This window comes from Humulus lupulus, chromosome 3, assembly GCF_963169125.1.
Source record: "Humulus lupulus chromosome 3, drHumLupu1.1, whole genome shotgun sequence".
Classification (NCBI taxonomy): domain Eukaryota; kingdom Viridiplantae; phylum Streptophyta; class Magnoliopsida; order Rosales; family Cannabaceae; genus Humulus; species Humulus lupulus.
The window spans coordinates 248,828,830-248,900,918 of NC_084795.1; the positions used below are offsets into that span (position 1 = coordinate 248,828,830).

At 36.2% G+C, this 72,089-nt stretch overlaps 1 long non-coding RNA gene and 1 other non-coding gene across 3 annotated transcripts; one reads left to right on the forward strand and one right to left on the reverse strand.

Annotated features, from left to right (window-relative positions):
• Nucleotides 1–31,258: 31,258 nt before the first annotated feature.
• On the reverse strand, nucleotides 31,259–34,975 carry LOC133823560 (uncharacterized). 2 transcript variants are annotated; one of them, XR_009888423.1, is made up of 3 exons: nucleotides 34,142–34,855; nucleotides 32,579–34,012; nucleotides 31,259–31,519 (listed from the first exon to the last, which is right to left on the reverse strand). It is a non-coding gene; the product is annotated as an uncharacterized LOC133823560 (long non-coding RNA). The 2 variants fall into 2 exon arrangements; XR_009888422.1 differs by having other exon boundaries at nucleotides 32,579–34,975.
• A 16,388-nt stretch (nucleotides 34,976–51,363) lies between these two features.
• LOC133828311 (small nucleolar RNA R71) lies at nucleotides 51,364–51,470 on the forward strand. The gene has a single exon (XR_009890938.1). It is a non-coding gene; the product is annotated as a small nucleolar RNA R71 (small nucleolar RNA).
• The last annotated feature ends 20,619 nt before the right edge of the window (nucleotides 51,471–72,089 follow it).

Sequence of the window (72,089 nt, forward strand, 5' to 3'; positions counted from 1 at the left end):
TATTTGGGAACGTGTAGACCCACCTAAAGAAGTTAGGACCATTGGGTGTAAATGGATTTTCAAGAAGAAAAGAGGTGATGATGGGAAAGTAGAGACTTTCAAGGCGCAACTTGTAGGAAAAGGCTATACACAGAGAGAGGATGTCAATTATGAAGAGAAATTTTCTCCTATTGCCATGCAAAAATCCATACGCAAATTCCATACACTCTTACATTGGTATGAGGTGGGGGAGAAACAAAGTTTAGGTCAAGAAGCAGTGAGAGAGGCCACTGAAGTAGTCACCAAGATTAGGCAGAGGATGATGAATGCTCAGAGTAGATAGAAAAGCATTGCGAATCTTAAGAGAAGAGAGTTGGAATTCTCAGTAGTTGATCAAGTGTTTTTGAGGGTCTCACCTATGAAAGGGATTATGCATTTTGGAAAAAAGGTAAAGCTAAGCCCAAGGAATATAGGTCCATTGAAATTTTGGAGAAAGTTGATCAAGTTTCCTATCGCTTGGCTTTACCACCAACACTCACTGAGACACATAATGTGTTCCATAATTCTATGTTGAGAAAGTATGTTCCCGATCCCACCCACGTGTTGAGTTAACTGAAGTAGGACCTAAGTTATGAGGAGCATCCAATGCAATTCTTAGAGGCATGAGTCATGGAACTGAGATTCAAGAAGATTCCGTTCAAGAAGATCTTGTTTGACTTTTATAAAATAATTAAAATGTTGTTTTGTGTGAATTGGGATTTAATTGATTATTTGGAATAATTGTGTAATGTTTGTCTTATTATTAGTGTTACATTTTTTATTTAGAATGACAAAATTATGTGATTAGGACAGGTTACATTTTTTATTAAATGTCTGTGTGTGCCAAAATTGTGTGTGTAGGATCTCTTTGTGTATGTTTCGGCTTAGCATTGTGGTAGGATTCAATTTATTTCTTTTGAGTTTTTATAAACGTGTTTCTTGATCAAGGTATATGGTGTAAGATTTGATCATAAGGAAATTGGAGCATGAGAAATATGATGTTAATTGATAAAGCATGAAAATATGGTGTTAATTGTATGATAATGTTGTGTATCTCAAGAATATATGAGGATGCATGTTTGAAGAAGAACATGATTTAGTATATCTATATGGTGATACTATATTCGAACAGGCCTTATTTTTTTGAGGTTGTGTTGTTAAAATGATCTAAGTCTTTGATGCATTCTAATTGAATTATTTTTGGAAGACATGAAAATATAGAAAACATTTTAGGTTTAGTGATTAAACATGAATATGAGCATTTTTAAATAAAAATATTACTTGCTGATTTTTGGGTTTAAATTTTATGGTAATTATCAATGGTTTTAAAAGAGCACATATTATGTCTTAAAAATTAACATTTTTAAAAATTTGTATAATTAAAAGGTGATTTTTACACTTTAATAATGTATTCTTCTTTAATAAAATACATGTAGATTTTCATGGTTTAAAGATTGAGAAAAACTATTTTTAAAATATGTTTAGAAATTGGTTTATTAATGATGTGAGAATTATTAGTCCTTATACCAACTATTAGGTCTATAAAGATATTTTAAAAATTTGTTTCAAACATGTATGAGTTTTATGTAATGTCAAACATGGGTTTTTGGTCAAAATTTTGCAAAACAAAGTGTCACATTTTTTTGTACATTTCGGCCAGGTATAGTATTTCAAGTTTGGAATTGTTTAAAACTCTTATGTGATTAAATCTATGAGTTTATGTATAAATGGTAGCATGATAAATGGCAGTTCATGTATTATGAGTTTTGGGAAATTCTTCGACCTACAAGTTTCAGCATAGGCACTTAGAAAGTATACAAGAACATGCAAACTTTGTGGTATGCTTGTGTGAGTATGAATTGTGATTGAGACCAAATTGTACTTTCTATGTTTAGGCTTTCGAGGAAGTGGTCCTGGGCTGTTTGGGTTTTATGCTTGGGCATTAGGTAAGGAAGTTAGCTAGATTTTCTGTTTTGTTTCTGAATGAGCACTAGTTATGAGATATGCATGGAATTGTTTGTGTTTGCTTGTCCTAGTGCTGCAACATTAATAAAGGCATACGTGCCCAAGGTTCTGGCCACCAGGTGAATTATGGCCAAAATGGTGCCTAGTAAATCATGGCCAAAATGGTGCCGCAGGTGAATTATGGCCAAAAGGGTGCCATGGAAGTGATCAAAAGAGAGTCACATATGATCATTGGACAATAGGGGAGCCATGATCTTATGTTGTATGCTTATGTGCTAATCATTGGAAAATAGGGGAGCTACGATCTTGTGTTGAATGCTTATGCTTATGTTGCAAATGAATCTTACGTTTATCATTTTTATATGATGATGTATGATTATGCTTATGTTGCAAATTAATCTTACGTTTACGATGATGATCTGATGATGTACGATTATGCTTATGTTTCAAATAATCTCATGTTTATGATTATTACTTATGTTGATAATGACTGCTATAAGAAAGGTATGTTAAGAATTTATGAGATATGTCACTTATGTTGTATGTTGTGTTTGTACTTCCTTCATGGGCTTTTAGCTCACCCCCTTACTTTCCCTCTTACAGGTAGACACTAGGTAGATTTGTTTGGCACGTATGGCAAGCTGAGTCAGTTTCCCATAAGTATGTATGTATGCTGGAGGGAGACATTAATCGAGAAAATGATCTGGAACGCAATAGTTCCATAGAGTCTTTCATTATGTTAATTATTAGTGGGATGTATTTTTTTTTATTTTTAAGACTGCATTAAATTCTCTTTTGTTTTGAACATTGGATCCAAACTCTGCATCTATTTTTAATAAAGACCCAATGTATTTTTAGTTAGATTATGTAATATATGAAGTTATTATTAAAATTAGTATTTTAATAGAGATAGGCAATTATGGGCATTATGAATGGTATCAGAGCTGGTTATTCAACTCTTGGCTTCAAGGTATTCCTCAGCATACATACTAAAGACTAGAAAAAGACTTAACTCACCGTGTCGTAAGTTTTTTTATTTTCTGTTTGTTTTGTTAGGATTAAAATACTAGTTTTCTTTCGTCAGTCGTCCAATTGTAGAGCCACTAAGGATTAGATTCTCTATTTTCTCATGATCAAATCCATTTGGACTTTAGAATTCCATCATGTCAACTAGATGAGTAGTAAGGGCATAGGGAGAAGAGCTGGTCGAGGAAGAGGAAGGGCCAGGGGTCGTGGTGCTACTGCTAACCCAAACATGGCTGGCATCCCTGAGGACCTAGTGCCTCCCATGACTGACATTCCCAAGGTGCTTGTAGTGCCCACTGCTAATGACCTAGCAGGAGAAGTGGCAAGGTTGATAGAGAAGTTAAGGGTGAGAGAGGAAGAGTTGCTCATGTTGGGAAAGCTCCACCCACACCAGCAGTAGCACAACAGGTACAAGTGGGTCTAAGGGTACAAATTCCTGTATTTTAACCAGTGTATGAAAGGTTCAGGAATCAATCCCCACCAAACATTGAGGGGAAACCGGATCCTATGGAGGTCAAAGAATGGATGAAGTTAGTGGAGGCTATCTTTGAACATATGGAATTAAATGGTTGGGAGAGGATATCTTGTGCATCCCACTTACTGAAGAAGGATGCAAGAATCTGGTGGGACATCTTCAAACAGACTCAGAATTTAGTCACTATGACTTGGAATGACTTCGTGTTGGCCTTCAATAAGAAGTATTATAGTGCTACAGTCATGGCCACTAGGGTCAATGAGTTCGTTACGCTAGTTCAAGGGAACCGTGCTGTCGCAGAATACACAAAGCAATTTGACAGATTGGCTAGCTTTGCACCGGAAATAGTTTCGACGGAAGCCATGAGAATCCAAAGATTCATTAGGGGACTGAAACCGATGATAGTCAGAGACGTCAAGTTGAATAGTGTAGGGATAGGCAGTTACGCCGAGATCCTGGACAGAGCCTGGGATGCAGAGTTCATGGAAGACCGCATATGGAAACATGGGGAAGCTTAGGAGAGAAGCAAGGAAGAATCACTCAGGGTAGGGTGACAACAAGAGAAAATTTCATGAGGGTCAGGGCAGTGGGTCAGACAAGAAGCCCAAACTAGCAGCCCAGAGCAATGGCAATGGTAACCAGTAGGACCGCAGAGCTGAGTTCCCATTTTTTCAGAAGTGTAATCGTAAACACATGGATGAGTGTAGGGAAAACATTGGAAAATTCTTCAAGTGTGGCCAAGACGGTCATATAAAGAGACATTGTCCACAGATGAGGGCAGGGGCAGAACAAAGAACCAATGACAACCTTGTACCAACCTGAGTCTTTGCATTAACTCAAGGAGAAGCTGAGGGCAGTAACATAGTTGTGACAGGTTAGATCTCTATAGCTGTTAAATTATGTAAAGTCCTTATTGATTAAGGAACAACACATTCTTTTATTTATGTGGAAGTGATAGATATCCTAGGAGTGCCCTATAGGGTTTTCAATGAAGGCTTTGCTATGATGTTACCCTTGGGTGATGTGATGGTGTGAACTAGAAGGATATCGGCAACCCCAATAAAGATTGAAGGGAGAGTATTGTTAGGATCAATGTCGTAAAAGCATATAAAGAAATTTTATTGAATTAAATAAAAATAAAAATTCTATTATATATTTGAATATTATAATTATTGTTTGAATTAAATATATAATAATATCAAGAAAATTTCTTATGCATTCATCATAATATGATCTTGTATTAGTACGAAAGAATTAAGATCATATATAACGAATAAAATAGTCAGTAACATATTAAAGTAAGGAATCTTTAATGAATGGTTACTAGTATGGCTTATTAAGCATACAAGATGCAAGTGATCTAGATTCAGGTTACGAATGTGGATAGACATCTTAGTAAATGTATTGTATATAATAGAGATTATATATGACTAGACTAATAAGAATTAATTATCTTTATGAACTTACTGTTTGACATAAATATTTGATTCTTATGATAACATATGATCATTTGTAGATCAATCTAAATCATGAGTATTCATGAACTCCTATTTTTGTTCATTGGATCTTTTGATTCACTCGTTAAGGTTTCTTAGTATAATGAGACTAATGACTTTTGTTTTGGAGATCCAATATCATGAATGGGTGGGAACATGAATTGTGATAATGGAATCCATACTTTCCTAACGGATCGAATATTGGTTCCCTTAAGGGTTAATTATTGAAGTGAATAGTTATTGAGCTCAAATCTATAATTTAAATATAGATTAATTATTCTCTAGTGAATCAATGGTACTTAAGGATGAAGAGGTAATTAGAAGGGTAAAACGATAATCTTGACCAACTCTAATTAATGAACCAATAAATGAAGGATAGAACAACATTTATTGATTATACAATGGACTACAAGAGAAAACTCTGTACATATAATTCTATAAATACTTAGAGATAAATTCCATATTTATAATGGAGTAATCATGGAATTAATAAATAAGATTATTTGGTTAAAGCGTTTAATTAAAAATTATGTTTGTTGGAGCTTCTTATTATATGTCCATGGTCCCTAGTTCACCTCTGCCCTACACTGTCATGGGTAAGGATGTCAAAAGAAAGATTTGTAGAGAGAAGGACTTAATTGCAAAAGAATTAATTTTCTATGGTAATGAAATAATTATGTGATAGTTGTGGATAATTGATTAATTATGGATTAAATAATTATTTAACTATATAGTTTTTATTTTGAAAAAACTATAGGTTAAAATAAATAGTAATCTTGTTTGGATTAATATATAAAGAGAGATTAATAATTATCTTATTTAGAATAAGATATTTATTTATTTATTTATTTATTTATTTAAAACTGATATTTTAAGATAAAGCTAATTTTGAATTAACTGATATTTATTTTGGGATAAATATATTGTCTTAAATATTAATTAAATAAACAAATGAGAAAAGTAGGGAAAACCCTAATGTGGCTCATGCCACTCACTGTACTGCACAGTGAGAGGCGCCATAGAGGGATATTTCCTATCCCTGGGATTTGAATTTCATATAATTTTTTTATTTAATTATATATATTTCGTTATTCTTTTTTAAATATGATTTAAATTAAATAATTAAATAGGTTATAACTGATCAATGTTATTTTAATAAAAATAAAGATTAATTAAATTAGTTATTTTTCTTTATAATCCTAAAAAGAAATAATTGTTAAAAACAGACTCTCTCTCTCAGAAATAGAAGCGATAGTTTTCCTAAACCTGAAAACTATTTAATTCCTCTTCTCTCTATCAAACCACTCTTGATCTCATGTGTTAAGTACATCTAGAGAGTCATAAATCAACCTTTTGAATCCTTCGTGCCCACACACGTCCTTGTGTGTTTGAGGATTGGTCTGGAAGATCAAGGTGTGAGTCTTCAGAACTTGGATAGGAAGATCGTTGATTTTATTCAAAAATATTCGAGGACACTAGATAGGCTACAAGAGGTAATCTCTAATCTGTTTGTATGTGATTCAACATATATATATGTGTGTGTATGATCATGGCTGGTATTAATAATTATTAAAAGGGGCTCCTTCTCCGCTGCGTATCTTTGATTTGCTCTTTTAATACCAACAAGTATAACCAGCAGATTTGATCAAGTTAGATATAATAGACTACGAGGTGATTCTTGATTTGGATTGGTTGGTTAAGTATGGAGCAACCATTGATTTTCGCAAGAAGACAATGAAGTTTAAGCTAGACGACGGGGAAAAATTGACCTTTGTGGGCGACGTAGTAGGACTTCGTACATCAATAATCTTGACCTTAAAATCACACAACATGATTCGTAATGGATGTCAGGCGTATCTTGCAAATGTAGGGGATAAGACAAAAGAAATTGAACTAAGGCCTGAGGATGTTCGCGTGGTGTGTGAATTCTCGGAGGTGTTTCCGGAGGACTTATCCAGCCTACCTCCAGACATGGAAATTGAATATGTGATTAATTTGATTCCAAAGACTGCACCTATATCAAAGGCACCCTACAGAATGGTTTCGATGGAGCTAAAGGAACTGAAACTACAACTCCAGGAATTGTTGGACAAAGGTTTCATAAGACCAAGTTATTCACCATGGGGCCCTCCAGTACTGTTTGTTAAGAAGAAGGATGGGAGGACGAGGATGTGCATAGATTACCAGGAACTTAATAAGGTCATAATCAAGAACAAGTACCCGCTACTGTGAATCGATGATCTCTTCGACCAACTTTAGGGAGCGGTACTGTTTTCTTAAATTGACTTGAGGTCGGGATAGCATCAGTTGAAGGTGAGGGAATAAGTTAGTTCAAAGACTACCTTTCTGACCGATATGTGCATTATGGATTTCAAGTGATATCTTTTGAACTCAAATGCTTCAGCAACTTTCATGGATTTGATGAGCTGAGTTTTCAAGGATTTTCTGGAAAAATTTGTGGTAGTGTTTATTGATGACATTTTAATCCACTCCAAATCTGAGGCGGAACATGAGGAGCACCTGGGATCGACACTAAGGATGTTTCAAGAGCTCATGTTGTTGTTGGATTAGCTTATACAGGATCTTTATTTATTTTCATGTATATCTAATATTAAACAAATTAATACGAGATAGCCTAAAACATGTTTCTAAAATTGAATTCAAAGAGAAACAAAAAATAGAATACTTACAGTATACGCAGCGGAATTAAAGAGTCCTTCCTTCAGTTTCTCTAACTCTTGTATCCTCTCTGTCGCGGAGTATTATCAAGAAACTGAACCGATCTTCTATTTTCTTCACAATCTTCCAATGTATCCTTAGAACCACCTAGACTAGTGTGGGCAATTCTCAACACATGAGATAGATATAGAGAGAATAAGAGAAAATAACAAAGTGGCTTAGAAAAGGACTTGTGTTTAGAGAGAATATAAAACTATCAGAAAATCTGACTTGTGACTTATCTGTCGTCTCTGAAATCTTCTCTCTAAGCACTCCTTTTATAGACTCAATTAGGCCATTTAATTTAATTAAAAAATCAATAAAATGACAGCCATTTTGAAGCCCTAAGTTGAAATTATCATGGGCTATAGGCCCTTGAAATTCTCATTTGATTATAAGCCCATTGGACTTAAAATCAAGGCCTGTATTATTTTCTATTGATTTATTTAATTAAATAATTATTTAAATCATTTATCAAATTAATTATTTATAATTTGAACCTTGATTTAAACTTATTTATTAATTTAGATACCAATTTATCTTAATTAATAAATCTGCCATAATTTCTCTTTTCTTCTCAAAATTACACAACTCTGTGAAACTATCCAAAATTGACCTGGTCAACTTTGACAATTCTAATGGATGATTAAATCAATTAATTGAGACTATCTAGATGATTTTATCCAAGGTACAATGGGGACCATGGGCCTATGAAATCAAGCTCCAATAAGTTATCATAAATCTAACAAATAAATTTACTAACTTATTAATTCCTCGTGACTCCACTATAGACTCGGAATTGCACTCTTGAATTCATAGAACACTCTATAACAAATATAGATACGCTATTAATTATCCATTGTTACAACCATAATTGTCACTCAATCCTCTATAGACGGTCTAGAATGAGATAGGACTAAAATACTGTTTTACCCCTCATTGTATTTTATCCTTAAAACACTTAGTTCATTGTAAATGATATTTCAGTAAACTAATTTAATTACTGAAATGAGATCTCTATCATTTAACACCTTGAACCAAACTAAAAGGAAACCATCGTTTCACTACTTCATCAGAAGCTATAGATGTTCATATCTATGATTAACACTCCCACTCAATTATACTACCGAGTTCCCAAGATGTAAGTATGGGCTAGTCCGTAGGGTAAGCTGGTAACGAACAAGTCAAAGAACTCAAATAATACAATCAGTTAGAATACTAACCACTCAGAATTGAGATTGAATTGACCTATGGTCAACTATATGATATGACTAGAATAGATAATAACGGTATGTTTACTTATCTTATCAACTGTCATTATCGGTCCTATCCGATGTAACAAATACATCCAATCTTATCTACTTTGCTAATGTTCTGGAAAGAACATAACACTATAATGTGTAAGTAGATCATATCGTAGATTGGCAAGTCAGTGTAAATCCGGTGCACTGACTAATCTTAGGACTAACTTATTTTGAACATATAATCATATTTATATTCCACTGTGATTACGTCACTATAAATAAGATTATCTATATGCTCGGGATTTAATAGAAGTTTATATTAAACAAATAATCATGAAAATAAAACATGTGAGCAAAGTGATTGACCAAGTCAAAAAATGATTTCTATTCTTTTATTGATAATAAAATGAGATTACAAAGAATTTGGGTTTTAATTAGGGCATAAAACCCTAACAGTTATATGCGAAGTTAAGGAAGTGCGAATTCTGGTTAGAAAAGGTGGGATTCTAAGGCCATATAGTGTCTAAGGACAGAGTAGTAGTAAACCCAGCTAGGATCGAGGCTATTCAGGATTGGCCTCAACCTAAGAATGCAGTCAAGGTTAGAAGTTTCTTAGGATTGGCAGGGTATTATAGAAATTTTTTTGAAGGGTTTTCTAAGATTGTTGCACCCCTAACAAATTTGACAAGAAAGAATCAGAAATACACTTGGACTGAAAAGTGTGAGGAATCAGACCATGAAAAGTAAGCTTATATTAGCTCTATTGTTATGTGTACCAACTGAAGAAGGGAAGTTTTTAGTATATTGTGATTCTTCCAAGAATGGCTTGGGATGTGTATTGATGTAAGATAGTAAAGTAGTGGCTTATGCCTCAAGACAGTTGAAAGAGTATGAACAGAGATGCCCTAACCATGATTTAGAGTTGGCTGCGGTAGTGTTGACATTAAAGATATGGAGGCACCACCTTTACGGAGAGAAATGCAAAATATACATAGACCATAAGATGACAAAGTATTTCTTCACTCAAAAAGGCGATGAATATGAGGCAAAGAAGGTGGTTAGAGTTAGTAAAGGACTATGACAGGGAGATCCTTTATCACCCATGCAAGACAAACGTTGCGGTTGATGCCTTGAGTAGATGCAGTTATGGGACTCTCTCAGCACTAAGTTCAATAAAGGCACCACTCCAGAAAGAAATAATAGCATTTGGAATCGAATTAGTCACTAGGAGCTTGTCAAGTCTAACTCCACAATCATCTTTACTTGAGCAGATAAAGGAGAAACAGAAACTGGATGAGGTTTTGGTTAAGCAGGAAGTACTAATCATGGAAGGGTGTGATAGCAACTTCACTAAGTCCAAGGATAGATTGTTGCGGTATATGGATCAAATTTGTGTTCCAGCTGATAAGGAAATGAAGGAGCACATCATGTCGGAGGCTCATACTACCCCTTACTCACTGCATCTAGGTTCTACCAAGATGCACAATGACTTAAAAGCATTCTACTGGTGGCCAGGATTGAAGCGTGACATAGCAGAGTATGTGATGCGATGTCTCACTTGTCATCAAATTAAAGCGGAACTCCAGAGGCTAGCAGGTTTGCTTCAACCCATCAGTATCCCAGAATGGAAATGGGAGAACATAGCCATGGACTTTGTGGTAGGACTGCCAAGGACCACAAAGCAACGTGATTAAGCTTGGGTAATAATCAACAGACTTACCAAGTCATCTCACTTTTTACCAGTTAAGACAAATTATACTGCATAACTTTATGCAGAGTTATATGTGTTAGGAGTGTGTCCTAAAAGCATGTAAAGACATTTGATTTTCTATGAATAAATAAATACAATGGTTTATTATTATTGTTATATTTAGATTGTTAAATTATTGTTTGAATAATTTTGTAAATATCAGAAAAATTCCATATTCATTATTGAGGGTGTGATCTTGTATTAGTACGAGAGAATTAAGATCACATGAATGAATAAAAATTGTCAACAACAACAAATTAAAGTTATGGAATTCTTTAATTGGAGTTGTAAGTACGGTTTACTGAGTATCATAATGATACAAATAATCTAGATTCGAATTATTGATGTGGTAAGACATCTCGGTAAAGGTGCTTTATATAATATTATTATATATGACATGGACCGATATGAATTAAAGTCTTTATCCAAAAACTATTTAACAATAAAGACTTGTAATTCGTATCATAACTGATGATCATTTATAGATTAACCTAAATCCTGAGTGTTCATGAAATCCTGTTCATGTTTATTAAATCTTTTGATTCATTCGTTAAGGTCTCTTCAAAGAATGAGGCTAATGACTTTTGTTTTGGAGATTTAATATTATGGATGGCTGGGAACATGTATCAACAATATTGAATCTAATCTTTCCTAACATATCGTATATTCGTTCCCTTAAGGGTTAATTCTGGAACTGAATGATTTTGAGCTCAAATCTATAATTAGATTATAGATTAATTATTCACTAGTGAATTAATGGTACTTAAGGAATAAGAAGTAAATTAGAAAGGTAAAATGGTAATTCTTCCATTCTAATTTATTAACTAATTAATTAGAGGGTTGAACTATTGTAAGATGGTTATATCAATGGACGACTTAAGAAAATATTTCTGTAAAAGTATATCTATAACATAAAGAGTGCAAGTCTGAATTTATAGTGGAGTAATATCAGAATTAATAAATTAACTATTATAATTAAAGAGTTTAATTATTTGGTTTTAATTTATTGGAGCCTAATGTTATAGGTCCATGGTCCCCGAAATGGCTCAAACAATCACCGACAAAGGTAAATACAAAAATGGGCAAAAATGACTTATGTGATAAGTAAAATATTTTTCTATGTATCAAACATAATTATTGTTTAATTATGTGTAATTAATTAATTATTTGATTTAACAAAAATATAATTAAGTTTGAATTAATTTATTTTTGGGATTTTTGGTATTTAAATCATAATAAAAATTGGGAAAAATCACATGCCATCACAGGCATGTGGTACACGTGTGGCACAGTGCACAGGCATTGTGCTACACGCATAAGAGATGTTCTCAGTCTCTTGATTCCACAATTTTAGTTATTTAAATATTAAATAAATAATGAGATATTTTAATATGATTAAATTATTATTATTTAAACAAAAATCTGATAACTGATCAATTATTTTGAATTTGTTTAAAATAACAAATATTTTAATATATTGGATATTATGAAATATAGGATATCAGTTTTTCATAGAACGTAATTTTTCAGGGATAGAAAAATATCTAGGAATCTCTCTCAAAGAAAGAGAACAGTGACAAAAACTAAAGTCATTGTTCCTCACAAAACCTAGGTCCAAACTTTATCAGATCTCATGTGTTGAGAACATCTGATAAATAGTTATTGCCTATTATTTGTATGGCGAGCCCACACTCGTTCTTTGTGTTCATGAGAACATTTTGGAAGATCTTGGTGTGAGATCTCAAGGAATTTAGCCATACGAAAAGATAGCAGCAAGGAAGGACCTGAGGTAATTTTTCTGTTCATGTCCTTGATTCAATATATATATGAGTGTGAAGAAATAGATCTAGAAATCTTATGGGATTAATCTAACAATTTTATTGTTGTTCCGCTGCGCATAATCTCTGATTTGATCAATAAAAACCAACAATATGTAAGTGAGATTGTCTGATTACATAGAGTGCCAAAATCAATAATCTATGATAGAGGGTCTATGTTCACTTCAAAGTTTTGGAAGAGCTCACAACATGCTATGGGACGAGGCTTAAACTTAGTACGACCTTCCATCCCCAAATAGATGGTCAATCCTAGGGAACAATACAGATTCTAGAGGACATGTTGAGATCCCGTGCACTCGATTTTTCCAGATCATGGAGTCGATACTTACCTCTAATAGAATTCTCTTATAACAATAGCTACCGATCTACTATTGGGATGACCCTGCATGAGATGCTATATGCATACAAATGCAAGACACCCCTACATTGGGATAAGGTTGGGGAGAAACATATTTTAGGTTCAGAAGTAATGAGAGAGGCCACTGAAGTAGTCACCAATATTAGGTAGAGGATGCTGACTGCTCAGAGTAGACAGAAAAGTTATGCGGATCTTAAGAAAAGAGATTTTGAATTCTCAGTAGGTGATTAGGTGTTTCTGAGAGTCTCACCTGTGAAAGAGGTTATGCATTTCAGAAAGAAGGGAAAGCTAAGCCCAAGGTATATAGGCCCATTTGAGATTTTGAAGAAAGTTTGGCAAGTTACCTATCACTTGGCTTTACCACCAGCACTCGCTGAGAAGCATAACATGTTCCATAATTATATGTTGAGAAAGTATGTGCCCAATCCCTCCCACATGTTGAGTTATGAACTTTTGGAACTGAAGCAAGACCTAAGTTATGATAAACAGCTAATGCAAATCTTAGAGACATGAGTTAAGGAACTGAGGTTCAAGAAGATTCCCCTAGTTAAGATCGTGTGGAAGAAATGTTCAGCTAGAAAGGTAACCTGGGAGTTGGAAGAGGACGTGAGGGAAAATTACCTTGAGTTGTTTCATAAGAGGTAATTTTGAGGATGAAATTCCTTTTAAGGAGGAGGGTAGATTGTAGTTGAAACGACCCAAATTTGCTAATAAGGCTTAAGGGCCTTGATTAGAGTGCCTGGAGGGCATAATGGGAATTATGTGTGATTTTAATGAGTATTATGATTTAAAGCATGTTATATGACTATTTGAATATTTGTGATGCATGACTATGCGTATTAGTATGCATGTAGGCCCCGATTAGGTTAGAAGGGCATAATCGTAATTTTGGTCATTATGGGCATAACTGCTTTGATATATGTGATAATTGTTGAGACCGCATTATTATGTGGATATATCTGTGATCTATGACTCGAGACGATCCTAGTGAGCAAAGTAGCGAAAAAGTCACGGCGGGGATTTATACCCGGCTCGGGGTGAGTCTAGGGGTATAAATGGGAATTTAGTGAGTATACTAGAGTCTATCTTGATATTGAGGAATATTATTGGTGATTAATTAGGTATCAGGAATTAAGCGGGAAATATTAAAGACACTCGAGGAATTAGCGGGGATTGGGTAAAATGACTAAAATGCCCTTCAGTGGATTAAAGGATTAGAATTAAAGGGGAGGGCATTAAGGTCATTTGGCTTTCTAAATATGGGAATTACTGAGACTTTATGTTAGTGGGAATTGTAGAGAAGTGTAGAAGTCTGAAAAAGAAGGAAAAGGAAGGGAAAAGAGAAGGAGAAAACAGAGAGAGTTTTCTAGGTCGGTTTATATTTCCTTCATCTGTTTCTTGAGGGTTTCTGGAGAAAAGCTCAGAGGAGAGCTAGGATAGACTAAGCATCAAGGATTCTAAGCTAAGTTTGAGGAATTGGCAAAGGTTTGACAAGGATTCACCAACACTTGAGGTAAAATTCTGTAAGTTCCTTCAGTTCTGGTTTTGGTGTTTAGCAAAGATATCTAAGCTGTGTTATTGGGGAATTCTAGGGAAGTTGGAGCCGAGGGTTGAGGAAAAGCAAGTCAAGGAGGTCTAGAGGCAACTTGGGGTCGAAATTCCATCAGAGGTATAAATTCTAAACTCTAACTTTATTGTTCAACTGGTTTTTGCTGAGTTTTAGTGTCCAGAAGTGGCTATGGTGAATTTTGAGTTTGGGGATGCATGTGCTTGAATTCTAGGTATTTAGAGAGCTTGGGATGAGTGGAGTATGGTCATAAGGTTGATTTTGAGGTTGGGAAAGATTTGGAAGAGTTTTGGTTGAGGTTGGTTCGAGGAAATCGCAGAAAGGGAAAATTGGTGTTTGCCAGTCTGTGACTAGCGCTACAGCGCTAGCCTTTGGGCGCTGTAGCGCTAGGCCGAGCTTGCTGATGGGGTATTGCTTCTGTTTGTAGCGCTGTAGCGCCCTTCCATGAGCGTTGTAGCGCTACCCTGTCTTCTGAAGGGGATTTTAGGGTTGTTTGCAAGGGCTTTTGACCTAGGGTTTGGGGTTTGATTCCACCACCTTGTTTGGTGGAACTAGGACTTCTCGGGGGCTCGGGATTGGCCCCCAGGCTAGGTTTTGGACTTGAGGATTGATGATGACTTTGGCCCATGGTTGTGTTTAGGTGAGCGCTAGGGCTCGAGGGGGATCGTGCTCAAGGAGTCGAGGGATCAAAGCTAGTGAATTGAAAGGTAAGAAAAATACACCCGGTTATATGTTTGAGATGGGACTAAGTGCTCCCGACATTTGTATCGTGTCAATGATGGTATTATGCCATGGGACATGTAAAAGTGGCCTAAGGGTGCCGTACATTATATTTGAGCACAGGGCGCGGCTTGGCCACTAGTAGCCGAGGACAGCTTAATATTCACTGAGCTCGGTTTAAGCGGGCCGGAGTCAGTGGGATAACGGAGGGAGTGGCCTGAGGGCGCTAGCCCTAGTTATCGTTTGTGAACTGTAAATGATATGAGTTGATATGTTTAGTATGTGGAATACTCGATTATACTGAATGGTTATATGGTTGAGATTATGTGATGCAATATGAGATATTGATTTGTCTGTTGATTGCTTATGCTCTGTTGCTGTGTTTTCTTGCTGGGCCTTGGCTCACGGGTGCTACATGGTGCAGGTAAAGGCAAGGGCAAGCTGGACCAATCCTGAGTTGGAGGGCTGCGAGGTTGAATGTACATAGCCAGCTGTACGATCGTCATGGTCGAGGAGTGGATCAGGACAGGATTGCCTAACCGTCTGTTTTGCCTTAATATGGCTTGTTATTGTATATAAACCTTGCGTCTTTTGTAAACAGTCTTTAAACATAACATTTTTGGGATCCCGTGTAAACAGATGATGTTACTCAGTGAAAATACGACTTTTGAGACCAAAACATTTTAACCCTAGTTCCTCTATAGTTTCGATAACACGTTTTTAATTAAATGACTTGATTAGCAAGTCTGGCACTTTATAAACACACAGTGTAACGGTCTTGTCTATCCAGGGCGTTACAACTTGGTATCAGAGCGTCCTAGGTTTATAGGTCCTAAAGACTGGCTGGATATGTACATTTGCCGCGAGAGACAAGCTCAACTCAGGGTTTTGTAATTGTGTATACATGACTATCTGTTTAAATGATTTGAGTGAGATATGATTGTTGATATCTGTTTGGTGAATAGGGAGTATGAGTTACTGATAGGGCCTGGCCCTTGACTATTGCATGATGCTATTGAGGCGTGCTTATTAGCACTGCTATGCATGTGAATGAATATTTGGATAAATTGTTATACTTTGATTGCTTGTGAATGATTGGAGTTCCAGTGATGGATCATGAAAGGATTATTACCCTGTCATCATAGCCTAATTGCCGAGTCGTTGATTGCAGATTGACTTAAATAGTTATGCGTTCAAGAAAATTCACACGACTAGCCGGCAGGTCTAGGGCTAGAGGTGATGATTGGGGCCCGACTCCTCCGCCAGTCCCTGAACACTGGCAACAGTTAATGGCCGACATGCAGGCCTAGCTTCAGAGCCAAGATGAACAGATTCGAATTCTGCAGCAGGCTCCATCTGGGGGTGTTGCCCCTGCTGTGCCACCGGCAATGGTATCTGTGGTACAGCCAGCTGATGTTGGGAACAAATGGGAACCGTTGTATGAGCGGTTTAGGAAGCAACAGCCCCCGATCTTTGAGGGAGGACCAGATCCACTGAAGGCTGAGCAGTGGATGACTATGATCACTACCATACTTGATTTCATGAGGGTAGAAGGACATGACAGAGTGGCCTGTGCCACTTATATGCTGAGGGAGGATGCCCGAATCTGGTGGGAGGTGGCATCACAGACCAGGGATGTTTCTGCATTGACTTGGGAAGGGTTTAAGGACTTGTTTAATCAGAAGTATTATAATGTTGCCATCAGGGCAGCGAAAGTTAATGAATTTGTGGGGCTGGTTCAGGGCAGTATGACAGTTACAGAATATGCCTTGAAGTTCGACAGACTTGCGAAGTTCGCACCAGATCTTGTGCCTACTGATGCAGCTAGGCAAGACAGGTTTATCAGAGGGCTGAATGCTATGATAGCCCGAGATGTAAGAATTACCAAAGTTCCTGGAGGGACAACTTATGCCCAGGCTGTGGAGAAGGCTCTTACCGCTGAGGAAGCGGAGAATAAGATATGGAGAGAGAGTGCTGTGAGAAGGGAGGGCCGCAGGGCAGTGCCTCCATATTCTGGTTCTGGTAGGGGCGGAGGCCCCAATGATTTGAAGAGAAAGACTCTTGATGCTCCGGTCGCTCCTGGTCCTGATAGGAGAGGACGGGGTACTCAGGGTGGCCATCAGGGAGGCGGTGATTCATGGAGGACTTATCCAGAGTGCAGAATATGTCATCCGGGCGAGTGTCGGGCTAAGGCCTGCTATGTGTGCGAGGTGGTGGGACACCTCAGGAAGGATTTCCCGACAGTGAAGAAGGGAGAGACATGGAAGGTGGACAGCTTGACTCCAGCTCGAGTGTTCACCCTGACGCAAGCGGAGGCCGAGGCCAGTCCCTTGGTAGTGACAGGTCAGCTTTCTAGTGCTGGCATTCCCTTTACTGTGTTGATTGATTCTGGTGCTACGCATTCGTTTGTATCTGATAAGGTGATTGATAGACTGTGTAGACCTAGTGAGTATAGTACTTCAGGGTTTGGGACTATTTTGCCTACAGGAGAACTGGTAGTATCTAGGAGGTGGATTAGAGCACTGCCAGTGATAGTTGATGGTAGGGAGTTGTCAGTAGATTTGATTGAGTTGAGTATGGAGGATTTTGATATGAATCTAGGTATGGATTGGCTTGTTAGATATGTAGCAACCATTGACTGCAGGAAGAAGATGGTGACTTTTGAACCAGAGGGCGAGGATCCCTTTGTTTTTGTGGAAGCGGTGCATGGACCCCGCGTACCCAGGATATCTGCATTGAGAGCCAGAGACTTGTTATAGGGTGGTTGTATAGGTTTTCTGGCTAGTGTGGTGGATACCACCAGAGTTTCACCAGTAGGACCGGAGGAGACCAGATTGGTTTGCGAGTTCTTGGATGTGTTTCCTGAGGATTTTCCTGGGTTGCCACCGCATAGAGAGATTCAGTTTGTTATTGAGTTGGCAACAGGGACAAAGCCAGTGTCGAAGGCACCATATAGGATGGCACCAGCGGAATTGAAAGAATTAAAGATACAGCTGCAGGAGCTTCTGTATTTGGGGTTCATCAGACCTAGCTACTCGCCATGGGGTGCTCCAGTTTTTTTGTTAAGAAGAAGGACGGGACTTTGAGGATGTGTATTGACTATCGAGAATTGAACAAGTTAACTATCAAGAATAAGTACCCCCTACCAAGGATTGATGACTTGTTCGATCAGCTGCAGGGTAAGACGGTGTTCTCAAAGATTGATCTTCGATCTGGTTATCACCAGCTAAGGATCAAGGATGAGGCCATACCTAAGACGGCCTTCTGAACGCGGTATGGGCATTACGAGCTCTTGGTCATGTCTTTTGGTTTGACCAATGCCCCAGCAGCCTTTATGGATCTAATGAACAGGGTGTTCAAGGATTTTCTGGATCAGTTCGTTATTGTCTTCATCGACGACATCTTGGTGTATTCCAGTTCAGAGGCAGAGCACAAGTTTCATCTTCGACAGGTTCTTCAGAGGTTGAGGGAGCATCAGTTGTACGCTAAGTTTAAGAAGTGTGAATTCTGGTTACCTGAAGTGACATTCCTTGGACATATCGTAGGTGCAGATGGGATTAAGGTGGATCCATCTAAGATAGAGGCGGTTAGGGATTGGCCGAGGCTAAGGAACATGTAACGCCCCAACTCATGGGACCGTTACGATGTGCCTTGTAAACAGTGCTAAACTCGCTAATCGAGTCATTTGGCCAAAATCGTGAACTAAGTATGATTAGCGGTTTAGGGATTAAAAACTTTGGTTAGGATGTAACGTTTCACTAGAACGTTTAATATATACATTGGGATCCCAAAAATATAAATTTCAGAGTTTATTACAGAAAACATTTACAACAGGCCGTTCTAAGCGGCAAAACAGGGTTCAACCCTAGATCCACTTTAAACCTCGGCCGTGGCGGACGAGCAGCTGCATATGTACACGTCATCACCTAAGCTCTCCAACTCAAGGATGGTCCAGCTTCCTTTTGCCTTTACCTGCACCACATAGCACCCGTGAGCCGAAGCTCAGCAAGAAAACATAACACTTTACATAAACATTACCAAATGATCATCATTATAATCACACTGGGCGTAAAACTTTCAAACCAATGAGTGAACATCACATGATTCAAGAGGGAGAGTGGCTGCTAGGTAAGCCACTAGCCTCCAAGCACCTATTTCATTCATCGACCCTCGGGGTCGATCTGGCATTAATGCTCCCTGAGTCATTCAATGCTGATGGTCGATTAGATCTAATCTCTGTTGGCTTGCGTGAACCACGCTAAGACCGTTCTGACTAATAAATCAGCGCTATGTGACCAGTGTCCAGTATCACTGCGACTTGACTAATAAGTCACAGCTTCACAGCTGATACTAACACCTTTGCCAATTCTGACTGACGAGTCAGTGCAACATGACCAGTGCCCAGTACCACTGCCGAACCTGACTAGTGAGTCACAACTTCACAGTTGATACTAGCACTTTTGCGAAATCTGACTAATTAGTCAGTGCCATGCACAAGTAAGCAATGCTATCAATATGTATCATATGCCAGTTCTCCAAGAATAGGGCATTCAACATGCTTACTAAACAGTTGCTAGCATAATCATGATCATGCACAAACTCAGAGACTCAAGCTCTGGCCAATCTCATATTCATCATTCATGGCATGCTCTAATCATATGTTTCTCGTGCATCACATGCATCACACTTAATCATCCAGCATGCCTCAATAATAATCATATGCAAATGGGCAAGATCGTCAAGCATTCATTATGCTATCAATGTTTACATTTAAACATCCAACATGCATCAAGAATAGCCATGCATGTCATACTCAATAGCCAACCAACATGCATCATAATAGCCATGCATGTCATGCTCAATAATCAACCAACATGCATCCATAATAGCCATGCATGTCACATATACACAAGGTGCAGTTTTCTTACCTTGGGTTCGAGCGAGAATTAATAAAAGAAACGACCTTTGAGAACGATCAGCTTTTAGTCCTTTAGCGGTCACCTAGTCATAACCAAACATATAGGATACCATTAATAAAAATGACCAACATAAGTTTCCAAACCAATATCTAGCCTCCGGGACATCAATCCCCACTTAACCGGGTACTAGGATCAACCCCGAGGCCTTAAGCTAGCATCCCTAGGCCAAAAACCCATTTTTGGCCAAATCTGCCTTGATGGGCCGCGGCTCACCCTCCTGACAGAGCCATTTTCACCTTTAAAGCCATCACAGGCCGCGGCACATTACCCTGATCAGCCCAAAAACCAGCAACGCACCAGCAAACTCCCCTGCGTTTTCCCTCTCAAACCAGCCCTTCAAATCAACTCAACACCTCATCCAAACACTCATTTAAACCTCCAAACATCACCCATAACTCACCCACATCAAAACCCAAGTTAAACATCAATTAAACTCCCATTAATTCCTAACTAACACATCAAAATCACAAGCTGAAACTTAATAGAAAGAAACAGGGTATAGCTCAAAACTCAAACTTAATTCCTTACCTCAAGCTCGGTTTTCAAACCCCTTCAATGGCTGAATCAAGTCCCTAAGCCCAAACCTTGATTTTCCTAGCTTGTTCCTTCAAATTGGCTTCAAAATTCCAAAAGGAGAAAGAAGAGAAATGGTGTACGGGTGAGGAGAGAGAGGAGGTTGATGTCTCTGTTTTGGCTCTGTTTCTACAGCCTTCCAAACCCCAAAGCTGATATAAATCCTTAAGGTCAAAAGACCATAATGCCCCTAGGCCAATTTAAAAGCTTCTAAACACTCCCAAGGGTAAATCCGTCATTTCCAACCTATACCGTTAATTATAATTAACGCTCTCCAATTCCCGCTAATCTCAACATTCTCAAATGCCAATAAATCATACCCCATTACCCTTTAATTCCCAGTAATGTTCTAATCATCAAAATGACCCCGAGACTCACCCCGAACCTCGAACTAAATCCCGTTATGACTAGACCGAAAACTTGCATCTCATGATCGTCTCATGTCGAAAAGCTCGAACCAATCCACATATAATGTGGTAAAATTATAATTCACCCATATGCATAAAATTACACAATCACGCCCCCAGCGGCCAAATTACCAAAATGCCCTTGCATTTAAAATATGAGCCCATATGCATGCATTCACCATCATATAATAATATAATTCACATAAACATGCATATAATCATTAAATATCATAATAAATCAATTATGGCCCTCCCGGCCTCCTAATCAAGGTCCTAGACCTTATTAGGAAATTTGGGGCATTACAGAACACCTCGGAGGTGCTGAGTTTTCTTGGGCTAGCAGGTTACTATAGACGGTTTGTAGAGGGCTTCTTGAAGATAGCAGCACCGATGACAGAATTGACAAGAAAGAATCTGAAGTTTATCTGGTCAGACAAGTGTGAAGACAGTTTCCAAGAATTGAAGCGACGACTTATTACAGCGCCAGTGTTGAGTCTTCCTTCGGGGGAAGGGAAGTTTGTTGTTTACTGCGATGCAAAGAGGTTGGGCTTAGGCTGTGTGTTGATGCAGAATGAGAAGGTTATAGCTTATGCATCACGACAGCTGAAGGAGTATGAGCAGCGGTATCCTACCCATGATTTGGAGTTAGCGGCGGTGGTATTCGCACTGAAGATTTGGCAACATTATTTATATGGGGAGAAGTGCGAGGTGTACACTGACCATAAGAGCCTGAAGTATTTCTTTACACAGAAGGACCTGAATATGAGACAGAGACGTTGGCTGGAGTTGGTAAAGGATTATGATTGTGATATTCTTTACCATCCGGGAAAAGCCAATGTGGTGGCGGATACATTGAGCCATAGAGGTCCAGGTCGGCTGTATAGTTCTATTCAGATCTCAAGGGAGTTAGCTGATGAGATGGTTAGAGCAGGGATAGAGTTGGTGGTAGGACAGTTGGCTAATATTACTCTGCAGTCGACCCTACTAGAGCGGATTAGAGAAGGGCAGTTGGCAGACGCTCAGTTACAGAGGGTTAGAGAGGATGTCTTAGCGGGAGTAGCTAAGGACTATTCTGTTTCTGAGGTTGGATTACTTCGGTATCAGGGGCGGATTTGTGTTCCAGCTGATGAGGGGATCAGACGAGAAATACTGGATGAGTCTCATACGAAACCGTACTCACTTCATCCGGGTACCATGAAGATGTATCAGGATCTGCGAACTTTGTATTGGTGGCCCGGGATGAAGAAGGATGTGGTAGAGTACGTTGCCAGATGCTTAACCTGTCAGCAGGTGAAAGATGAGCATCAGCGACCAGCAGGGTTGCTTCAGCCTTTGGGTATTCCTAAATGGAAATGGGAGGACATTATTATGGACTTTGTGGGAGGTTTACCCAGGACAGTGGGGCTTCATGATTTGGTGTGGGTGATAGTGGATAGGTACACCAAGTCAGCTCATTTTCTTCCAGTGAGGTCGACATATACTGTGGATCAGTACGTTGAGTTGTATGTGAGGGAGATCATACGTCTCCATGGGGTTCCTAAGTCTATAGTGTCAGACCGGGATACTATCTGCACTTCTAAGTTTTGGGGTGGTTTACAGAAGGCTTTGGGGACTCAGTTGAAGTTCAGTACAGCCTTTCATCCTCAGAATGATGGACAGTCTGAGAGGACAATCCAGGTATTGGAGGATATGCTCAGAGCATGTTTGATTGATTTCGAGGGTTCATGGAATAAGTATCTTCCGTTGATTGAATTTTCGTATAACAATAGTTATCAGACAACGATTAGAGTGGCTCCCTATGAGATGTTATATGGGAGGAAGTATAGGTTACCCATCCATTGGGATGAGATGGGTGAGAAGAGATATTTGGGGCCAGATATGGTTCAGAGGACAAGTGAGGCCATAGAGAAGATCTGGGCTAGGATGCTCACATCTCAGAGTAGACAGAAAAGCTACATTGATCCTAAGTGTAGGGATGTGGAGTTCCAAGTTGGAGACCACGTCTTTCTTCGAGTTTCACCATTGCGAGGGGTGAGGAGGTTTGGAAAGAAGGGCAAGCTAAGCCCTAGATTCATTGGACCATTCGAGATCCTGGAAAGGATTGGTCAGGTGGCTTACAGGTTAGCTTTGCCGCCATCGTTGTCTAGAGTTCATGACGTGTTCTATGTCTCCATGCTTCGGAAGTATGTCTCAGATGTGACTCATGTGTTGAGGTATGAAGATTTGGAGTTACAGACAGATATGGCTTATGAGGAGCAACCCGTTCAGATTCTAGATCGGAAAGATAAAGTATTGCGAAATAAGACAATTCCTCTAGTTAAAGTGCTATGGAGGAATAGTAAGGTAGAGGAGGCGACCTGGGAGCTTGAGACAGCAATGCGGGAGCAGTATCCTGAGTTGTTCAAGTAAATTTCGAGGACGAAATTCTCATTAGGAGGGGATAGTTGTAACGACCCAAATTTGCTAATAAGGCTTAAGGGCCTTGACTAGAGTGCCTGGAGGGAATAATGGGAATTATGTGTGATTTTAATGAGTATTATGATTTAAAGCATGTTATATGACTATTTGAATATTTTTGATGCATGACTATGCGTATTAGTATGCATGTAGGCCCCGATTAGGTTAGAAGGGCATAATCGTAATTTTGGGCATTATGGGCATAACTGCTTTGATATATGTGATAATTGTTGAAACCACATTATTATGTGGATATATCTGTGATCTATGACTCGAGACGATCCTAGTGAGCAAAGTAGCGAAAAAGTCACGGCGGGGATTTATACCCGGCTCGGGGTGAGTCTAGGGGTATAAATGGGAATTTAGTGAGTATACTAGAGTCTATCTTGATATTGAGGAATATTATTGGTGATTAATTAGGTATCAGGAATTAAGCGGGAAATATTAAAGACACTCGAGGAATTAGCGGGGATTGGGTAAAATGACTAAAATGCCCTTCAGTGGATTAAAGGATTAGAATTAAAGGGGAGGGCATTAAGGTCATTTGGCTTTCTAAATATGGGAATTACTGAGACTTTATGTTAGTGGGAATTGTAGAGAAGTGTAGAAGTCTGAAAAAGAAGGAAAAGGAAGGGAAAAGAGAAGGAGAAAACAGAGAGAGTTTTCTAGGTCGGTTTATATTTCCTTCATCTGTTTCTTGAGGGTTTCTGGAGAAAAGCTCAGAGGAGAGCTAGGATAGACTAAGCATCAAGGATTCTAAGCTAAGTTTGAGGAATTGGCAAAGGTTTGACAAGGATTCACCAACACTTGAGGTAAAATTCTGTAAGTTCCTTCAATTCTGGTTTTGGTGTTTAGCAAAGATATCTAAGCTGTGTTATTGGGGAATTCTAGGGAAGTTGGAGCCGAGGGTTGAGGAAAAGCAATTCAAGGAGGTCTAGAGGTAACTTGGGGTCGAAATTCCATCAGAGGTATAAATTCTAAACTCTAACTTTATTGTTCAACTGGTTTTTGCTGAGTGGCTATGGTGAATTTTGAGTTTGGGGATGCATGTGCTTGAATTCTAGGTATTTAGAGAGCTTGGGATGAGTGGAGTATGATCATAAGGTTGATTTTGAGGTTGGGAAATATTTGGAAGAGTTTTGGTTGAGGTTGGTTCGAGGAAATCGCAGAAAGGGAAAACTGGTGTTTGCCAGTCTGTGACTAGCGCTACAGCGCTAGCCTTTGGGCGCTGTAGCGCTAGGCCGAGCTTGCTGATGGGGTATTGCTTCTGTTTGTAGAACTGTAGCGCCCTTCCATGAGCGTTATAGCGCTACCCTGTCTTCTGAAGGGGATTTTAGGGTTGTTTGCAAGGGCTTTTGACCTAGGGTTTGGGGTTTGATTCCACCACCTTGTTTGGTGGAACTAGGACTTCTCGGGGGCTCGGAATTGTCCCCCAGGCTAGGTTTTGGACTTGAGGATTGATGATGACTTTGGCCCATGGTTGTGTTTAGGTGAGCGCTAGGGCTCGAGGGGGATCGTGCTCAAGGAGTCGAGGGATCAAAGCTAGTGAATTGAAAGGTAAGAAAAATACACCCGGTTATATGTTTGAGATGGGACTAAGTGCTCCCGACATTTTTATCGTGTCAATGATGGTATTATGCCATGGGACATGTAAAAGTGGCCTAAGGGTGTCGTACATTATATTTGAGCACAGGGCGCGGCTTGGCCACTGGTAGCCGAGGACAGCTTAATATTCACTGAGCTCGGTTTAAGCTGGCCGGAGTTAGTGGGATAACGGAGGGAGCGGCCTGAGGGCGCTAGCCCTAGTTATCGTTTGTGAACTGTAAATGATATGAGTTGATATGTTTAGTATGTGGAATACTCGATTATACTGAATGGTTATATGGTTGAGATTATGTGATGCAATATGAGATATTGATTTGTATGTTGATTGCTTATGCTCTGTTGCTGTGTTTTCTTGCTGGGCCTTGGCTCACGGGTGCTACGTGGTGCAGGTAAAAGCAAGGGCAAGCTGGACCAATCCTGAGTTGGAGGGCTGCGGGATTGAATGTACATAGCCAGCTGTACGATCGCCATGGTCGAGGAGTGGATCAGGACAGGGATTGCCTAACCGTCTGTTTTGCCTTAATATGGCTTGTTATTGTATATAAACCTTGCGTCTTTTGTAAACAGTCTTTAAACATAACATTTTTGGGATCCAGTGTAAACAGATGATGTTACTCAGTGAAAATGCGACTTTTGAGACCAAAACATTTTAACCCTAGTTCCTCTATAGTTTCAATAACACGTTTTTAATTAAATGACTTGATTAGCGAGTCTGACACTTTATAAACACACAGTGTAACGGTCTTGGCTATCCAGGGCATTACAGTAGTGAGTAGTGATCCAATTTTTTTTTATTAATTGTATGTTTTATTTTTATTGTTTGATTTTTAGAAAATAGTTTAATGTCTGTTTTGTGTGAATTAGGATTTAATTGATTATTTGGAATAATTGTGTAATGTTTGTCTTATTATCCGTGTCACATATTTTATTTGGTGTGATAAAATTATATGATTCGAGTAGGTCACATTTTTTATTAAATGTGTGTGTGTGTGTGTGGATGTTTCTTTTATTTTTATTTCAATTAATTTAAGAAAATAAAAAGGAAGGAAAATGGGTTATGATCTTTTGGGATAAGATGAGAAGACTTATCTTTATGATTGTGTTTACATTGGGATAATGTTTACGTATAGTGTAAGGATAGGAAATGGTGGGATAGGATTTTAGTTTTCATACTTGGGCTTTTCACTAGGGTTAGGTCACTAGAATATTATAAATAGAAGAAAATGTGAGCCTTGGAGAACAATTTTGGTGGCTGCCGAAATATTGAGAGAAAGAGGGATAAGAGAGCACGAAAAAGAGAAAGAAGGAGAAGAGGAAAGGGGTCTCAAAAATCTCTAGGTATGTGTTATTGTCTTGATTTTGGTTTTGGTTTTTGATCTTCTAAGATTAGGTTCCTCCTTCTCAATTCTAAGAAATTATTTCTCTTTTCTTTGGTGGTGTATTTTGAAATCCTTAGGTACCTAAGGATTGATTCGCTTTGTGTTCTTGAACACTACTAAGAAGGTAATCGGATTCCCTACCCTTTTGTTGATTTGATGTTCATTTGATTCTTATTTATGGTCATGTATTAGTATTTGAGGTTTTGAGAAAATATGCCTTTGTTTGATCATATCGTTTTGATGAATATGAGTATGGTGATGATCTCTTTATTAGAGGAATGATTAGATTTTAATTAAATTTTTGGAAACAAGAGGATATCTTTGTGTATGTTTCGGCTTCTCATTGTGGTATGATTCAATTTATTTCTTTTGAGTTTTGATAAACTTGTTTCTTGATGAAGGGATATGGTGTAAGATTTAAGCATAAGGAAATTGGAGCATGATAAATATGATGTTAATTGATAAAGCATGCAAGTATGGTGTTAATTGTATGATAATTTTGTGTATCTCAAGAATATATGAGGATGCATGTTTGAAGGAGAACATGATTTAGTATATATATAGGGTGATACTATATTCAAACAAGGCCTTATTTTTGGAAGGCATGAAAATAGAGAAATATGTTAGGTTTAGTGATTATACATGAATATGAGCATTTTTAAATAAAAATACTAATTGCTGATTTTGGGTTTATACTTTATGGTAAATTATCAATGGTATTAAAAGAGCACATATTATGTCTTAAACATTCACAATTTTAAAATTTATACAAGTAAAAGATGATTTTCACACTTTAATAATGTATTAATACATGTAGATTTTTATGGTTCAAAGATTGAGAAAAACTATTTTTAAAAGATGTCTAGAAATTGGTTGATTAAAAATGTGAGAATTATTAGGCCTTTTACCATATATTTGGTTCATAAAGATATTTTTTAAAAAAAAGATTCAAACATGTATGAGTTTTAAGTAATGTGAAACATACGTTTTGGTCAAAATTTTGTAAAAGAAAGTGTCACATATATTTTGAACATTTCGGCCAGGTATAGAATTTCAAGTTCGGAATTGTTTAAAACTCTTATGTGAATAAATCTATGATTTTATGTATAAATTATAGCATGATAAGTGGTATTTCATGTATTATGAGTTTTGTGAAATTCTCTGTGACCTATAGATTTCAGCATAGACACTTAGAAAGTATACAAGAACATGCAAACTTTTTGATATGTTTGTGTGAGTATGAATTGTGATTGAGACCAAATTATGCTTGCTATGTTTAGGATTTTGAAGAAGTGCTCAAGTGTTGATTGGGTTTTGTTCTTGGACCTGAGGTAAAGAAGTTAGCTAGATTTTCTATTTTGTTATCAAATGAGCTCTTGTTATGAGATATGTACGGAATTGTTTGTATTTGCTTATCCTAGTGCTACAACATTATTAAAGGCATATGCTCCTAAGGTTCTGGCCAAAAGGGCGCCAGGGAAATTCATGGCCAAGAGGGTGCCAGGTAAATTATGGCCGAAGTGGTGCTAGGTAAATCATGGCCAAAAGAGTGCTAGGTGATTTACGACCAAAAGGGTGTCATGGAAGTGGCCAAAAGGGAGTCACATGCGAACATTGGACAATAGGGGAGCCATGATCTTATGTTGTATGCATATGTGTTGATCATTGGACAATAGGGGAGCTATGATCTCGTGTTTAATTCTTTTGCTTATGTTGCAAATTAATTTTATGTTTATGATAATGTATGATTATGCTTATGTTGCAAATGAATCTTATGTCTATGATGATGATCTGATGATGTATGATTATTCTTTTGTAGCAAATAATCTCATGTTTATGATTATGACTTATGTTGATAATGATTGCTATAGAAATGTATGTTAATAATTTATAAGATATGCCACTTATGCTTGTATGTTGTGTTTGTACTTCCTTACTGGGCTTTTAACTCGACACCTTACTTTCCCCCTTGCAGGTAGACACTAGGTAGACATGGTTGGAACACATGGCGAGTTGAGTCAGTTTCCCATAAGTATGTATGTATGATGCAGGGAGCCATTGAAAGAGAAAATGATCTGGAATGTCATAGTACCTTAGAGTGTTTCATTATGTTAATAATCAATGGGATGTATTTATTTATTTTTAAGACTACATCGAATTCTCGTTTGTTCTGAACATTGGATCCAAACTCTGCATCTGTTTTAAATAAAGACCCACTGTATTTTCACTCAGATTATGTAATCTATGAAGTTATTATTAAAATTAGTATTTTCATAGATATAGGAAATTAGGGGCGTGATATGACATTCTACTCATTGGTAATGATGTAGAGACATTGCCAAATGTAAAAAAGTGGTTAGCTTAAAAGTTCCAAATAAAAGATTTGGGTGAAGCGAGGTATGTTTTGGGAATACATATCGCAAGGGTTAGGAAGAACAAGTTCTTCACTCTTTCTCAAGAAAATTATAAAGATAAAGTACTGGAAAGATTCTCAAAGGAGAATTTCTAGAAATGTCAATTACCGACCAGACATGAAATTACTCATTCCAAGGAGCAATGTCCAAAAAAATCTCAGGAAGAAGAGGACATGAGAAAGTTTCCCTATGCTTCAGCAGTTGGGAGTCTGACGTATGTTATGTTGTGTACAAGGCCTGACATATGCTATGCAGTGGGAATTATAAGTCGGTATCTATCAAATCTCAGTTTAGAACATTGGATTGCGGTAAAGCACATACTCGAGTATCTTCAAAGAATGAGATATTATATGCTTAATTATTAAAGGGGTGAGCTAAACCTTACAACAGTGATTTTGATTTTCAATCAGACAAAGACAGTCGTAAATCAACGTCTAGGTGAATTTTAACTCTTGTTGGAGGAGCAATAGTCTGGAGAACTATCAAACAATCTAGTATTGCAGATTCAACCATGGAAGTCGAATGTATAACGGCTTGTGAAGAAGTTAAGGAATCGATTTGGCACAGGAAGTTCTACACTAATCTGGAATCAATTCCAGATATGGAGAAGCCATTAATCCTGTATTGTGACAACAGTGGAGCAATAAAAAATTCAAAGGAACTGAGAAGCCACAAGAGAGGAAAACATATAGAAATAAAATACCATTTGGTAAAAGAGATCGTACACAGAGATGATGTGACAGTTATGAAGATAGTGTCAGAATAAAACCTGGCAGACCCGTTTACCAAGACACTTTCTGCAAAGTCTTTTATGGGTCATGTACGAAATATGAGATTGAGAAAGTTGCATCACTTGCTTTAAGGGCAAGTGGGAGATATTTAGGATTGGTTCCCTAATAGACTTTTTTTTTTAATTTAAAAAAAGTCTGATTTTATTATATTTGATTATTGAAATTATTGTTTGAATAATTTATACTTAAATATTAAAAAAATACATATTCATTTATGAGAATATGATCTTCTATGCGTACAAGAGTATTAAGATCATATATAATGAATAAAATAGTTAGCAACATATTAAAGTAAGGAATATTTAATTAATGTTTGCTAGTACGGATAACTAAGCATATAGATGGATGCAAGTAGTCTAGATTTGAATTTCTGATGTGGATAGACATCTTGGTAAATGTATTTTATATAATTATGATTATATATGACAAGACCAATGTAAATTAATTTCTTCATAAACTTACCGTTTTCTATAGAGATTTAATTCATATATTAAAAGATGATCATTTGTAGATCAGTCTAAATCCTTAGTAGTCATGAACTCATGTTCATGTCTATTTGATTTTTTAATACATTTAACAAGGTCTTAATATAATGAGGCTAGTGACTTTTGTTTTGAAGACTCAATATCTTGAATGGCTGGGAACATGATTTCACAATAATAGAATACATCATTTCCTAACAGATCGAATATTGGTTCCCTTATGAGTTTAATTCTGGGATTGAATAGTCTCAAATCTATAATATGATTATAGATTAATTATTCACTAGTGAATTAATAGTACTTAAGGAACAAGAGGCAATTAAAAGGGTAAAATGGTAATTCTTGACCAGCTCTAATTAACGAACGAATAAACGAAGGGCAAAATACATATATTGATTATATCAATGGACTGTGTTGTAATATAATTTGATCAATAATGTGCAAGTGTACACAGTCACAAAACAAAGTCAAGCAAACAAGATTAGTGCAACATAAGAAAACAAATTGTAAAGTAATTAATAAAACACTAAATTATAATTTCATTACCCGACCATGGTGCCAAAAAGTTATTGTTATATAATTTGATCATTAATGTGCAAATAATGTGTAAGTGTGCAGAGACACAAAACTTGTAATAAAGTGATAAAATAAAATTATGTACACAAATCAATTACCAAACAATTTCAAAAGTAACCAAATTAATTTGCTTTGATTTTTGTAAACTAACACTACTTGAGATCAATTAAAAAGGCTTAAAAATAAAATATAATGCCAATCTAAAAGTGAGGTAATATGAATTGGTTGAAATGAACTTGAATTATTAAATCTCTCTATGTCTTATGACCTGTAAGTTTTGCTGCAGCAAAATCTCAACAAAATTCTCAAAATTAACAAGAATAAATTAAGTTCATAGAACTTTCCCAAATTTGAATTCAAGCATGAATTCATAATTGTTACCCAAGGCAAATAACACATTCCCATGCTATTCACAAAACATGATCTAACAAGATTATCTTTTTGTATCATTCAAATTTATCCACTATATTCAAAGTTTCTAGGACAAATATAGCTAATCATTTTGTCACTAGTGGCTAAACAACAACAAGAATTCAAGCTATTTTCTCTGATTTTGCACCACCTCATCACTCCTTGCCAGCTCAAATAATGGTGCCATGTATCTCTCCTTTATATGCTGAATTTCTGTCTTTGTATCGTGTTGAAAATGCTCTAGCAAAATTTCTTTTGCTCCAGCAAAACCTGACATTTTAGCATAAATTAAACAACTAAAAGCCATTTCACTCTTCATTATTTTCTTTGGAAAATTCATGCATAAACTCCTTATTTGTCTACTTTCATCTCTAAAAATCCAAAATGGACACAAGAACACAAAAAGGCAAAGGAATTCACTAAAAATAACAATAATAAACAAACATCACTCATCCTAATTCTATATTTATAAGCTTAAAAGTATAAACATAACTCTTTTATTCAAGATTTGTCAAACCCCCAAACTTATGACATTACGCGTCCTCGAGTGATGAGTCTAAAAAGAAAAAAACCAAAAGACAAAACAATTTGAACAACAAAAGAAAAATTTAAAGACAACAAAAACAAGAGACAACAAGAAAGGATAAACTTTGTTTTGCCAATGCTTAAAAAAGGAAAAACTCTCAAGATTTTATTTTTCAATAAGAGAAGCTAAATTTCACACTTACACAAGCCTTAAATAAAAATCTTCAAGTATTAATGTTGCTGTGAAATTATGAGTAAAGTGTTTCCATAAGTTACTTAGTGATTCCCTCTTCACTAATGTAGACAAATACTACCAAAGATTAATGGGGTGAAAGTAGGATAAAAAAGATTATTGTTTTCTCAAATCACCCTAAACACCTCAATTTTTATAAGACCAAAATCAATGCACACATTAACTTCCCCCAAAGAACACCCCACAACATAACAAAACTCTTGCCACTAGCCTTTATTACTAACATACAAAGACAAAAACTAAAATATACTTTTTTTATTCAAGGAGTTACACCCCAAACTTATTTACAAGCATACTTGATTACTCTTTTTGTCTTTTTCTTTTCTTGATTTTTTTTTTTTTTTTCTTTTCTGTTCACAAAACTTTCCTTTGATTCAAGGGAGTGCACTCTTTAAATTTTTTAAAAAATATTTTTTTACTTTTATTCAAATAATGATAAACAAACTAAATGGCAAGAGAACAAGAAAAATGAGAATACACTCACCCCAAACATAAAATTTGTCCACAATGGTGAAAAAAAAAAAAAAAAAAAAGAAAATAAAAACTCTCACCAAATTGCCTCTAGGAACATCACTGCTAGAAGGTGGGTCAAGAGAAGTCATGCCACTAACAGACTATATGAATGGAATCCAAATCAATATCCATTTTCTTCTGTAAGACCTCCTCAGAGGCACCGACGACAACTCTAGCCTTCAGACAAACCTGAGTGACAAGGGACAGAAAAAACAACCGCCCAAACTCTCCTTCACAATAATCTTTCCAACATCAATGCTCTATCCCACCATAATATAGTACAACAAAAGTAATTGATCCTGGCTCACACTCAAGTCATGTGTAATGGGCAATAGATAACACTTGAGAAAATTGAGCCAAACGCTAGCCTTGGGAGTCACAGAGACATACCGAAGTGTATGATGACCGGTGGAAGAAATAATCCATGGGGTCCCAACAATAGCCACAGTGTTAAGTACCGCTACAGAGTGCTCAGATGCAGGTGTGAGAAACATATCATTGAACACCGCACACTCAAAATTCTCCAAACAAAAGAACTCGTTGATTGCCTCAGTAGAAAGGGAAACTCTTTCTCCTCTCACCACTACTTCAGTCTGGGCCTTGGACACAAGATTGGCACAGAACTCATGCACAAGAGGCACAATTGCTCGCTTAGGCTTTAGACATAACTTATCCCACTGATGTTTCTCAATGAGATCGGCAATATAAGTAGGCAATTCAAATGAAGCATGTAAAATTCCTCACTCTGGCCATAACTTCTTGGACTTAATAGTCTCATATCACTCCTTAGCTTGGGCATTGTGAAACCTTTCAACATTAGGTGTCAGATCTTGCATTTGGGCTTTGGTTTGGACACTTTCTGTTTTGGAGGTGCTTTATTGGATGATGGAGCTGGATTAGTAGGCTTGGGACGAGGCTAAGGGACCGGGGCAGCTGGTTGTGGCAGTGAAGGAGGGGAAATGGTGGGGTCTTGTGTGTTGGCTAATGGAAATGGTGGTTGTGGGGAAATTGGTGGGTCTTCCTGAGCTATGACAGGTTGATTGGTGGGCTTATAGGCCAATTTTGTGGCTATTGTTTTCTTTTTGGTTGGTGGTGAGGTTGAGTTAGTGGTGGGTTTTCACTTTTGATCTCTTGTTTCTGGAGTTGTCATATGGGAGTCAAATATGGGCAAGATTGGTTATGGTTGCTCACAAATCACGAATTGCAACCAATGGGGCCATCAAACAATATTTCCACTTGCGTATCAACTAGCAAAGTTTCCTAGAAGCAACAAGGCACAATCAAATATCCAAAAGTACCATCGAATAAGAATCACAAATAACTCAAGAACAAATCCAAAGCCACAGATCCAACTCAACCAATATTTTTCATCGATTATTCATCATAAATAACTGGCAAAAAATCAACATGCCACCCTCACAGATCAAAGCAAACAACAATAGCACCCTGTGTAGTTGCCCAAAATCACAATGCTACACTCAAAGAACAAAACAAGAGCAATTTATCCACAATACGTAATAAAGAATGAACCAAAGATGGCATCCCCAAAGGAAAAAATTCACAAACACAACTAAACCAATCCAAAGTATGAAAAATATTACCCAGAAAGAGCTGCAAAGGTGAAGTTACTGCCACAAATATCCAAAGAAAGAACTTCGGAAAGGAGCAAAAGGAAACTACAAAGGAGAAACTCGGCAGTGGTGGAAAGGCATTGGGCCTCGGGTTTGGATTTGTGGGGGAGACTCGACTGAGTATGAGATTGGGTCTCAAGTGGTGGCGTCACGCAATAAGGAACTCACGAAGCTGGGGTCGGGGCCAATTTTTTATGGGTGCGGCGGAGCTCTCGACGTCGGCTTTTCTCAGAGACACGCGTGGCCTCGCGTGAAGGGGAGGCGCGCTTGGGCTCGTGGAATCTGGGTACACGCTTGAGAATCAATGACGGAACGGGGACCAGATTGCACTAGGCGGTGGCGCGCGAATGGAAGTCGCACCTAGGTCAAAGTCACACGTAGTTGGGCTCGTGCCCGGGGTCACTTGGTTTGGAGTCTAGGTTAGTGGGTGCATGAAATTTGGAGCTTGGCTCAAAGAAAAAGGGTGGTGAGGTGGTCAAAGCTGAGGGTGATGGTGATTGTGGGAGTGGCTGCTAGGGCCAAGGGAAGAGAAAGAGACGAGAAGGAGAATGGGGAAAGGGTATCAGGGTAGGGTGGTTTTTTTTATTTTTTTATTTCTTTTAAACTCTGAATGTCGTGCGAGCCCACGCACCATTTTCACGACTTGTGCTTGTCCCAATTTCAAAAAATTTATGCAACAATATTATATGAGTAAAAGTTTTGCTGTATGAGGCGGATGTCCTTAATTTTTCGGAAATGTCTCCCATTTTACTTCAGCAAAATTTATAAAAAATCACCAAGACCCCCAAATTACTTCCCAAACATCATTTTCTTTATTTTTATCTCCTAAAACACAAGAAAAAATATAAAACCACTCCCAAAAACAATACAATAAAATGAAATTGAACTAACAAATTAAAACTAAAATAACTAAAAGAACACTTTTTTTTTTCTTTTCTTTGCTTTTTTTTTTATATATGTACACATAATTATTTTTTCTTTTGTTGTTTTGGGTTGTCTTATAAATAGTGCCTGAATCACTTGACAGTCGTAGTTACCAACTACTTCAAGGATCCTCCAAAGTTATGGAGGTCTTCTCACAGTTGACCTTGCCACCCCAATAGTGCTTCAATAGCTGCCCAATCACTTTAAACTCCCTTCCAAATTGATCTTCTCGCACATCAACTACTCCAAATGGATTAACTTTGACCACAGTGAATGGGCCTCACCAACGGGACTTCAACTTGCCAGGAAACAAATTCAAACGCGAATTAAAGAGCAAAACTCGCTGCCCCTTTTCAAAGACTCGAGGGTTAATCCTCTTGTCATGCCACCTCTTGGTTTTCTCCTTATAAATCTTAGCATTTTCATAGGAGAAAAATCTCATCTCCTCAAGCTCATTCAATTTCAACTTTCGAGCTTCTCCAGCAGCTTGGAGATCCATATTTAACTTCTTGGTGGCCTAATATGGTTTATGCTCTAACTCAACTAGCAAATGGCAAGCTTTCCCAAAAACCAAATGATAAGGTGACATTCCCAAAGGGGTTTTGAAAGTTGTTCTATAGGCCCAAAGAGCATCATCCAATCTTTTCTATTAGGATTCACCACTTTTTCTATAATTCCCTTTATTTCTCTATTGGATAGCTCTGGTTGGCCATTTTTTTTAGGATGGTAGGCTATAGCAATCTTGTGTCTCAAACTTCATCACCACCTTAGCATCATTGGTGGAACTTGCTATCGCTTCAACTCATTTCGATACACACTCTAAAACCACCAAAATGTAAAAGTTCCTAAAAGAAGGAGGGAAAGGTCCCATGAATTCAATGCCTCAAACATCAAACAACTCCACTTCAAAGATGAGATTCAATGGCATCTCATTTCTTGCAGAAATATTACTGACCTGTTGGCATCTATCACATATTTTAACAAATTCATGAGCATTCTTGAAGATAGAAGGCTAATAATACCCCGATTGAAAAACTTTTGATGTTGTCCTTTGACCACCAAAATGCCCTCCATAAGGAGCTTAATGACAGTGCTCAAGAATGCTTTGAACCTCCTCTTCCAAAACACAACGCCTCAACACGTGATCTGAACATTGCTTATAATGAAATGGTTCATCCCAATAATAAAACTTCACATCATGAAAGAACTTCTTAAGTTGCTAACCCTTCAAATCAGGTGGAGTTCTCCCATTCACCAAATAATTCACAAAATCAACATGACATGGCATTGAAACTTATCTCACCACCAAGAGTTGCTCATCAGGAAATGTCTCTTTAATTGGCTACTCAACATTCTCCTCATTAACATCTTTAAGTCTAGAGAGATGGTCATCCACTTGATTCTCCATTCCTTTTCTATCTCGGATTTCCAAATCAAATTATTAATGAAGCAACACCCAACAAATGATCTTGGTTTTGCATCCTTCTTCACAATAAGATACCTTATGGCGGAATGGTCTATACTTTAGTCCCAACAAGGTATGCTCTAAACTTATCAAAAGCAAATACCACAGCCAAAAGTTCCTTCTCCATGGTAGTGTAGTTCAATTGAGCATCGACTAATGTCTTGCTTGCATAATAGATGGAATGAAACACCTTCTCTTTTCTTTGGCCAAGTACATCACCTACAGTAAAATCACTAGCATCACGCATTAGCTCAAAAGGTAGGGACCAATCGGGAGCTATAATAATAGGGGCAGATACAAGAGCCTTCTTCAAAGTTACAAAGACACTCATTGGTGAACTCAAAAGCTTGATTGTGCTCAACTAAAGAACAAAGAGGCTTAGAGATTTTTGAGAAATCTATGATAAACCTCCTGTAGAAACCTGCATGCCCCAAGAAACTTCAAATTCCCTTGACTTTAGTAGGTGATGGTAGCTTCTCCATGACTTCAATTTTTGCTCTATCTACCTTAATGCCTTTGTTAGAAATCCGATGACCCAACACAATGCCCTCTTGCACCATAAAATGGCATTTTTCCCAATTGAGCACCAAGTTTATTTCTTCACATCTCTCTAACACCATCTCAAGATTGACCAAGAAAGCATCATAAGATTCACCAAATACTGAAAAGTCATCCATAAACACCTTAAGACTTTTCTCCACCATATCAAAAAAAAAATCCATCATACAACGTTGAAAAGTAGCAGGGGCATTGCATAACCCAAATGGCATCCTTCGGAAAGAAAATATCCCATATGGGCAAGTAAAAGTGGTCTTTTCATGATCTTCAAGAGCAATAGAAATTTTGTTGTAGCCCGAATACCCATGCAGAAAGCAAAAATACTCCTTCCCCACTAGTCTATTAAGCATTTGATCAATAAAAGGCAACAAAAAATGATCTTTTCTTGTTGCCTTGTTAAGCTTCCAATAATCCATACAAACTCGCCAACCTTTCACCGTTCTTGTGGGAATCAACTCATTGTTATCATTAGCAACCACCATGGCTCCACCTTTCTTGGGAACACAATGAACCAGATTGACACAAGAACTAACTGATAGTGGGTAAGTAATCCCAACATCTAACCACTTGCTCACCTCCTTTTTCACGACTTCCTTCATAATGGGATTGAGCCTTCGTTGTTGCTCAACATAATTGCTACAACAATCTTCTAGAAAAATATTATTCATACAGAGAGAGGGACTTATACCCTTTATCACTGTCATGGTCCAACTAATAGCCTTCTTGTATTTCTTCAACACATCGAGCAACATACTCTCTTTTTCAACCCCAAACATTGCAGAAACAATCACATACAATGTCTCTCCATCACCCAAATAAGAATACTTCAAATGACTAGGAAAAAGCTACAATTCCAACTTTGGCGGCTCTTGAATAAATGGCTTGGAAGACTTGAAATTTTTTTCCGAGAACTCCAAGGACTCAAAATTCCTTCCGAATCTAGGAAAAGGCTGCTTGGATTGAACCCATCTAACTTGGGTTTCTTCCTCTTCACTCATTTCTTCAAGCTCTTCAAGTGAAATCACCCCCATTCCATCTTTACAAGTTTCTTTTTGCAATTTTTCAGCAACAATAGCATCAAATCACACTCAAAGAAGAACACTGCTCAATCTCATCTGGAAACTTCATAGCATTGAAAACATAGAAAGTCACTTTTTGGTCATTTACCTTTATTGTGAGATCTCTTTTTGGACATTAATCAAAGTCCTTCTGGTAGCAAGAAATGGCTTCCCAAAATGATTGGAACACAGCTTGATAATCAAGAATAATAAAATCCATCGGAAAAATGAACTTATTGTTGGTTTTTATTGATCAAATCAGAGATAATAGGCAGCGGAACAACAATCAAATTGTTAGTTTAATCCCATAAGATTTCTAGATCTACTTCTTCACATGCATATAAATATTGAATCAAAGACATGAATAGAAAAATTACCTCAGGTCCTTCCTTGCTGTTATCTATTTGTATGGCTAAATCCTTGGCTAAATCTCACACCAAGATCTTCCAAAATGTCCTCAGCACACAAAGAACGAGTGTGGGCTCGCTATACAAACAATAGGCAAAAAACTATTTATCTGATGTTCTCAACACATGAGATCTGATAAAGTTTGGACCTAGATTTTGTGAAGAACAGTGACTTTTGTTTGTATCACTGTTCTCTTTCTCTGAGAGAGATTTCTAGATATTTTTCTATCCCTGAAAAGTTACGTTCTGAAAAACTGATATCCTATATTTAATATATCCAATATATTAAAATAAAATCTTAGTTATTTTAAAAAATTTGAAAATAACTAATCGGTTATTAGATTTTTGTTTAAATAATAATATTTTAATCAAATTACAATATCTCATTATTTATTTAATATTTAAATAACTAAAATTGTGGAACCTAGAAACTGATTATAGTCTCTTATGCATGTAGCACAGTGATTGTGCACTGTGCTACACGTGTACCACATGCCAATGATGGCATGCGATTTTTCTCAATTTTTATTATTATTTTAAATACCAAAAATCCCAAAAATAAATTAATTATATTTTTGTTAAATAAAATAATTAATTAATTAAGTACACATAATTAAACAATAATTATGTTTGATACATAGAAAAATATTTTACTTATCACATAAGTCATTTTTGCCCATTTTTGTATTTACCTTTGTCGGTGATTGTTTGAGCCATTTCGGGGACCATAGACCTATAACATTAGGCTCCAATAAATTGAAACCAAATAATTAAACTCTTTAATTATAATAGTTAATTTATTAATTCTGATATTACTCCACTATAAATTCAGACTTGCACTCTTTATGTTATAGATATACTTTTACAGAAATATTTTCTTAAGTCGTCCATTGATATAACCATCTTACAATAGTTCAACCCTCTAATTAATTAGTTAATAAATTAGAATGGAAGAATTACCATTTTACCTTTCTAATTTACTTCTTATTCCTTAAGTACCATTAATTCACTAGTGAATAATTAATCTATAATCTAATTATAGATTTGAGCTCAAAATCATTCAGTTCCAGAATTAACCCTTAAGGGAACGAATATACGATATGTTAGGAAAGATTAGATTCAATATTGTTGATACATGTTCCCAGCCATCCATAATATTAAATCTCCAAAACAAAAGTCATTAGCCTCATTCTTTGAAGAGACCTTAACGAATGAATCAAAAGATTTAATAAACATGAACAGGATTTCATGAACACTCAGGATTTAGGTTAATCTATAAATGATCATCAGTTATGATACGAATTACAAGTCTTTATTGTTAAATAGTTTTTGGATAAAGACTTTAATTCATATCGGTCCATGTCATATATAATAATATTATATAAAGCACCTTTACCGAGATGTCTTACCACATCAATAATTCGAATCTAGATTATTTGTATCATTATGATACTCAATCCCATATTACGTACATGACCCTCGAATTGCTTTGCCTGAAGCATCTTCGTGAACGGGTCTGCCAGGTTGTGTTCTGATGTGATTTTCAGAATGGACACATCTCCTCTATGTACGATTTCTCTGACTAAGTGGTATTTGCGCTTTATATGTTTTCCTCTCTTATGGCTTCTTGGTTCTTTAGAATTAGTCACTGCTCCATTGTTGTCACAGTAAAGAACAAGTGGTTTCTCCACTTCTGGAACTACTTCCAAATCTGTGTAGAACTTTTTCAGCCAAACTGCTTCCTTAGCTACTTCACAAGCTGCTATGTATTCAGCTTCCATGGTTGAATCAGCTATATTGGATTGCTTAATGCTTCTCCAGACAACTGCTCCACCACCAAGAGTGAATACTAACCCAGAAGTAGACTTTCTACTATCCTTGTCAGATTGAAAATCTGAGTCAGTGTATCCAGTAGATTCGAGGTCACTACCCGAATATACTAGCATATAGTCTCTCGTTCTTCTGAGATACTTGAGAATATGTTTCACCGCAATCCAGTGTTCCAAACCTGGATTTGATTGATAACGACTGACAATCCCTACTGCATAACATATGTCAAGTCTAGTACATAACATTGCATACATTAGGCTCCCTACAGCTGATGCATAGGGATACTTTCTCATATCCTCTTGCTCTTGTGGTGTCTTTGGACACTAATCTTTGCAAAGAGTAATTCCATGTTTGGTTGGCAATTTACCCTTTTTGGAATTCTCCATAGAGAATCTTTCAAGAACTTTATCAATATAATTTGCTTGTGAAAGTGCTAGGAGCTTGTTCTTTCTATCTCTTAGAATTTTAATGCCTAGAACATAGCTCGCTTCTCCCTAATCTTTCATTTGGAATTTGTCAGCCAACCATTTCTTTACATTTGATAATGTCTCTACATCATTCCCGATGAGTAGGATATCATCAACATAAAGAACTAAGAAAACCACAATTTTTCCTTTGATGTATTTATAAACACATGCTTCGTCAACATTTTGTTCGAAACCATATGTTTTAATAGTTTCATCAAATGTTAAGTTCCAAGATCTTGATGCTTGTTTCAATCCATATATGGATTTCAACAATTTGCATACCTTTTGATCTTGATCCTTCTTTATAAACCCTTCTGGTTGTTCCATATAAATGGTTTCATCAAGGTGTCCATTCAGAAAAGTTGTCTTGACGTCCATTTGCCATATCTCATAATTATAGATGGCAGCTGTGGATAAGAGTATGCGAATGGACTTAAGCATGGCCACAGGAGAAAATGTTTCTTCATAGTCCACACCCTCTCTCTGTGTGTATCCTTTTGCCACAGGCCTTGCTTTATAGGTCTCTACCTTTCCATCTACACCCCTTTTCTTCTTGTAGATCCATTTGCATCCAATGGCATTAACATTGTCAGGCAGATCTACAAGTTCTCAGACTGAATTGGAATACATTGATTCCATTTCTTGATTCATGGCATCTTGCCACTTATCAACATCAGGGTCTTCCATTGCTTCTTTAAAAGTCAATGGATCATCCTTTTCAGTATCTGATACAAGAACGTGTGCCTCATGTTCGTAGCGAATAGGTTGTCTCACAATACTCCCACTACGACGTTGCACTGGTTTTTCCTTTTCAGGAATTGTGGTTTCTTTTGTTGTTTTATCATTAACTGGTGAAGAGGATGGAGATGAAATATTATCTGTCATTAGTTCCTCTAAAACTACTTTGCTCCGAGGTTTAAAATCATTCATATAGTCGTGTTCTAAAAAGGTTACATTTGTCGAAACAAATACCTTTTGATCACTTGGGCTATAGAAATATCCACCTCTTGTTTCTGGAGCATAGCCCACAAATATACACACTTCAGACCTAGAATCCAGTTTTCCAGATTTAGGTCTTAGCACATAAGCAGGACAACCCCAAATACAGAAATGTCGTAAACTAGGTTTACTTCCATTCCATAGTTTCAGAGGTGTCTTTGTCACAGCTTTAGATGGAACTACATTCAAAATGTAGTTAGCCGTTTGAAGTGCATATCCCCAAAACGATAAGGGAAGTGAAGAGTAGCTTAACATAGACCTGACCATGTCCAACAGAGTTTGGTTTCTTCTCTCTGAAACTCTGTTTTGTTGTGGCGTTCCAGGTGCTGTGAGTTGGGATAAAATTCCATGCTCCAGCAAGAAATCTTTGAATTCAGAATCCAAATATTCACCACCATGATCAGATCGGAGTGTTTTTAAAGATTTACCTAATTGCTTCTCAGCTAAAGCTTTGAAGTCTTTAAACCTATCAAAAGTTTCTGACTTCTTAAGCATTAGGTACACATGACCGTATCTAGAATAGTCGTCAGTAAATGTGATAAAATATTCATAACCACCTCGAGCTTTAATGTTAATTGGACCACATACATCACTATGTATTAGCTCTGGTGGTTCTTTGGCTCTAATTCCCTTCGAAGTGAAAGTTCATTTAGTCAATTTTCCTTCTAAACAGGATTCACAAACCGGTAGGGTTCCAACTGTTAGTTCCCTTAGAGGTCCATCTTTAGTTAACCAGTTTATCCTATCTAGACTAATATGACCTAATCTCAAGTGCCATAGATACGTGCCATTTTCATTAGAAACCTTTTGTCTTTTGTTACTTTATGGAACAACTACTTTAAATAATTCAGAATTATTGAGCGATTTTTCTATTGGATTAAGCATGTATAGTCCGTCCTTTGTTTTGCATGACAAATATTGTTCCCATTCCTTGAAATAAAAATCATATTATTATTAAATGAAATGCCAAATTTTTGTTCATGTAACAAAGATAAAGAAATAATGTTTCTAGTAATTTCAGGAATAAATAACACATTATTCAAAACTAGAAAATTGTTTTTAAAATTCAAACGGATTGTTCCACATGCTTTAGCTGAAACAAGCGCTCCACTTCCCACTCTCATAGTCATCTCTCCTTGCTCCAACTGCTTTGCGGACTCAAGCATTTGCAAACAAGAACAAACATGGTTAGTGGAACCAGAGTCAACTATCCATGATAATTTATCTTGTTCCACCATACAAGCTTCGAGTACAAGTAAATCTGATTTACCTTTCTTTTTCTCTTTTAGCTCGGCGAGATACTTTGGACAATTTCTCTTACAATGACCATCGACATTACAATGGAAACACTTTCCTTTGGGTGCCTTTTGTTTGGGGTCATTTTTTTTTTGTTCTCGGGTGACTTGGATGACTTCTTTGCCTTTTTCGGATTGTCCTTTTTAGGTTTGTTGTCATTGTTATTGCCTTTTCTTTTCTTCTTAGAAGAATATGGTTTTGCTTCAACCTGACTTGAGATGGTCTTATTCAAAGACTCAAAAGTTTGTAATTCATTCAGCAATTGTGTCATGTTAAAATCCAATTTGTTCATGACATAATTGGTTGTGAATGTAGAAAAAGCAGGAGTTAAAGACTCAAGTATAATGCTTACTTGTGTCTTTTCATCCATGACTGCTCCATGCATCTCAGCTTCATGAAGTACACTGATCATGTTCAAAACATGCTCATGCATAGATTGACCTTTCTTCATCTTAGCATTCATGTAGGTTCTAGTAGCCTCATGACGGATTTGATCAGATGGGCGCCCAAACATTTCCTTAAGAGATTCTAGTATCTCAAAAGCAGTTTCCATGGATTCATGCTTTGTTCGTAAGACATCACTCATGCTTACAAGCATATAACACTTAGCTTTGTTATTAGATTGAATCCATGCATCAAATTTGTCCCGAACATGTTTCGGGGCATTAACGCCAGGTTCTTCAGGACATTCCTCATTTAGGACAAACTTGTGGTTTTCGCTAGCCAACAACAAATTCATATTTGATTTCCATTTTGTGAAGTGAACATCAGTTAATTTTTCTTGTGTGATTAAAGCATTGATGGGATTTCCAGAGATAGACATATTCTAAATAAAATAAATAAAAACATTATTATTATTATATTTAGAAAAATAAATATCAAACTTTTCAGAAATTAAACGTGATGCATGAGGACAATTAAAACACATAAAATAAAGAATAATTTCCACAATACAATTTTCTAACAATTAAAGTGCCACCTTAGGGTCGGTCAAATTAATTTTAGAGAATTTATAAGACATTCTTATCTTTATTGTTTAATATTTAAAATAACTCTTTATTTTCTCTTTTAAACATTAAAGTACCGCTTAGTTTGGTCAAGTTATGATTATCCACTACAAAAGCTTAATCATAACTTTGTGAGTGTAACCCATTATTTCGGAGTTCATGACTTAACTTAGGACATGCCTCCTTAGGGTCGGTCAAGCCTAAAATACATCATTAGTTCCTATCTATGTAAGAAATACAACCTTGCTAAGGGGGACGAAAACAAAGTCGTCGCGATGCGCTATTCATATCTCATGGTGTTGTATTAATAATGGAGACCATGGGTTATGTTTGAGATATCAACCATCTCCCACTCACTATTTTAAAATAAGTGTTTTTCAACCTAATTAATTATAACATCTTTAAACCTTATGAACATAATTAAAATTGGAAAGAAAGCGAGTTTCTAGGTCCATATCTAATTTTAAATTACCAATCATGTTCATCTAAACTCTAAAAAAAAACACTTTTAAAATAAAGTTGGTTTAAAGAAATTAAGTCATAAAAACTTAAATTAGTGTGATATTTTACCAAGTTTTCAAAATAAAACTAAGTAATTTACATGCAATTGATTTCGCAAAAAAATTCATATAAACACATAGGACAATCCTAATAATCATATTTCTACTAATGAGATGCATGATTATGATTGTGTGGGTTTTTATGTATGGCAGACAATGCATGAACATGTTATCAATCACATTAATCACATAAAAATAATTATTTAAATAAATAAATAAACAATAAATGTTGAATCGGGTGCTTTTGGGTATTTCTAATTTTACAACCACTTTATAAAATTAAAATAAATAAAATAAAACCGCCTTGATCTCCATCGGGCTTCTTTACTTTGTTGGTAGGATATGTGTAATAAGAAAATAATTTTCTAATTATTTTGATTAATTAAAACAAACTTTTAAATAATCATTATTTTTATTTTTCTTTTTAATTAAAACAAATTTTAATTAAAACTGAAATGAATTTAAATTAAAATCTGTTATTTTGAAAAAATAAATTTTAAATAAGATATTAAAAAAGGTTTGTTAAGATAATAAAAATATCTCATTATTTAAATATCAAATTTCAAAAATAGGATATTTAAACATTTTAAAATTTTAAAAAAATAACAGATTAATTTAAGAAAAAATAAAAAAAAATTATGGACCAGTCAGGCGGGGACACGTGGCGTCAAACGGGGCTGCCGGGGCTGGACTGTACGGAACCGTACGGACCGTCTGTATAGTCCGTATGGACGTCCGTACGACGTCCCGGCAGCGGCTCGGAGGTCGGCCTCGGAGGATCGGTGGCGAAATTCTGAATCCTGGGCTTCGTTTTGACTTTTGTGTGATCAGAATTACAATTTTATGGTGTCAAAAACCAAATAAAATTACATAAATCCTATGCCCTTTAATGGCTTACACAATGATCTAATCATAAACCAATCCTAACCTAAAAACACCATATAATTAACGATTCAACATTCTCATGCATTCAATTACAATAAGCCATACATCCATTCATCAAAATAAATAAATGCATAAAAATAAACCCCCACAGATTCAATATATATAAATATGTGAAGATGGCTCTGGTACCATTTGTTGGTTTTTATTGATCAAATCAGAGATTATAGGCAGCGGAACAACAATCAAATTGTTAGTTTAATCCCATAAGATTTCTAGAACTACTTCTTCACATGCATATATATATTGAATCAAAGACATGAATAGAAAAATTACCTCAGGTCCTTCCTTGCTGCTATCTTTTTGTATTGCTAAATCCTTGAGATCTCACACCAAGATCTTCCAAAATGTCCTCAGCACACAAAGAACGAGTGTGGGCTTGCTATACAAACAATAGGCAAAAAACTATTTATCTGATGTTCTCAACATATGAGATCTGATAAAGTTTGGACCTAGGTTTTGTGAAGAACAGTGACTTTTGTTTGTATCACTGTTCTCTTTCTCTGAGAGAGATTTCTAGATATATTTCTATCCCTAAAAAGTTACGTTCTGAAAAACTGATATCCTATATTTAATATATCCAATATATTAAAATAAAACCTTAGTTATTTTAAACAATTTGAAAATAACTAATCAGTTATTAGATTTTTGTTTAAATAATAATATTTTAATCAAATTACAATATCTCATTATTTATTTAATATTTAAATAACTAAAATTGTGGAACCTAGAAACTGATTACAGTCTCTTATGCGTGTAGCACAGTGAATGTGCACTGTGCTACACGTGTACCACATGCCAATGATGGCATGTGATTTTTTCTAATTTTTATTATTATTTAAATACCAAAAATCCCAAAAATAAATTAATTCAAAATTAATTATATTTTTGTTAAATCAAATAATTAATTAATTATACATAATTAAACAGTAATTATGTTTGATACATAGAAAAATATTTTACTTATCACATAAGTTCTTTTTGCCCATTTTTGTGTTTACCTTTGTCAGTGATTGTTTGAGCCATTTCGGGGACCATGGACCTATATCATTAAGCTCCAATAAATTGAAACTAAATAATTAAACTCTTTAATTATAATAGTTAATTTATTAATTATGATATTACTCCACTATAAATTCAGAATTGCACTCTTTATGTTATAGATATACTTTTACAGAAATATTTTCTTAAGTCGTCCATTGATATAACCATCTTACAATAGTTCAACCCTCTAATTAATTAGTTCATAAATTAGAATGGAAGAATTACCATTTTACCTTTCTAATGTACTTCTTATTCCTTAAGTACCATTAATTCACTAATGAATAATTAATCTATAATCTAATTATAGATTTGAGCTCAAAATCATTCAGTTCCAGAATTAACCCTTAAGGGACCTAATATATGATCCGTTAGGAAAGATTAGATTCCGTATTGTTGATACATTTTCCCAGCCATCCATGATATTAAATCTCCAAAACAAAAGTCATTAGCCTCATTCTTTGAAGAGACCTTAACGAATGAATCAAAAGATTTAATAAACATGAACAAGAGTTCATGAACACTCAGGATTTAGGTTGATCTATAAATGATCATCAGTTATGATACGAATTACAAGTATTTATTGTTAAATGGTTTTTGGATAAACACTTTAATTCATATCGGTCCATGTCATATATAATCATATTATATAAAGCACCTTTACCGAGATGTCTTACCACATCAATAATCCAAATCTAGATTATTTGTATCATTATGATACTCAGTAAACCATACCTACAACTCCAATTAAAGAATTCCATAACTTTAATTTGTTGTTGTTGACTATTTTTATTCATTCATGTGATCTTAATTCTCTCGTACTAATACAAGATCACATCCTCAATAATGAATATGGAATTTTTCTGATATTTACAAAATTATTCAAACAATAATTTAACAATCTAAATATAACAATAATAATAAACCGTTGTATTTATTTAGTCACAGAAAAACAAATGTCTTTACATGCTTTTAGGACACACTCCTAACACTTATCAACTTGCACAAGAACATCTTTGTAACGACCCAAATTCAGTGTTAAGGCTTAAGGGCCTGGAGCAGCATGCCTGGAGGGCATGATGGGATTTTATGTGTGACTTTAATAAGTTTAATGCATGATTATGATTTATTGCACGTTATATGACTATTTGATTATTTGAGATGCATGACTATGTGAATTAGTATGCATGTAGACCTGATTGTCTTAGAATGAGCATGATTGTAACTTGGCCATGTTAGGGCATAACTGTGATAATTGTACTATGTGAATTGTGCCATGTGAGTGTGGTGTTATTATCAGGATGCACGCATCGAGACGGTCCTAGTGAGCCAATTAGTCTAAAAGTCACAACGGGATGTTGTACCCGGCTCGGGAGGAGCCTAGGGGTACTTCGGGAATCTTATAAAGTTGAGTTTAGAATGAGTGGTTAGTTATTGGTAATTGAGTAACCTGGGTAACTGTTTGTAAATGCTGTGGGTAACAAGTTTTAAGATAGAAAGTAGTAGAATTGAAATGAAAGTGTAAAAACTTAAGCGCCCTTGAAGGTTTAGCTAAGAAGGATTAGTAGGAAGGGGTAATTTGGTCTTTTGGCAAGGGGATTATGAAATTCTCAGCTGGGATATAGGGGGTATGGTTTGGGCATTTGGGTTCACTTGAGGCTTTGATAGAAATTGAAGAGAAGAAAGAGAAGGAGAAAGAAGAGCTAGGGCAAGCAAAAAGAAAAGAAGAAGAAGAGAAGGAGAAGTGGGAGTCTAGGAGGAGATCAAGGACTTTGTGTGGATTCTCCATTTGAGGTAAGGGTTTTATACATATTTAAGTTTGGGTTTTGTTTTGATTTGAGGAATTTAAATGCCTAAGCTAAGCATTGTTAAGTTTTGGGTTAGTTGCTGAAATTTGAGATCAAAGGTGTGGATCTTGGGTGTGTTGATGTTTTGGTCTTGATTCTAGTGTTTATAGGGTGTTAGATTGTTCATTTGAGGTTTGGATTTGAGTTTTGGGGTTCAGGTATTGGTTTGGGGTGATTTGGAGAGGTTAAAGCTCGGGAAAAATGCAGGAAAAACCCAGAAAATCTAGGTTCGCGAAGGAGCGCCGCGGCCCTGTTCTTGGGCGCCGCGGCGCGAGGAGGCTTCAGGATGGGGGCCAGGTCGCTGGGTGCCGCGGCCCTTGATGGGTGTGCCGTGGCCCTAGGCCATTTTGGCAGCCCAAAAGTTGAGTTTTTAGGGCTTTTGCCCGGGGACTCGGGGGATGGTTCCGATACTTTGTTTTATGGATTTAGAGGTCCCGGGAGTGCGGGATTGGTCCCGGGAAGTGGTCTTGGGCTTGGTTAGTATTAAAAGTGTTTTATGTGTGTTGTGACTAGGATTTCGGTGAGGCTCGTGCTAGAGGACCGTGCTCGTGACCGTGGTGCATCGGAAAGCTCGGGACACAGGTAAGAAAACCGTAACAGCCGAGAATAGGGCATGGCCCCACTGTGTGATTGCAGGGCATGGCCCCAGATTGTATTATGTGCAAATGTTTAACCTTAAATGAATCATGATGTGTGTGAATGATTATTCGAATGTACTATATGTGTGATTATAATGAAATGAACGGCAAGGGCCGAGTGCGGCGTAGGCCGGGTACGGCCGTGGGGCCGAAAATAACACACAGCACATGGGATGCTTATATTCAGGGTGGGACCCAAGGGATACATGAGTTATCCTCGCGGTGAGAACCGAAACCCCAGGCTTTGGTAAGGCCTCTGGGGTGGCATGGCCGTGCTTGTTTATTATGATGGTTTTCCTATTTATCAGTGAATTATGCCAGCTATATGAATTGCATATGTTATGTATTATTTGGGTTTTCTTGCTGGGTTTCGGCTCACGGGTGCTCCGTGTGGCAGGTAGAAGCAAGGAGTCAGTCAACCGGCCATGAGTATGGAGAGCGTGGGGGCGGCGCGTACATGTTCGGCCTGCCCGACTGCTTTGGTTGGGGGCATTTTGTAAATGGCTGTACTGATCCATTCTTTTGATAGTTAACCCGGTGTAAATCTATTTTTGAGTTGTAAATATTTTGTAAACCTTATTTTGGGATCCCAGATGTTTTATACTTACGTTTTCAATGAAGTTAAACATTTTTAAAGAGTACAGCCTTAAATTCTGATTTATCCACACTTTTGGTTTTTGAGACCACTTAGAGTCAGTCAAAAGCATGATTTTTATTTTAAACTCACTTAGTAACGGCTCTAAGGTAGTAGGGCGTTACAATCTTCAATCTTGGCTTCCGGGTGGGCTATAGAACAATCCGTTAATTGCAAAGTGACGGTGGTCGGCCTTGCTTCTCCAATTTCCAACTTCTTGAGACACGGGCATCAAATTAATACTAGCTCCCAAATCACAAAGAGCTCTACCAACATCTCTACCACCAATAGAACAAGGTATAGTGAAACTGCCCGGATCCTTTAGCTTAGGAGAAATTTTATACTTCAATATAGCACTACAACCTTCGGTCAAAGCAAGCGTTTTAAATTCACCAAGCCTTCTCTTCTTTGTCAAAATATCCTTCAAGAACTTCACATAGTTGGGCATTTGTTCCAAAGCTTCTACCAATGGTATGGTCATGCGGAGTTGCTTCAAAACATCTAGAAATCTCTAGAATTGGCCATCTTGTTGCTGCTTTTGAATTCGTTAGGGAAATCATGGAGGTGGCTTGCTAATTAGCTGATGTATTTTGTTGATGAATTGTTGCAGCATTTGACATATTAGAACTTCCAACTCTTTCTTCTTTTTCCACACTACTTTGGATTGAAGTGAGCTGATTTTTTCTCTTAGATTTACCCTCATTCAACTCCAGATTTTTACCACTCCTCAAAGTAACTGCTTTGCAATGATTTTTACCATTTCTCCTTGGATTTTCAGTATCACTAGGCAAGGTGCCTTGTGGTCTATTCCTTAACTCATGAGCTAGCTGCCCCATTTGAATCTCAAGGTCCTTCAAAGACGTTGATTGACTTTGAATCACTACATCATTCTTGGCCATATACTCTTTCATCAAATTCTCCAAAGCGCTTGTTTGAGAAACTTGTGGAGGAGGAGGTTGAGCTCTTGGTTGTTGTCGTTGAGAAAAACATGGTGGATAAGTAGGCTTGTTTGACATGGTTTCTCCACTTGAACTAGCCCTTTGACCTCGCTAAGAAAAGTTTGGATAATTCCTCCAACTCGGATTGTAAGAGTTGGAATATGGATTGTTGTGGTTGGCATTTTGATTCCCCAAGTAACAAACCAAAGCTGGATTAGAAGGAAAAATATCAAATGTGTTCCCTTCTCCACAATAAACACAAGAAACCTCCACTACTTGGCCTATAGGAGATGGTCGTATGTTACCCCCTATACTCATGGTCTTTAAAATGTTGGTCATAGATGAAACTTGAGCGGTCAAAGCTGTAAAAGCATCTACCTCATGAAGACCTTCTACCTTTCTTCCCACTGGGGCTCTAGCACTAGACCATTGGTAAATGTTGTTGGCAATCTACATCCAAAATCTCATATGCTTCATTGTAGGACATAGAGAGAATTGCCCCATTTGCTGATGCATCAAAAACTATGCGAGTGGAAGCATTGAGACCATTGTAAAAAGTCTCCATTTGAATGCAATGCAGAATACCATGATGTGGGAACTTCCTCAATAACTCTTTAAACCTCTCCCAAGCATCATACACTGACTCATCTTCCAACTATTGAAAAGAAATAATCTCATTCCAAAACTTAGCATTTTTCGTTTGAGGGAAATACTTCATCAAAAATTTCTCAGCTAGATCATTCCACGTAGTAACTGAGTTGGAAGGAAGTGTATTGAGCCAAGCTCTAGTTCTGTCCCATAGATAAAAAGGGAACAATTTCAACCTCAAGGACTCTTCAATAACGCCTTGCAACTTGAATGAATCGCTCACCTCCAAAAATTAACGAAGATGGAGATGAGGATCCTCTGTAGCTAGCCCACTAAATTGACCCACTGTCTACAACATTTGGAACATCACTGGCTTCAACCCAAATTGAGCTGCTTGAATTTCAGGCCTAACAATGCCAGGATTCATCTAATTAAACTTTGGGGAAGTGTACTCCCTTATGGTCCCATCTCTATCATCGGCCATAACAATAGCATTAACGACATTGAAAGCATGGCTGCATTATCGAAGAATCCAACAATCGCATTAAGCATGGGTTGAGCTCCAATCTCCTCAACCCCTTCACCTTCTTGAGCCATATCAAGGTGAAGTTGAGCTCGTTGTTCCCTTAGTCTTCTTCTAAATGTGCGTTCAATCTCAGGGTCAATAGGGGCTAGCTCAAAGTCTTGACGCTCGTTCATACAACAGAATCAATCTAGCAAAGCACAAGATCAAGCAAACAAGATTAGTGCAAAATAAGAAAAACAAATTGCAAAGTAATTAATAATAAACAAAATTCTTATTTCAATCCCCGGCAATGGTGCCATAAAATTATTGTGATATAATTTGATTAATAATGTGCAAGTGTGCAGAGTCACAAAACAAGTAATAAAGTAATAAATATTTGTGATCGTCTCCAAAGGGATTGCAAATTAAAACTATGCGCACAAATCAATTACCAAACAATTTCAAATGTAACCAAATTAATTTTCGTTGATTTTTTTTAAACTAACACCACTTGAGATCAATTAAAATGGCCTAAAAATAAACTATAATGCCAATCTAAAAGTGAGGTAATATTATATAACGTCCCAAATTCGCTATTAAGGCTAAGTGCCTTGATTATGGTGCCTGAGGGCATAATAGAATTTATATGTGGAATTAATGGAATATATGTATCATTATGTGATATAAATGGTTTATATAGTAATATAAATATTTATGCATGTTTATGTGTATTAAATATGCATGCAGGCTCGTTTTTGTAAATTTGGGCATATTCGTAATCTCTGACCCGTTGATGGTATATTTGTAATATATATGCTTTATGAGTGAGACCACAGTATTCTGGAGATATATTTGAGGTGTGTGGTCCGAGGTGATCCTAGTGAGCGGATTAGCGAAATAGTCACAACAGGGTTAAATACTTGGCTCGGGATGAGCCTAGGGGTATTTTTGGAAACTTAGTGAGTATTCGGGATTTACCAGGTAACAGGTAGTTATTTGGTAATTATTTGGGTATGTCCGGATTAATTGAGAATTTATAGGACTGCTTGAGGATTAGCGGGAATGTGGCAAATGACGTTTTTTCCCTCGTGGGCATTGCATAATAAGGTTATGATTAAGGGGTATTTTAATCTTTTGTCAAAGGGATAAACTTAACCCTTGGACTGTCTTAACTGCCTAAAGGCCTTAGGAAGCCTAGAAAAAACCAGAAAAATAGAGGGAAACAAACACTCTCAACCTCTCTTTCTCTCTCACGGTTTCCTCTTCTCCCTTGAGGTGGTTTGGCTTCCTTGAGTTCTTAAGATGATGGTTTGGGGATTAAAGCTAAGAATTGGAGCTAGGAATGAGGTCAAGGCATGTGGAGGATTGGAGCTATAAAATGAGGTAAGGACCCTTCCATGTTGTGATGAATGTTTTTTAATTAGTTTAAACATTGGTTGAGGTTTAGATTCTAGTTTTAGATTTTGAGTTGTGGTAAGATTGTTGGCTGGTTTATGGATTATAAATGATGCCTAGGCTGTGTTGCTGAGAGTTCTAGACTCAATTGTGGCTTGGGTCTATGGTTAGGACAAATTTTGGTGAATTTGGATGGGTTTAGCTTGGAAAAACGCAGGGGAAATGCTGGGGAATTCTGGGTTTTGGAGCTCGAGTTGTGACCCTGTTCTTCAGGAGTTGCGACCCATGTGCGTGGAAAGGCTTGGTTTCTCAAAAATCACCCAGGCGCCGTGGCCCAAGTTGGGGCGTGTTGCAGCCTGTGTTCCCTAGGAGAAAGCCTTGGGCTCTCTGACTTGTAGCGCGTCGCGGCCCTATGGGCTAGGCTGCGACTCAAATTAAAGAAAATAGCCAAAACAGGGTTTTAAGCTCGGGTATCAAATATAAAGGCTTGGGAAGGATTCTACTACCCAATTTAGTGGAATTCGAGGTCCTAGAGGCTAGTATATTATTCTGAAGCTTCTAATTGATTTAGGTCACATGTACATATCCCCAAGCAGACTTCGGTGCTCACTGATCCACTTTTCCTTTGAACTTACCTGCAACATGAAACAACTAGGTAAGCGAAAATGCTTAGTAAGAATGGCCTTATACACAAGTATACTAAAACCCAGTAACATGTCGACCTAAGGTAGATATCACTACCGGTCATTAGGGTATTGGATAAGTTCCAACCCTATCATAACATTTTCAAATAATAGCCCTGTCAGAATCATATACTTTGATTGTACCTAACAAGCAATGTTGACACATATCATAATAACCTGCACTCATAATATCCATGAACATTCTAGATATATATAATTACACAATTTAATCAACTCTAACAAACACAAAGAATCCTGGCTCCAACCTGGAATCACTCTTAACGTCCTGGCTCCAACTCGGACTATCATACCATGTCCAGGCTCCAACCCGAACTATCTTACCATGTCCTGGCTCCAACCCGGACTTTATCTTACCATGTCCTGGCTCCAACCCAGAATTTATCTTACCATGTCCTAGCTCCAACCCAGACTACATTTTACCATGTCCTGGCTCCAAACCTGACTATAATTTTACCATGTCTTGGCTCCAGCCCAGACCATAATTTTACCATGTCCTGGTTCCAACCTAGACTATAATTTGGCAATGTCATGGCTCCGACCTGGACTATAGCATGTCCTAGCTCTGACCCGACGTTTAGCTTACCGTGTCCTGGCTCCAACCTGGACTATATTATGCTAAGATCCTGGCTTCAACCCGAACCTACTTACCATTTAGTCGCAGAATGCAAAAGCATTGCAAGAGTAGGTATTAAGCATACCCTGGTCTTAATGACCCAATCAAAACTAGTGTAATCTACTACTACAAGCACACACTAGTATATTCATGTTATAGATAAGAAAGGGAAAGGCTAACTTACTTGGAGTCCTTAGTTCCCAGCTGGATCCTTAATACCGCTATTCATTTTTCCCTTTGGCGGTTACTGTAATTAGTACAATGTACTTAGATTAAAATATGGCATATACTTATAGCTAATATTTTACAATAGATGGATGCAATAAACTCTAAAAGACTCTATGTTGTAGCCTCTTATACACTTCATAGTGTATAGGGTTTGGTTTTCTTTTTAGTCTTTAAGTTATCGTAGGAAAATTGGTCTCACAGTAACATGCTCGCCATACCATGTGTTTTAATATTTCTTCAAGAAGGAATTATCTTATTTGATCATTTGGTACATTGGTTTTAGAAAAAGGAGTTAACAAAATCGCATCTTTAGAAAAATACCGTAATTTTCGTCATTTTATAAAGTTCACCATTATCTTTCATAATACCCAAAATACTCATTTTAGACTCTTTAATTATTATTATTATTATTATTATTATTATTATTATTATTATTATTATTATTGAAAAGTGGCCCTTTATTTATAAAGGTCCTTTTTAACCTAAGCTTCTATTTTTACCAAGTTTAATGATAATCTAAAACCTCTTTTGTGAGATTTTTGAAAAGAAGGACAATTGGACCCTTAAATTATTAAAATGGTAAAAATCATATTTTATTTATCTCAAACTGATTTTAGATTGGTTTAACATCCAAATCCTTAGTTACTTTTATAAAAACCATTTTCCAATTTCCAAAATTTTTCTTTTACTTCTTATTAAAAGTGATAAAAGTCCATTTTTAAACATTTTCCATATGTTGAATTTTTGGCAAAAGTCCTTAAGATTTCCTCCACTTATTCTTTGTCATAATGACGGGAACTAGGCAAAGATCTCGCATCAAAACTCGTTTTAGGTTAGGAGAATTAACCTCCCAAAAATCAATTTTCATTATGGTCCAAAATTACTTCTTTTTGTTTCTCTGAAACGGTGATATATTTTTATCTTACAATTTACAGGGGTCTTGATACATATCTTAAATAACTTCTTACAAAAATTCATAATTTTTGGGATAGTAAAATCCATTCAAATAATTTATGCAATCTGGGCAGTGCTTGCTACTCATAAGGTTTTTCCATATTTTAGGACAACTTTGAAAAACAATTTCTCTTAAACCGTAACATATTCTCCTCTAAAATTTTACAGGGATCCTTATGCATGTATCAAATAACACCTTACAAAATTTAATAGCTTTTAGATTAGTAAAACCCATTCAAAAGATAAAGAAATCTGGACAGTGCATGCTACCTAGAAATTTTTTAGATTTACATCAAAATGCCAAAAAGTGCATAACTTGGGCATAAAAATATGTTTTTGTTATTTTCCAAATCCTAACATCAATTACTCTCAAATAACTACACAACTACATATATTATTTTCACAGACCACGAATTTTGGCAGCATGCATTTTTACTCACACTTAACCAGAAAAAGCATTTCTAGCATAATCCCTAGCCACATGCATGCATGGAATTCATCATATCATACAATCTCAACCTTAACCATAAATAGGCTCCAAAAACTATTGAAATACCCTATACAACCAGATCTACAAAATCATCACGAAACTCAAAGATACAACCATAGATTTCTACCTTTTGAAGCCCTAACTTGAAGATGAAATCCTTAACTCTTCAAAACTTCCCTTTGTGCTCTTCACTCTCAAAACCGAGCCTCAAGTCCCACATGCAGATTTTTAAGATAGGATTAGAGTAGGAAGAACTTAGATGACCGACAAGAACAAGCAAACTTACAAATACCTCTTACCTTATTTTATTTGATCACAAAGGAGCTCAATCTTTGAGATCCAACTAGTAAAAGCCTCTCTTGAACCCTAGAACACAAGATCAATGCCCTGCATGGCTATTAGATACATGCATGCACAATGTAACCTCCTGCGTTTTTGGGTACCTTTAAACGACTCGGGTTGGGATTTTCCCCCGAGTTAAGAATATTATTTTAGATAATATTATATTTGTTTGGAAATTATTTTATGAGTTATTTCTAGCCAAAATATGAATTTTGTGATTTAAAAGTCAAGATAAGACTTTCGGTCTTCGACCGACACAAAAACCCTGATCGGGTAAAAATCTCATAAAATAAAATGAAAAACTATGACAAATATATTTTGGGCATAAAATACATTCATAAAATTTAAAGTTTGGTGAAAAATAATAAACCTAAGGGAAAATGGAAATTTTAGGGCATTTTGTGTTAAATGCTTAATTTTACCGAAATGGGGAATTTTATTCCATGAATGGACCTTACGTTAAATTTTATTGTGTGATTAATTAAATTAAATGTGAGAGACATTAAATTTAATTATTATGTGTTAAGTTTTGTGTTTAAAACTTAATAAGAGTGAAAAAGGTTATAGGAAGTCAAATTGGATTTTTCTTCTTAGGAATTATTTATTAACCTTTATATAAAAAAAATAAAAATAAATAAATATGATTACAAATAAAACAAATAGGTGGCCGGCCATGTGATATGGTTTATTAGGGTGGACCAATATTTTTTTTTTAGTTTAATCTCAATTTAAAGATAAGGGTTAAGGCAAGTGAGTGGTAAAACACTTGAGTGTTTTTAGGATAATAGGAAGATCCAAACCTTAAGCAAGAACAACAAAAGGTAAAAAGTTTACTTTTACGGTTGTTATTGTATGATTTTTAGTTTTAAGTATTATTTTGTATAGTTAATTCTTAAAGTTTCTTATTGGTGATGTAATAAGGTTATGGTAGTTGTTTTATAATTTTTATGATGCTTGCCTGTTGATTTTTGAAAAATAGGGACCAAAACCCTCAAGGATTTTGTAGGAAACCCTAAAACAAAATACATGTTTTGAGCTATGACTTCCAAGGGGTCAAGCATCCACTGTATATTGATTTTGTAAAATTTAATTGTACTGTGATATTTTTGAGATTGAGTACATAAAATTGAGCTTTTGAAACACTCAAAAACATTTAAAAATGAGTGAGTTATGCTATTTCAAAGTTTAGGTAAAACATTGTTTTTTCGCATTCTTAATTTCGGGACCAAGTTTGGACAGCCACTGTATAGGGAAAATGAACCCCGTTTTTTCTAAAATTTGGTGGACATATTATTGGAAAAATCTAGTACTCCACTGTAAAATGTTGTAAGAAAATATTGAACGATTTGAAAGTTATTAAGTGTCAAAGTTTGGAAAAAATAAGGACTTGAAAATAAGGTCATTTTTACCTCATTGTTGGAAAATAATTTCACCAATAAAAAATACTCCTTTTGACTTAAGATTTTACAAAGACCTAAAAGGTATATCAAAATTGGAATTGAGAAATTTTGGTAACAATTGGGTAAGTAAATTTCAAGTTATGAACTAACAAAGTATTTAGTTAAAAATGTGAAAAATAGGGTTTCATACTTAGTGCAAAAATGAGATTTTGGAACTTAAGGTAAAAAGTAAAATTTTGCTTATTGCAAGATAAAAACTTGGCAAGCCTTGAAAACATATTTTGACCTAAAATACCACTTTGAGTTAATTATTTTTATTAAAGAATTTTTATTTTTTCTAAAAATAAAAGAATTCATTTTGTGAATAAGTGAAAAAATTGAAAGAGGGTTTAAAACCCTACATTTTCATAAAATAATAAAGTTAATTATTTTTCTAGTAAGTAAACTTGATTAATTGACTTCGGAAAATCAACTAGTCAAGATGGAAAATTTTTAACGGTTTTCCTAATTAAGACAAAATAGGCAATTTTCTTAAAACGATTTTTAGAGATTAAAACTTTAAGAAAAATAAAAGGAAAATTAAGAGTTATTTTCTTTAAAAATAATTAAGGAATTTAATTAGTATTTTCGAGATATAATACCGGCTAAAATCTTTTATATATTTTACCGATTGTTGAAAGTACGGGTTAATAGCGGAACTTTTAAACAAAAATATTTTTAGCATATTGTGAAAAAGTACTATTGTGATACCCGAGCCTAGGCATCGAGACCATAGGGTAGGTCTCCCCGAGACTTAGGGTTTAGTCTCAAATATTTTTGTATGAATTTCCTTAATGAGTTTAAACCCCAAATAAGGATCTTTAATCCTTACTAATGATTTTGAAAATGACCAAACTGCCCAAAATAATAATAATAATGAATTATAAGTGCCATAATTAATCCGAGTATAATATATGGATAACTACAGTGTTAGCTAAGCGTAACTGGACTGAACGTTGGAGGGTGAAAACCTGCTGCATTCTAAGGACTCCAAGTAAGTCAACTTATATTGTGTGGTTGCAACATGAAACAACTATTGTATTGTATGTTAGTATAGGGACACATGCACATATATACATTGTCGTAGAAAGTTGCTTAGAGATGTTAGTCTAGTGAGTGCTGATTTAGAAAATATGAACGGTAGATATCAGTCGTATCCTAGACGGCTGATCCCCATCATGCTACTTGATTTTATTATGTTCGGCTCATTACCATGACGAGTGGCCAAGACGTGAGGATTGTTGGTTAAACCTAGGGGTGCCAAAATGAATGGGACCTATGGGCCCCCATGCTTACTTAATCAGTGAATGGTTAGAACCCGAGCAAGTGCTCTGATAATTTATTCCCGGATAGCAGTCATGAATATTGGCCATTCAGTGAGAGTGTCTAGAGATACTAGGGGTCGCCAAGTTTGAGTGAGGTTGAACACCCTAGGGGCAACTGCTCACCAACACCACTGATTAACACAGAAGTATCTGTAAACTCGTGTAAATTCGATTACACTCTTGGATAAGTAGTAATTCCCTAGGTAACGCGATAGTTACCCTTGGTGGGGATATTTATTAGCTAGATCTTAGTGTTGAGACTCGGTTCTCTCTTACAGATTAGCATTTATGCTGGAGGGCGTGTTATGCCTGAATTATGGGAAATTGTCGAGCGTTGGTCTCGAATTATATTGTGATATATTATATTTGCTTGCTCTGGGATTTTCTGAGTGCAGGGATATATTTGTTGATAAGATATAGTTGTGATATAATATATCTGCTTTTTTTGGGATTTTCTGAGTGCAGCAATTTATCTGTTTATATGAAATAATTTATCATTGGTTATCAGGCATGGCCATAAGTTTGCCAGGACGCTTTTGCGTTCTTGAAATTGATTGTGTAGGGTCCAGATGGATCCGGAACCCTAATTCTCTGCATGCTTTTCTTTTAAGGTTGAACTTACTAAGCGTTTTCACTTACCTAGTTGTTTCCTATTGTAGGTAAGAACAAGGGCAAGGTAGAGCAGTGAGCGCTGGAGTCTACCTTGCAAATGTACATGTGGACCGACCTTTTGGGAAGTCGTTTTATTTTTGGAAATGTTGTGTAATTTTCCTAAACTAGGCTCACTCTACTCTTTATAAAATATGTTTGTAATTAAATGTTAAGTATGGCCATACGACTTTTAAAAAGTTTTACGGGTTTTTGAGACATTTTGTTAAATGAAAACATTTATATTTCTGCATTATCGAGTCTTGAAAATCCGGGTCGTTACACACAAGGAAACCCCTAAGGTTTCAGGTTTGAAGGGAAAGAGAAGGAAAATGCACAAAAGATTTGATACTTACATGAGACAAGGGTTTCTCCTTGAACTTCTTCCTTCTCCGTGGAGAAGATGAGTGTAGCTTGCTAAGAAGGGAGTTTGTTGCAGCAATGGAGGTTAGGGATAGAAAGGATTCTGGGTTTGGGAGAGGGAATGGTAGAAACAAATTTGTTTTGAGATAAAAACAATGATTAAACTCTTAACTTGTGAAAGGGGTAAGACTCTTCCTACTCTTGGATCTTTGGGGTATGTGTCCTAGCTCATGAGAGTTGAAGGGTCTACCCCTAGCTTTGCCACCCACCTCCCTCTCTCTTCCCTTGTAAATTACTCTTATACCCTTACTTAATTTACCTCACATATAAGGAACCCAAGGGCCCTTTGGAAATTTTGTGCTCTAAATTTCCCTTAATTTTTAACCTATAGTTTTTAAATCTCCAAGCATAATTAAATAAATTAATTTGTGACCAAAAATAGAATTTGTCACAATATACAATAATTTTGTCAATTGATCACATATTGACCAAAATGCCCTTAAAGGCCCAAGTATGAAATTTTCATTCTTAAGCCCGGTTTATTGGAATTTAAACCTCAATCAATTCTCTTACAATTTATTGGCTCAACAATAAATTCCCAGTTGCAAAAAAAAAAATATTTTTATGCCATAGTATTTCCTATTTTATTTAATCTGAGATTTTTCTCCCATTATGGTTTACCCCTTGGTCCAAGACCAATCTTACTTTGCATAAAAATAGATCATTTACCAGATCATCACGGCAGCTATAAAAATTCACGAATTATCACAAATTCACATAATATCATTTATCAAAATAATATTCCACAAAATTCTTCACCGGCTCGAACTAGCTACTAATGCGTGTTCAAATCACGGGATTTCACAATCGGGGTGGGGAATAACCACCCCGCATATATACGGGTATGGTGCGGGTACGATATTAACATAATCTGCCTCATTCCCGCGCTGATATAAATAATAATTTATTTATGTAATTTTATATTTTATAAATATAAATAATTCTATTGTACTTATATATCATTAAATATATATAATATACTTATAGAAATATTAATAAAAACTAAAAGAATTTTTGTATGTTTTACATTATTTTACTTAAAAATCAGAATATATAATATTTTAAGATTATTAAATTTTAAATACTAAAAGAAATGTTTTGAGATTTTAAGTTTGTTCATTTTTAGGATGTTATATTATTTTCGTATCTAAATTATAAAAATATAAAATTAAATTGATGATCATTTCATTTAATTAAGAAGTTTTTTTTTTCTTTTCATTTTATTATTATCAATAGGTACGGGTAACCATGGTTATTCCCCATTATTTATTGGTTAATACCCGCACCGTCCCCGATTGTTAATGGGGTGGGTATGGTCATATAATTAACCTATGGGGATGGGAATGGTAATTGAAAAACCGTCCTCGATCCGTACATGGACCTATAATTTCAAGCTCCAATAAATTTTGATTATTAATTAAATCTCTTTAATATAATAACCTTAATTAATAAATCTCAATATTATTCCTCTAAAAATAAGACATTGCACTCTTGCAAGTATAGACATTTATTTACATAGCACTTTTTAAAGATAACAAGCGTCCATCGATTTTAATCATTACACACAATTCAATTCTCTATTAATGGTCCATAATTAATGCAGGCATAAGATCACCGTTTTACCTCTTTAATTATTTCTTGCAACCTAAAATACCATTAACTTTACTAGTGAAGGTTAATCCATAAAATACCAATTAGTCAATTCCTCTCTGAAAGGTATAGATTCTATATTTGTATACTATGTTTCCAACCACTTACATCAATGAATCCCAAAAATAAAAAATTTCAGCTTGAGATCAATTTGTATATGATCATCTTATTGACAGTTTTAATTAATACTTATAAAAACAAAATAGTATTCAATTAAGTATTAATAATACATCGGGTCCAGTTCTTGTATAACCACATTATACAAAGTACCTCTAATAAGATGTAACGCCCTAAATAGCCAGGACCGCTACACGGTGTACTTATAAAGGTGCAATACTTGCTAATCAAGTCATTAACTTAAAAACGTGTTACTAAACATGTATGAGCTAGGGTTAAAATGGTTTTGGTCTCAAAAGTTTCACTTTATATAATTAAACTGTTATATACACGGGATCCCAAAAAGAAATAGAGTTAAAAGTAGGTTTACAGACTTCCAAAAATACATAAACAATTATTAGTAAGGCAAAATAGACAATCTTTGGGTCTCGCGCCCCTGCCCAAACCTCAACCGTGGCGGCTGAGCAGCTGGACATGTACATTCCGCTCGCAGAGCTCTCCTAATCAAGGCTGATCAAATTTTCCCTTGCCTTTACCTGCACCACGTAGCACCCGTGAGCCAAGGCCTAGCAAGAAAACATGTGCAACACAAACAGTAATAACAGACAACAAATTCACTAAGCATGAACGTCATCAAGTAATCCACATAATATCATTCAACATATATTAGAAATCATGGAAGTAGCCAAACACTTATAACATTCATATCACATAATAATCAGGGCCGACAACTTAGGCCGCACCCTCTGTTTACCCCACTGACTCCGGCCCGCTTAAACCGAGCTCAGTGCATATTAAGTTGTCCTTGACTACCAGTGGCCAAGCCACGCCCTGTGCGCTAGTGTAACCCTTGGCACCCTTAGGCCGTTGGTTCACTAATTAGCTTGCATGGCATAATACCATCTTTTCAAGCATACATAATAGGGAACCCTTAGTCCCATCACAGATATTCAACCAGATGCAGTTTTCTTACCTTTGATCTTTGCATTTATTGTTTACGAGCAACACTCCTCAAGCACGATTCGTTCCCGAGCCTAAGCGTTTATCACCTAGTCACAACCAAAGTATTAGGTTTCATTAATATCCAAATATAGGTTTTCGGGTACAAAACTAACTTCCGGGAATTCGAATTCCACCAAGCACGATGGTGAAATCGATCCCGAGCATTCTAGACTACATTCCCATGCCTAAGATCCCCAAAAGTTCAAGTGTGCACCCAAGGGCTGCGGCCCTTGAAGCTTAGCCCCAGCCCTACCCTCAAAACAGAGCTAAGGGCTTGCCTGGAAGGAGACACGTGCCGCGGCCCTAGCATTGGGTGCCGCGACGCTCACCTCTGGCCGAGCCTCCTTGGCTCATCTTCAACCTAGGGTCGCAGCGCTCTAGAGCAGAGCTGCGGCCCTTCCCTTCGAACCCAGAATTCCCACCATTTCTAGGCTTAAAACCTTATCCAAAACCACTCTTAAGCTCCCTACTTCAACACCCAACAATCCCAACACTTTCAGAGCAAGTTAACTACACAATTCAACAGAAAAAGTCAACTTAAACTCATAGAAATCATACTTTTAATTTCTGAAAACTAAGAGCATAAACACTCAAAACCAACCAGTCAAAGCTTAGATTTAAACCTCTAATTTATAAATTAAAGCTTACCTCTTCAATGGAATCCTTTCCCTAATCAAAACCCAGCTAGTTCCCAAAGCTTTCCAACTTAAATTCCACCTTAAACATCAAAACTGAAATCACCTCAATACCCAGCTGAAAACTCAGAATTGAAACTTCAAAAACATAGTTTGATCCTTACCTTAGCCTTGATTAAATATCTTCTGGATATTTTCTGAGCTTAGTGATAAATCTACAAAATAGAGTTATTTTACCACTTTTTATGTGCTAATTGTTGCTTAATTCTTGAGTTTTTAAATAATTTATTAAGATTTTAAGTAATTTTGAATTTATTAGTCTTATCATGATTTTATATATTTTTGTGTGTTTTTATAGTTATTTTGTTGTAAAATATTGTAGTTAATTATTTGAATTATTGTTGTTTAGTTTGAGGTAAAAAAATGTTGTATCATTGAAATTAAATGTTAAATATAAATTAAGTTATAATTAATATTTTCAAAGAATTAAATTGATTTATTTTATAGTTGAAAATATTTTATTATGATTTATTTTATTTTTATTTTGTAGGGAATTTATTGTATTTGTGGGCTTTGAAAAGAAAAGAAAAGAAAAGATATAAAGCTGAAAAAAAGAAAGGAAATGACATTTTTCAAAAGCCATAAGCCTCATGGGCCCTGCCACCTTCTAGGCCCAACAGCCACTTGGCCCACGAAGCCCTCCCTTCAGCCTTCCTTCAGCCATGCCGTGCCTCCATTCAGCCTTCCCAAAACATCAACCTGGCAGCAGCTTCTCCAGCAAGCCCACGGATCCAACACAGTCCACCACCAGCCTTCCTTCAGCCAGCTGAAACCACCTGCCAATCTGCCAGCTGTCAACGCCTGATGCACCCAGCCGCCTCAACGCCAGCCAATCAACCCAAGCCCATGCATGCCCAATTTTATTGAGCCCAACATTGTCCCCTATGACAAAAATGCTAATTTTTTACCACACTTTCTACATATTTTACCCCAAAACATCATAATTATACCCTATATTTTACCCCTATTTACCATATTATAATTAATTAAATTAATTTAATCAATTTAATTAATTTAAATTGATTATTTTAATACCTCATTTTTGGCTATAAATAGGGAGTTTTGAAGACCATTTAGGGTGTCCATATGAGAGAGAGGAGGTTACTATACCATAATTTCTACACATTCAAAACCTCTCAATTCTCTTCATCTTCTTCTTCTTTTTGGTTATTTTCTATGTATTTTTAGAGGAAATATTTGGGGGTTCATCCTCCAAATTTTCCTATTTATGTTTGTAATTTTTAGTTTGTATTTGCTATTCTAGTTATGTGTTTCTAATCTTTTTAAGATTATTAAGGTGATGATGAAACAATATGCAACTAGATAGTATTTATTTTGTATGTTGATTTCCCATTTTGTGCAACAAAGTTTATGGAATTTTCTTCTTCAAATATCTTCTTTCATCTTAAATATCATGTATTTTGGATTGTTAGCATATATTTACACTTTGTTCTTCATTAGTGCAAAAACATAATATTCTTTGTGTAAGATGTGTCATTAAATTGTACACATCCATGCTTAGAACAAAAATATTATGTTTTGCCTTATAAATAATGTTCATTGATTTATTTGTTATTTCATTAGATTGATTTACACTAAATGCTTTGAAATTATAACTTTGAAAAGTGAAGAAAAATCTTATCTTTTTGGAAGAAATTTGTGCTTAAAATTATAAATCTATTTAGAAAATGATAGTTTGATCTATCTTAGCTATCACTAAAACTTGGGAATCAATGTACTTATAAATATTATTGAACTTATATTTTGTGGATTCTAATCCTTAATAATCTTATTTTACCATCTTGTTTACAATTATTAATTTAAGTATATATTTGTCTTTAATATCTTTATTATTATCTTTTATTTTATTTTTATTATACAAAAATCCCATCAATCTTTGGAACTAGGTTATAATTTATTAATTTTGGTTTAAAATAGTTTTCTTTTCGATTTTAGACAACTCCTTTGGGTTCGACATCCTTGCTTACACGATCACTATTCTATATGAACGATTCGTGCGCTTGTGAGTTATAAATATTTAAAACATACCCGTTTTGGGTCCATCACTTAGCTTCAAATCCCCACTGAATTTCCAGCAAATTCCCAGCTTAAAATCCCAGAAATTCTATACTTTTCCTTTATGGTTTTCCTTGAGAGAGAGAGAGAGAAGGCTGAAAAGGGTCGGTTTAATTCTGTCTACTATTTTCTATTCCTTTAGTCTAACCTTATCCCATTAAGTCTATCCCGAGGCTCGGGGTGCCGGAAACGACCTTGAAGGAAAAACGGTAAAATCCCTCAATATTCCCACCTAGACTTCCTAACCTCAAATATATCTCCATATATTTATTTTCATAACCCGATAGTCTAAATAGCCACCCGATACCCAAAATACCCCTGACTTATCCAAAGTCAACTGTTAAGCCCTGTTGTGACTTTTCCCTGCTAACTAGCCCTAGGATTGCCTCGAACTGTGCTCTGCAGACCTACCCACATAATAATGTGGTTCTCACAATACCATATATACATATCACATTAATGCCAATACAATCACACAAGCATTATTAACCATATAATTATGCACTTAAAATCAATAAAGTCATGCAAACCACATTTAACCCAATAATGCCCTCCCGACACACTAATCAAGGCCCTTAAGCCTCGTTAGCGAATTTGGGGTCGTTACATAAGATGTCCTACTACATCAATAACCTGAATCTAGATTACATGTATTCATAATACTAGTGAACCATACTTACAGTATTTAATCCAAAGATTCAATATAACTTTGTTTTGTTGTGAACTTTTTATATCCGTTCCCTACAATCTTAATCCTCTCGTACTAATACAAGATTGTAGTCACAATAACAAGTTTGAGAATTTTTTGATATTCAAATAATAATAATAAACAATCAATATATGCAAAAATTCATCTCAATTGTTTATTTCATAAAAACATTATCTAATACATATGCTTTCAAGTACACCATTCCTTACAATCTCCCACTTGCCCTAAATCAAATGAGTCATCTCTCTAAAACTCATGTTTTTAACATGATCCTTAAAAGACTTAGTAGTCAAAGTCTTAGTGAAAAGATTTGCAAGGTTATGTTATGATGTTATCTTTATAACTGTTATATCTCCTCTGTGAACTATATCCATGATCAAGTGATACTTACTCTCGATGTGGTTTCGCTCTTCTAAGTCCTTGTTTCCTTTGAGTTAGATACCACCCCATTGTTGTCACAATATAGGACCGGCGGCTTATCCATGTTTGGAACAACTTCCCGGTCAGTATAGAACTTTTTGAGCTACATAGCCTCTTTATACGCTTCACAATCCGCTATGTATTCAGCTTCCATGGTAGAATCTATAATGTTGGTTTGTTTGATACTACACTAGACTATAGCTCCTCCACCAAGTGTGAACACTAATCCAGAAGTTGATTTCTGACTTTCTCTCTCTGATTGAAAATCATAATCAATGTAACTAGTGGGGTTCAGGTCACGACCTTAATATACAAGCATATATTCTCTAGTTTTCCTAAGATACTTTAGAATATTATTTTCTGCAACCCAATGACTCAATCCTGGATTGGATTTATAATGACTGACTATCCCTACTACATAACAAATGTCAGGTGTTGTACACTACATGGCATACATAAGACTGCCTACTGTAAAGGTGTAGGGATACTGTCTCATGTCCTTTTCTTCTTAAGGAGTCTTAGGTCACTGTTCTTTAGAAGGACAATTTCATATTGGGCTAGCATGTCACACTTCTTGGAATTTTGCATACCGAAGTACTCTAGTACCTTATCAATATAAGATGCTTGAGACAGTGCCAAAACTTTGTTATGCCGATTCCGAAGGATCCGAAAGCCCAGAACATAGTTTTCTTCTCCCAAATCCTTCATTTTGAATTTCTCAGCTAGTCTTTTCTTTACTTTTGTTGATGTTTCTACGTCATTTCCAATCAATAGAATATCATCATCGTAAAGAACTAAGAAGACCACTTTGCCATCTTTGATTTGTTTATAGATAAGGTTCTATTGGAAATACATATAACAAGATCTTGTTTATTTTCTTTTAATTCACATATTATCAAACAAACATGCAAATTCCTAGAGTATGTTCCTATGAAATTGAGAACAAGGTTTGTTCAAAATTATGTGTTTTTAATGTGTCATCAAATCTTAGATTCCAAGATCTTGAAGCTTGTTTGAGTCCATAAATGGATGTATGAAGCTTGCAAACCTTTTGCTCTTGATCTTTAACTTCGAACCCTTCTAGTTAAGACATATAAATGGTCTCGTCAAGATAGTCATTCAGAAATGATGTCGTCTATTTTCCATATCTCATAATACATGCAAGAAACTATCGAAAAAAGTATGTGAATTGAATTTAGCATGACTAAAAGAGAAAAGTTTCTTCATAATCAACCCCTTATCTCTGAGTATAGCCTTTAGCTACAAGCCTTACTTTGAAAGTCTCCACTTTCCCATCCACTCCTCTTTTCTTCTTGAATATCCATTTGGAGTACATCGATTCCATTTCCAGGTTCATGGCGTCTTGCCATTTTTCTTTGTTAGAATCTCTCATTGCATCTCTATATGTCAATGGATCATCTTTGTTTGTGTCAGACACAAGCATTTGAACTTTGTGCTCATAGATTATTGGTTTCCTAAAACCCTTCCCACGATGACGAGGTTCTTTATTATTCTAACTAGAACTTGTGGCTTCTTCTTGTTCATTGTGAACAGTCGGTGATTTATAAATTTTATCAGAGACTATTTCCCCCATTACAACTTTACTGTGAGGCTTGTGGTTGTTAATATAGTCGTGTTCCAGAAAAGTTACCTTTTTCGATACAATTTTTTTTTTCTTTTGGACTATAGAATATACCACCTCTAGTCTCTTTGGAACACCCTCCAAACATGGATAATTCAATCTATGAGTTCAACTTCCCAGTCTTTCCTTTTAACACTTGTGCTAGACACCCCCAGATATGAAAATGGTGCAAACTATGTTTACTACCATTCCATATTTCTAATGTTGTCTTCTGGATTGACTAACATGGAACAACATTCAATAAGTACATTGCACACTAAATTGTATAGCTCTAGAACGACAGTGGTAATGATTAATAGATCATCATTGATCTAACTATATCTAGTAACGTCCTGGTCCTTCTTTCTGAAACACTATTTTGCTGTGGTATTTCAGGTGATGTGAGTTGGGATTGAATTCCTTGCTCATGTAAATTGTCCTAAAATTCATAATCCAAGTACTCTCCTCCTCAATTAGATTGAAGAAATTATAGTGATTTACCTAACTGCTTTTCAGCTTCTGCTTGGAATTCTTTGAACTTCGCAAAAGTTTCATATTTCCTTTGCATTAAGTATAAGTAACCATATCTTGAATAATCATCAATAAAAGTAACGAAATATTCATACCCTCATCTTGCTTGTGCATTAAGTGGACCGCAAACTTTAGTGTGTACAAGTTGAAGTGGTTCTTTGGCTCTTGAACCTTTAGCAGAGAAAAAGTCGTTTGGTCATTTTTCCTTCTAAACAGGATTCGCAAACTAGAAGAGAACCAATAATTAATTCTCTTAAAGATCCTTCTTTACTAACCTGTTTATCTTATCCAAACCAATATGTCCCAATCTCAAGTGTGAATGATATGTATCACTATCGAAATCATTCTTTTAACGTTTAATAGATCTAGGATTATCAACTTTAAACATTTCAGAGTTATAGATAGATCGCTCTTTAGCCTTCAGTTTATACAGCCCATCACTGGATCTTGCATAACAAATTTCAGTACCAGATCTCCAAATAACAATTGAATTATTACTAAAAGAAATATAAAAATCTTGTTCATATCACATTAGAAACTTAAGTCACCATTAATAATCACATTACTAATCATAAACTAAATTTCTAAACATTAGTTTTCCTGACTAAAGAAATCTAAAATTTTCAAAATAATATTAAAGAAAAATAATTGTTCAAAATAACAATGAATTTCTAAAACTAATGCAGGGCTTTCTTCTTGTCCTTTGATGTCGATGCCTTTCCTTTAGAAGTTGACTCTTTTGGAGGAAGAGCGTTCATTTCTGTAAGGAACAAAAAAATAATTTTAGAATCATGGATTATGACATTAATAATGTTAATAAAACATCAATCACATAAGTGTAAAACTAAGGCAAATTTGAATTTACCTTTCGAATTCTTTTGCACCAATTCCAATATATGTGGAAATCCAACATCTTTATGAACAGTATGCCACAACTCATACGATGTCTTGATGTGTTTGTACTTGTCCTTGTACTCATTTGGCAAGCTTTTAAGTATACAAATTGCCCATGTTATTATTCTTTAACCATTTGGTATATTTTTCATGCATACTATAGGTATCATCTATAGTTGGCTCTTCAAATAGTTTTTCATATACAATATCATAAATCCCAATTTGGCTCAGAATGTACAACATACTGACGTGCCAAACATGAATTCTTTTAATGTCAAATTCAACATTTTCTATAGTATAGTTGATTTGTTGAGTGAAATTGTAACGCCCTGGATAGCCAAGACCGTTACACCGTGTGTTTATAAAAGTGCTAGACTTGCTAATCAAGTCATTTAGTTGAAAACGTGTTTCTGAAACTATAATGGTACTAGGGTTAAAAGATTTTAGTCTTAAAAGTCGCATTTCTTATAAAGAAACATTTCCTGTTTACACGGGATCCCAAAAAAAAAAATAGAATTAAAACCGTTTACAAAAGATTCGAGATTTATATACAGTACTAGCCATACTAAGGCAAAATGAACATTAAACAATCCCTGTCCTGATCCACTCCTCGGCCATGGCGACCGAATATCTGACTATGTACATTCAGCCCTGCAGCCCTCCATCTCAGAATTGGTCCAACCTGCCTTTGCCTTTACCTGGACCACGAAGCACCCGTGAGCCAAGGCCCAGCAAGAAAACACAATAACAAAGCATAAGCAATCAACAAACCATCCAATATCCCATATCACATAAGCATGATTTCAACCATATAAGCATTCATGATAACCAAGCATTCAACATACCAAACATGTTAACTCATATCAATCACCAATTTACAAATGATAACTAGGGTTAATGCCCTTAGGCCGCACCCTCTGTTTATCCCACTGACTCTGGCCCGCTTAAACCGAGCTTAGTGAATATAAAGCTGTCCTTGGCTACCAGTGGCCAAGCCGCGCCCTGTGCGCAAATATTGCGTACGGCACCCTTAGGCCATTTATCACATGTCCCATGGCATAATACAATCATTGACATTATATAGATATCGGGAGCACTTAGTCTCATCACAAACATATAACCGGGTGCAGTTTTCTTACCTTTAAATTTACTAGCTTTGTTTACTTTGATCCTTGAGCACGATCCCTCTTGAGCCCTAGCGCGCACCTAGTCACAACCACAGATCAGAACCATCACCAAATCTCAAGTCCAAAACCTAACCTCGGGACCAATCCCGAGCCCTCAGGAAGCTCTAATTCCACCAAACGGGGTGGTGGAATTGAACCCCGAACCCTCAGGCAAAAACCCTTGAAAATAACTCAAAAACCCTCTTCTGGAAGCAGGGTAGCGCTACATCGCTCTTTGGAGGGTGCTACAGCACTACAACCAAAGCCGAAATCCCCCAGACAACCAAGCGTAGCGCTATAGCACCCAAAGGCTAGCGTTGTAGTGCTAGTTACAGAACTAGTACCCCTGCACTTTTCCTTCCTGCGATTTCCTCGAGCCAACCCTTACCAAAAATTTTCCAATCTTCAACCAAACTTGAAAACAAGCTTATCAATACACTCCACTCATCCCAAGCATCCCAAATACATAAAACCCAATCACATGCACCCCTAATCTCAAAATTCACCATGGTTGAACCTCAAACTCAGAAACTTCAGCACAGCAATCAAAACTTCAGAATTTAAAGCTTAGAATTTCATACCTTCAATGGGGATTCGAACTTAGGTTTGCCTCTACACCTCCTTGGATTACTCCTCCTCAAACCCCTCGCTTGAATTCCCTAGAGTTCCTACAAAATTCAGCTTAGACACCTTAGTTCAAAACCAAAACCAGAAACTGAAGAAACTTCAAAGTCTTACCTCAACTATATGATTTGTTCTTGCTAAAACCTTG